Source organism: Euprymna scolopes, chromosome 46 (genome assembly GCF_053919585.1).
Source record: "Euprymna scolopes isolate OS-2025 chromosome 46, ASM5391958v1, whole genome shotgun sequence".
NCBI lineage: Eukaryota > Metazoa > Mollusca > Cephalopoda > Sepiida > Sepiolidae > Euprymna > Euprymna scolopes.
The window spans coordinates 70,172,342-70,244,430 of NC_136527.1; the positions used below are offsets into that span (position 1 = coordinate 70,172,342).

The following is a 72,089-nucleotide window of genomic DNA, read 5'->3' on the forward strand; positions in this document are numbered from 1 at the left end:
TTTCTTAATAAATTCTGCTACAAATTGTTTCAACTGAGTTACTTACCCTTTTGCTTAACCACGTGACCCAATATGTCAGACTCAGGATGTAACTTTATCAAACTGTTTTATCCTTATAGAGACTTTTTTCACGAAAAATAATTTCTTTTACATTAACGATTTTCGTAATTTTTGGATATGTTACTATTTAAAACGTAACAATTACATTCCAGCTTTTACTTGAAATTCAGTATTTCTTTTGTTATAATACAGAAACACCAAAAAGCAAATAGTTTTGTTTAAAAGCCCATTTCCTTACAAACTCATTTTTTTTTATTGAAAAACCTTGTTTGTAAATAAAACAGTTAATCTTAGTGGTGTTTTGTCAACTAATAATAAACATAACAAACGCATAATCAAAAAACAAAACCTGTTGCTGTGAGAAGCAACATTTCTCCATCAGCTTTTTTAGCGTTTTTTTTTACGTAGGCATCACCACATTATCAAGGCCAAGAGGCCACTCGAGGATAAGAGTTAAAGAGTTTACAGTAAAAATTGGACAATATAGTAATAGTTAGTAATGGAAATTCGGTAAATTTGTTAACAAGTGGAACGGCTAATCAAGAACTTGTTTACGTTAGACTTGAAGACAACCATATTGTAGTCAGCTGGAAAGCAGGAAAATGGAAGACAATTCCACAGGCGTGCAGTTCTAAGAAAGAAGCTTTGTTCATGGAATCTATGTTTAGGTTTAGGCACAGATAAAGAGTGGGGGGAATTATTGATAGTGTTTTCAGCTAGACGAGTGTTTCTTGTGAAAGTTTGGTGAGGGGGGACCATAGACTGAAGCTCAGGCAAACACTTTCCATGAAAATAACGATAAATCAGAGACACACTCGCAACATCTCTTCTGTGAGATAGACGTTGCAGAGAAGAGAAAAGGAATCTCCTACGAGGATACGAAGTCTATTTTGAACTCTATCAAGGCAGAACAAGTCCTTTCTAGCAGCTTCTATTTTGTGCATGTGTACAACAGCAAGCACTAAGAGGACGTAAACCTTGATCTCACAGCTTTCATCTCTATAGAAAAGCGGTGGATGTTTTTTTTTTATTTAAAATAAAGATTTGTTGAGATTATTTGTGTGCACTGGTTCCATGGGCTGGTGGCTGTTGGCTATTAATGTGATGATTGTAGGTTCAGTCCTTGGCTATGGAAGGGGTGTTAGTCTAACTGCACTGATGAGTTGTGATACAACAAAACAGTATTGTATGTATGTATCCCATAAAAAGAGAATAAAATAATAAAAAGACGGACGTATAATTTTTTTTCCATTAACAAAAATATTGAACATAAATAAGTGGAGAATGCTGTAGTTCCACAGTTAGTTGCATGAGCTGCCTCTGTATTCCATTTCTTTTTCCCGTCGTAAAGAAGAAATATTTCATCATCCTTTTTCTCCCAGTACTGTTTATCCCAACATTGTGATGATTGTAGGTTCAATCCTTGGCTAGGGAAGGGGTGTTAGTCTAACTGCACTGATGAGTTGTGATACAACGAAACAGTATTGTATGTATGTACACATAAAAAGAGAATAAAATAATAAAAAGACAGACGTATAATGCTTCTTTTACATTAACAAAAAGATTGAACATAATAATAATAAATAATAAACATTCCTTTTTCCTGTCGTATAGAAGAAATATTTCGTCATCCTTATTCTCCCAGTACTGTTTATCCCAACATTATTGTAAATTAAGGGTACTTTTTCTTCTTTTTATATCATTATCTCAAGTTTAATATCCCAATTTTATGGATACATAGAAAAAGACGACTATTAAACATGGTTTACATTTTTGTTTCACTTTAATGTAATCTGTTTTTTTTTTCATTCTATCTCATCTGTACGACACTCTTGTCCAATATATTTGGCCAGTTTCATCATAGAAGTTGTTCCGTTGGCTCTTCTTCTGTGATGCTAGTGTACCATTTTGAGTTTGTATTTTGGGAGCTCATCAGATAGAGTCCAGTGCTTAGATTAGTGGCACAATTCTAATTGTCAATTTTGGAGAATTCCACATATTCTGTTCTTCTGTGCTGTTGTATACATTAGTTAAATAATTGAGATGTCTACTGGATAGTCTGTGTAAAATTTCTACATCTTTCCAACTAATTTACATGATCGCCTCTTCTTTTGATGTTCTTGTCTTTCTATGCATCCATTAATAATCGAGGTACTTGTGCATTGGCACATCTTAGTGCAGAAACGGGGAGTTACATGCATCGTTGGATGTTATCATAATGTGAATAGTATGGGAAGATCAGAAACCCAGGATAGTTTATCTGCATAGGTTTGCGTTGTGTCTATTGCTATGGGTATTTGAAGTTAACAAGAGTTTAAAAGAAATCCTTAAAATTTCAGTTCTCTTCTGTATGAGTTTTGATATGTTTATTTAATTTGTTATTTTCCCAAAATGATTTACCACAAACTTTACAAGAATACGGCTTCTCCCCAGTGTGCATTTTCATGTGTCTATTCAACGATGATTTCTTTGTAAAGGAACTCGGACACACCTCACATTCGTATGGTTTATCTCCAGTATGGCTTTGCATATGTTTAGTTAATTTCCCACTTTCGGAAAATGATTTATTGCATATTTCACAAGAATATGGTTTCTCCTCAGTGTGCTTTTTCATGTGTCTATTCAAAAATGCTTTCTGTATAAAGGAAATCCCACACACCTCACAATTATATGGTTTATCTACATCATGACTTTGCATATGTATAGTTAATTTCCCACGTTCGGAAAATGATTTGCTGCATATTTCACAAGAATATGGTTTCTCTCCAGTATGACTTCGAATATGTATAGTTAGATACTCTTGAGTATTATAGAATTTACCACATATAGCGCAAGGATATGGCTTTTCTCCAGTGTGTGTTCTTATATGTTTTTTCATGGTTTTCTTTTGTGCAAATGATGTCCCACACACGTCACAAGTATATGGTTTCTCTCCAGTGTGTGTTCTCATATGTCTTTTCATGATTCCCAATTGTGCAAATGACATTCCACACACGTCACAAGAATATGGCCTCTCTCCAGTATGTATTCTCATATGTATTCTCATGAGTGCCTGCTCTGCAAATGACATCCCACACACATAACAAGAATATGGCTTTTCTCCAGTATGACTTCGAATATGGATAGTAAGATTCTGTTTAGTTGTATATGATTTGTCACATATATCACAAGAATATTGCTTCTCTCCAGTATGACGTTGAATATGAATAGTTAGATTCTGTTTCGTTGTATATGATTTATCACATATATCACAAGAATATGGCTTCTCTTCAGTATGACTTTGCATATGAAAAGTTAGATACTGTTTACTTGTATATGACTTATCACATATATCACAAGAATATTGCTTCTCTCCAGTATGACTCCGCAGATGTATCTTTAAGTTTCCTTTCTCCAAAAATGATTTACTGCATATTTCACACGTATATTGCTTCTCCTCAGTGTGTATTCGGATATGTTGTTTTAATGTATATTTATGTGAAAATCCTTTTCCACATATATTGCAACAAAATACTTTCTCCTCAAACTTCGGCATTTTAACAGAATCTATGTTTCTCTGGAAATAAAAAATAATACAACTACTATCAGACTAAGAGATTACATATATAAGTGCAAGTAATAGTTTTTCTTGTTCAATTATATATTTACAGCAATAAGCGTTGCATCATGTTCAAAATAATACCTTGCTCAACATGTAAGGATATAATGTTGAAACGGTACACCATAATTTAAGAAGATTGACAGATGAGTAAATGAAGATTACATTTTTATGTCTAATTATTTTTAAAAGTTAATTATTAACCTTTCATATAACATCATTTTGAACATTTCAGTTTTGTATGGTTTTTATTGTAATGTTTGTGAAATCGTAATCCATTTTAATCTTTAAGAATGCATTTTCTAATTGAAGTATCTGTAAAATGAACAGAAAATAAAAATAGATTATGATATACAATTTCCCAGTGTTAACAAGATATTGCAATTCACACAACATGAAGATATTATAGCTTTAGAAAATAGATTTGATTAACAAGTCATATTATTAAATTACAAGAATATTAGGATACTTTAATTTATTTCGATCAAAGATTGTATAACTTTCTTTCAAGACTTTATTATAAGTAAAATAAAATTTGGAAACAGCTTTACAAAATCTGGTAAGTATAGTTGTATGAGATTTATTCAAGAGTGTTATATTAATAAGAATGCATATGTAAATTGATTGTCCAATACATTACAAAAAGCCACTTTTCTGGCCTCATTTCTTTACTTATTCATAATAACACGGTTCGAATCTTGTGTAGCAAATGCCAATATCTGACCTCAAAAACACTCCTCACCTCATTAGAATGGTTGACATAGGATTAAACCATCGACCTCCAAAGACAAGGGATTTTACTAAAAAAAGCATTAACAATGCGTTTTATGCACTGTAAGTCAGCTGAAAATGAAAATAATATAAAGCATTAAGAAATTATTGTAAGAATGTAATGGACGGAACTATAGTTAGTATGCTATTTATACCTAGGCATCACATTACATCAAAGAAGTTAGGAACTTTTAATTTCTGGAAAATCTCCAAGTGTGTGGTAAATAATGAGCAATTAATAATCGCCCATCATTCAATCTGAACCAGGTCATTTCCACAGCTGAATTGCCTGCCCTGCCTAAACTAGTAAATAAATGAGCTGCTGAGATGATCACTGTACTCCTTAGTGAATCTGGATTTCCTGAGAAAAGTACTGTGATACAAGGGTTCCAGATTTTTTGAATGAACTGACTAGAAAATTATCGACCCAGACATCTCTCCATTAATACGTTAAAATTATTAATAGTTCACCATTCTGAAAATGCTTAACTTCCTAGAACAAGACTAATATTTGATGCATTCAGATTTTTAAATCAAAAACACAGACATTATTTGATACATTCAGAATAATTCAAAACAAAGATACAGATACTATATGGTACATTCAAGTTTTTAACTGCAAATTGTCATCCAGATACTATTTAAAGGATTCAGATTCTTAAATCAAAATAAAGATCCAGATATTATTTGATACATTCAAGTTTTTAAATCAAAATAAAGATCCAGATATTATTTGATACATTCAAGTTTTTTAAATCAAAATTGAGATCAGATACAATTTATGCATTCAGATTCTAAAATCAAAATAAAGATCCAGATACTATTTGATACATTCAAATTTTAAAATCGAAATAAAGAACAAGATACTATTTGATACACTCAGATTTTTAAATCAAAATAAAGATCCAGTTACTATTTGATACATTCAGATTTTTAAATAAAAAAATAGATCCAGATACTATTTGATACATTCAGATTTTTAAATCAACATAAAGATCCAGATACTATTTGATACATTCAGATTTTTAAATCAAAATAAAGATCAAGATACTATTTGATACATTCAGATTTTTAAATCAAAAAATAGATCCAGATATTTGATACATTCAGGTTTTTTAAATCAAAATATAGATCCAGATACTATTTGATACATTCAGATTTTTAAATAAAAATAAAGATCCAGATACTTTTTGATACATTCAGATTTTTAAATAAAAATAAAGATCCAGATACTATTTGATACATTCAAGTTTTTTTTAACCACAATAAAGATCCAGATACTATTTGATACATTCAAGTTTTTTTGAATAAAAAAAAAGATCCAGATACTATTTGATACAATCAGATTTTAAAATCAAAATAAAGACCCAGATACTATTTAGATACATTCAGAATTTTAAATTAAAGTAAAGATCAATATACTATGTGACACATTCAAGTTTTTAAATCAAAATAAAGATCCAGATACTATTTGATACATTCATATTTTTAAATCAAAATAAAGATCCAGATAATATTAGATACATTCAGATCTTTAAATCAAAATTGAGATCCAGATACTATTTGATACAATCAGATTTTTAAATCAAAATAAAGATCCAGATAATATTTGATACATTCAGAATTTTAAATTAAAGTAAAGATCCAGATACTATTTGATACATTAGAGTTTTTTAAATCAAAATAAAGATCCAGATAATATTTAATACATTCAGATTTTTAAATCAAAATAAAGATCCAGATACTATTAGATACATTCAGATTTTTAAATCAAAATAAAGATCCAGATACTATTTGATACAATCAGATTTTTAAATCAAAATAAAGATCCAGATACTATTTATACATTCAAGTTTTTTTTAACCACAATAAAGATCCAGATACTATTTTATACATTCAAGTTTTTTTAAATAAAAAAAAAAGATCCAGATACTATTTGATACATTAAAATTTTTAAATAAAAATAAAGATCCAGATACTATTTGATACATTCAGATTTTTAAATAAAAATAAAGATCCAGATACTATTTTATACATTCAGATTTTTAAATCAAAATTGAGATCCAGATACTATGTGATACATTCAGATTTTTAAATGAAAATAAAGATCCAGATAACATTTGATACATTAAGAATTTTAAATTAAAGTAAAGATCCAGATACTATTTGATACATTCAAGTTTTTTAAATAAAAATAAAGATCCAGATACTATTAGATACATTCAGATTTTTAAATCAAAATAAAGATCCAGTTACTATTTGATGCATTCAGATTATTTAATCAAAAAAAAGATCCAGATACTATTTGATACATTCAGTTTTTTAAATCAAAATAAAGATCCAGATACTATTTGATACATTCAGTTTTTTAAATCAAAATATAGATCCAGATACTATTTGATACATTCAAATTTTTAAATCAAAATAAAGATCCAGATACTATTTGATACATTCAGATTTTTAAATCAAAATAAAGATCCAGATACTATTTGATACATTTAGATTTTTAAATCAAAATAAAGATCCAGATACTATTTGATACATTCAGTTTTTTAAATCAAAATAAAGATCCAGATACTATTTGCTACAATCAGATTTTTAAATCAAAATAAAGATAAAGATACTTTTTGATACATTCAGATTTTTAAATCAAAATAAAGATCCAGATACTATTTGATACGTTCAAGTTTTTTAAATCAAAATAAACATCCAGATACTATTTTATACATTCATATTTTTTAATTAAAATAAAGATCCAGATAATATTTGATACATTCAGATTTTTAAATCAAAATAAAGATCAAGATACTATTAGATACATTCAGATTTTTAAATCAAAATAAAGATCCAGATACAATCAAATTTTTAAATCAAAATAGAGATCCAGATACTATTTGATACATTCAGATTTTTAAATCAAAAAAAGATCCAGATACTATTTGATACATTCAAGTTTTTTAAATCAAAATAAAAATCCAGATAATATTAGATACATTCAGATTTTTAAATCAAAATAAAGATCCAGATACTATTTGATACATTCAGATTTTTAAATCGAAATAAAGATCAAGATACTATTTGATACATTCAGATTTTTAAATCAAAATAAAGATCCAGATACTATTTGATACATTAAGATTTTTAAATCAAAATAAAGATCCAGATACTATTTGATACATTAAGATTTTTAAATCGAAATAAAGATCCAGATACTATTTGATACATTCAGATTTTTAAATCGAAATAAAGATCCAGATACTATTTGATACATTCAGATTTTTAAATCAAAAAATAGATCCAGATATTTGATACATTCAGGTGTTTTAAATCAAAATATAGATCCAGATACTATTTGATACATTCAGATTTTTAAATCAAAATAAAGATCCAGATACTATTTGATACATTCAGATTTTTAAATCAAAATAAAGATCCAGATACTATTTGATACATGCAAATTTTTAAATCAAAATAAAGATCCAGATACTATTTGATACATTCAGATTTTTAAATCAAAATAAAGATCCAGATACTATTTGCTACATTCAGATTTTTATATCAAAATAAAGATCCAGATACTATTTGATACAGTCAGATTTTTAAATTAAATATAAAGATCCAGATACTATTTGATACATTCAAGTTTTTTATATAAAAAAAAAAGATCCAGATACTATTTGAGACATTCAAATTTTTTAATCAAAATAAAGATCCCAGATAATATTTGATACATTCAGATTTTTCAATAAAATAAAGATCCAGATACAATCACATTTTTAAATCAAAATACAGATCCAGATACTATTTGAGACATTCAGATTTTTAAATCATAATGAAGATCCAGATACTATTTGATACAATAAGATTTTTAAATCAAAATAAAGATCCAGATATTATTTGATACATTCAGATTTTTAAATCAAAATAAAGATCAAGATACTATTTGATACATTCAAGTTTTTTTGAATCAAAAAAAGATCCAGATACTCTTTGATACATTCAAATTTTTAAATCAAAATAAAGATCCAGATACTATTTGATATATTCAAATATTTAAATCAAAATAAACATCCAGATATTATTTAATACATTGAAATTTTTATATATCTAAATAAAGATCCAGATAATATTTGATACATTCAGTTTTTTAAATCAAAATAAAGATCAAGATACTATTTGATACAGTCAGATTTTTAAATCAAAATAAAGATCCATATACTATTTGATACATTCAGTTTTTTAAATCAAAATAAAGATCCAGATACTATTTGATACATTCAGATTTTAAAATCAAAATAAAGATCCAGATACTATTTTATACAATCAGATTTTTAAGTCAAAATAAAGATCCAGATACTATCTGATACATTCATATTTTTAAATAAAAATACAAATCCAGATACTATTTGATACAGTCAAGTTGTTTAAATCAAAATAAAGATCCAGATACTCTTTGATACATTCAAGTTTTTTAAATCAAATAAAGATCAAGATACTATTTGATACATTCAGATTTTTAAATCAAAATAAAGATCAAGATACTATTTGATACATTCAGATTTTTAAATTAAATATACAGATCGAGATACTAATTGATACATTCAGGTTTTTTATATCAAAATAAAGATCCAGATACTATTTGATACATTCAGATTTTTAAATAAAAATAAAGATCCAGATACTATTTGATACATTCAGATTTTTAAATCAAAATAAAGATACGGATACTATTTGATACATTCAGATTTTTAAATAAAAATAAAGATCCAGATACTATTTGATACAATCAGATTTTTAAATCAAAATAAAGATCCAGATACTATTTGATAGCTTCAAGTTTTTTTAATCAAAATAAAGATCCAGATACTATTTGATACATTCAGATTTTTAAAATCAAAATAAAGATCCAGATACTATTTGATACATTCAGATTTTTAAATCAAAATAAACATCCAGATACTATTTGATACATTCAGATTTTTTAAATCAAAATAAAGATCCAGATATTATTTAATGCATTCAGATTTTTTAAATCAAAATAAAGATCCAGATATTATTTAATGCATTCAGATTTTTTAAATCAAAATAAACATCCAGATACTATTTAATACATTTAGATTTTTAAATCAAAATAAAGATCCAGATACTATTTTATACATTCAGGTTTTTTAAATCAAAATAAAGATCCAGATACTATTTGATACATTCAGGTTTTTTAAATCAAAATAAAGGTCCAGATACTATTTGATACATTCAAGTTGTGTGAATCAAAATAAAGATCCAGATACTATTTGATACATTAAAGTTTTTTAAATCAAAATAAAGATCAAGATACTATTTGATACATTCAGATTTTTAAATCAAAATTAAGATCGAGATATTATTTGATACATTCAAATTCTTTACTAAAAATAAAGATCCATATATTATTTGATACATTCAGATTTTTAAATCAAAATAAAGATTCAGATATTATTTGATACATTCAAGTTTTTTAAATCAAAATAAAGATCCAGATACTATTTGATACATTCAAGTTTTTTAAATCAAAATAAAAATCCAGATATGTTTTGATACATTCAAATGCTTAAATCCAAATAAAGATCCAGATACTATTTGATACATTCAAATTTTTAAATCAAAATAAAGTCTTGTATCAGAAGCCACTCGAGGATAAGGGTTAAAGAGTGTACATTAGTCGATTGGACAATATAGTAATCGTTAGTAATAGAAATTAAGTAAATTTGTTAACTTAAGTGGAACAGCTCATCAAGAACTTGTTTATGTCTAAGATGAGTGTTTCTTGTGAAAGTTTGGCAAGGGGGGACCATAGATTGAAGCTCAGTCGAGCACTTGCCATGAAAATAACAATAAAGCAGAGACAAACTCACAACATCTTTTCTGTGAGAAAGAGGTTGCAGGGAAGAGAAAAGGACATCTCCTACGAGGCTACAAAGACTATTTTGAACTCTTTCAAGGCAGGACAAGTCCTTTCTAGCAGCTCCTGCCCAGATGTGACAACAGTATTCCATCCTTGAACGTACCTGGCTCTTATATAGGTAGAGAATTGCATCAGCAATGAGATATCTACTGGATCAATAGAAGGAATCGACCATTTTTCCAAACAGATTGGCAACAGATTTGATGTACGTGTTCTGTTTTAGATCTGGAGTAAAGGTAAACCCCAGAAGCTTGTCAAAACATGAGGCCTCCTCAACATAAGAGCCATTCATTTCAATTGATGCCAGATGGAGATCAGAGCGTTAATGATGTAAAGATAGAAGATTGGTTTTAGATGCATTAAAACTAACCAGTCACCTCTTTCCCCATTGTATCACATGCTCAAGATAAGAGGAAAGGGAATCGGAGAGAACGTAGTTGTTTACAGTCTTAGATGTGCTACCATAGATGGTAGTGTCATCAGCATGTCTACAGATGATGTAAGGATGTGATTTGGAAGATCAATTATGTAGATCAGGAAGAGAGTTGGGCCCAGGATAAAGCCGCGGGACTCCGACATTAATACTGAGAGCTTCTGATTTCTGCTCATCAACTACTACTCTTATGAACCTAGCAGAGAGAAATGATTTAATAATTGAGAAGACATTTCAAGCTATACCATAGCTGGAGATCTTGTGAAGTAAACCTTTATGCATACCATATCGAAGGCATTTGATATGTCAAGAACAATTGCCCTAGAAAGGTTGCCTCTGTCGAGAGATTCGCTAATCCTATGAGATATCACTGTAAGCCCATCTGCTGTAGATCTAGCAGAACAGAAACCATATTGTGTGTCACTATGAAGGTTATTTTTGCTGAGATGGTTGATTACTTCTCTACTACAGGTTCCAACAACTTACTCATGATGCACAGGAGACTTATTGGCCTGTACTCAGAGGGAGATGACCGATCATCTAAATTTTTAATACAGGGCATACTGATAAGATTTTCCAAGGTGATGGGAAGCCATTCTCCTTAAGATAATGTTTAAACAGTTTTGTAAGTATGGGGTGCAAGTTCCGGTTGAAGTTTTTTGAGTACTATAATTGGAATACCATCGAGGCAGGTTGCTTTACTGGAATCAAGGTTATTGATTAGCCTGGCAACATCATGTACAGATATTTGTATATCACATAGTATGTTTTCTGATACAGAAAGAAATATTGGGGGTTGGTGGTCTTGGTCGCAAAAGGTAGAATTAGCTGCAAAGTTCTTGGCAAAGAGTTTGGCTTTGTCTGATGCTGACAAGATTAACTTGGGTCCATGGATGATAGTTGGGATAGATCCTTGTGAAAGTTTGGCGAGGAGGGACCATAGACTGAAGCTCAGGCAAACACTTTCCATGAAAATAACGATACATCAGAGACACACTCGCAACATCTCTTCTGTGAGATAGATGTTGCAGAGAAGAGAAAAGGAATCTCGTACGAGGTTACAAAGACTATTTTGAACTCTATCAAGGCAGGACAAGTCTATTTTGTGCATGTGTACAACAGCAAGCACTAAGAAGACGTAAACCTTGATCTCACAGCTTTCAGCTCTTTAGAAAAGCGGTGGATGTTTTTTTTTATTTAAAATAAAGATATGTTGAGATTATTTGTGTGCACTGGTTCCATGGGCTGGTGGCTGTTGGCTATTAATGTGATGATTGTAGGTTCAGTCCTTGGTTAGGGAAGGGGTGTTAGTCTAACTGCACTGATGAGTTGTGATACAACGAAACAGTATTGTATGTATGTATGTATCTCATAAAAAGAGAATAAAATAATAAAAAGACGGACGTATAATTTTTTTTCCATTAACAAAAATATTGAACATAAATAAGTGGGGAATGCTGTAGTTCCACAGTTAGTTGCATGAGCTGCCTCTGTATTCCATTTCTTTTTCCCGTCGTAAAGAAGAAATATTTCATCATCCTTTTTCTCCCAGTACTGTTTATCCCAACATTGTGATGATTGTAGGTTCAATCCTTGGCTAGGGAAGGGGTGTTAGTCTAACTGCACTGATGAGTTGTGATACAACAAAACAGTATTGTATGTATGTACACATAAAAAGAGAATAAAATAATAAAAAGACAGACGTATAATGCTTCTTTTACATTAACAAAAAGATTGAACATAATAATAATAAATAATAAACATTCCTTTTTCCTGTCGTATAGAAGAAATATTTCGTCATCCTTATTCTCCCAGTACTGTTTATCCCAACATTATTGTAAATTAAGGGTACTTTTTCTTCTTTTTATATCATTATCTCAAGTTTAATATCCCAATTTTATGGATACATAGAAAAAGACGGCTATTAAACATTGTTTACATTTTTGTTTCACTTTAATGTAATCTGTTTATTTTTTCATTCTATCTCATCTGTACGACACTCTTGTCCAATATATTTGGCCAGTTTCATGATAGAAGTTGTTCCGTTGGCTCTTCTTCTGTGATGCTAGTGTACCATTTTGGGTTTGTATTTTGGGAGCTCATCAGATAGAGTCCAGTGCTTACAATAGTGGCACAATTCTAATTGTCAATTTTGGAGAATTCCACATATTCTGTTCTTCTGTGCTGTTGTATACATTAGTTAAATAATTGAGAAGTCTACTGGATAGTCTGTGTAAAATTTCTACATCTTTCCAACTAATTTACATGATCGCCTCTTCTTTTGATGTTCTTGTCTTTCTATGCATTCATTAATAATCGAGGTACTTGTGCATTGGCACATCTTAGTGCAGAAACGGGGAGTTACATGCATCGTTGGATGTTATCATAATGTGAATAGTATGGGAGGATCAGAAACCCAGGATTGTTTATCTGCATAGGTTTGCGTTGTGTCTATTGCTATGGGTATTTGAAGTTAACAAGAGTTTAAAAGAAATCCTTAAAATTTCAGTTCTCTTCTGTATGAGTTTTGATATGTTTATTTAATTTGTTATTTTCCCAAAATGATTTACCACAAACTTGACAAGAATATGGCTTCTCCCCAGTGTGCATTTTCATGTGTCTATTCAACGATGATTTCTTTGTAAAGGAACTCGGACACACCTCACAATCGTATGGTTTATCTCCAGTATGACTTTGCATATGTTTAGTTAATTTCCCACTTTCGGAAAATGATTTATTGCATATTTCACAAGAATATGGTTTCTCCTCAGTGTGCTTTTTCATGTGTCTATTCAAAAATGCTTTCTGTATAAAGGAAATCCCACACACCTCACAATTATATGGTTTATCTACATCATGACTTTGCATATGTATAGTTAATTTCCCACGTTCGGAAAATGATTTGCTGCATATTTCACAAGAATATGGTTTCTCTCCAGTATGACTTCGAATATGTATAGTTAGATACTCTTGAGTATTATAGAATTTACCACATATAGCGCAAGGATATGGCTTTTCTCCAGTGTGTGTTCTTATATGTCTTTTCATGGTTTTCTTTTGTGCAAATGATGTCCCACACACGTCACAAGTATATGGCTTCTCTCCAGTGTGTGTTCTCATATGTCTTTTCATGATTCCCAATTGTGCAAATGACATTCCACACACGTCACAAGAATATGGCCTCTCTCCAGTATGTATTCTCATATGTATTCTCATGAGTGCCTGCTCTGCAAATGACATCCCACACACATAACAAGAATATGGCTTTTCTCCAGTATGACTTCGAATATGGATAGTAAGATTCTGTTTAGTTGTATATGATTTGTCACATATATCACAAGAATATTGCTTCTCTCCAGTATGACGTTGAATATGAATAGTTAGATTCTGTTTCGTTGTATATGATTTATCACATATATCACAAGAATATGGCTTCTCTTCAGTATGAATTTGCATATGAAAAGTTAGATACTGTTTACTTGTATATGACTTATCACATATATCACAAGAATATTGTTTCTCTCCAGTATGACTCCGCATATGCATCTTTAAGTTTCCTTTCTCCAAAAATGATTTACTGCATATTTCACACGTATATGGCTTCTCCTCAGTGTGTATTCGGATATGTTGTTTTAATGTATATTTATGTGAAAATCCTTTTCCACATATATTGCAACAAAATACTTTCTCCTCAAACTTCGGCATTTTAACAGAATCTATGTTTCTCTGGAAATAAAAAATAATAAAACTACTATCAGACTAAGAGATTACATATATAAGTGCAAGTAATATTGTTTTTCTTGTTCAATTATATATTTACAGCAATAAGCGTTGCATCATGTTCAAAATAATACCTTGCTCAACATGTAAGGATATAATGTTGAAACGGTACACCATAATTTAAGAAGATTGACAGATGAGTAAATGAAGATTACATTTTTATGTCTAATTATTTTTAAAAGTTAATTATTAACCTTTCATATAACATCATTTCGAACATTTCAGTTTTGTATGGTTTTTATTGTAATGTTTGTGAAATCGTAATCCATTTTAATCTTTAAGAATGCATTTTCTAATTGAAGTATCTGTAAAATGAACAGAAAATAAAAATAGATTATGATATACAATTTCCCAGTGTTAACAAGATATTGCAATTCACACAACATGAAGATATTATAGCTTTAGAAAATAGATTTGATTAACAAGTCATATTATTAAATTACAAGAATATTAGGATACTTTAATTTATTTCGATCAAAGATTGTATAACTTTCTTTCAAGACTTTATTATAAGTAAAATAAAATTTTGAAACAGCTTTACAAAATCTGGTAAGTATAGTTGTATGAGATTTATTCAAGAGTGTTATATTAATAAGAATGCATATGTAAATTGATTGTCCAATACTTTACAAAAAGCCACTTTTCTGGCCTCATTTCTTTACTTATTCATAATAACACGGTTCGAATCTTGTGTAGCAAATGCCAATATCTGACCTCAAAAACACTCCTCACCTCATTAGAATGGTTGACATAGGATTAAACCATCGACCTCCAAAGACAAGGGATTTTACTAAAAAAAAGCATTAACAATGCGTTTTATGCACTGTAAGTCAGCTGAAAATGAAAAAAATATAAAGCATTAAGAAATTATTGTAAGAATGTAATGGACGGAACTATAGTTAGTATGCTATTTATACCTAGGCATCACATTACAGTTTCAAACTAAACTAGTAAATAAATGAGCTGCTGAGATGATCACTGTATTCCTTAGTGAATCTGGATTTCCTAAGAAAAGTACTGTGATACAAGGGTTCAAGATTTTTTGAATGAAATGACTAGCAAAATTATCGACCCAGACATCTCTTCATTAATACGTTAGAATTATTAATAGTTCACCATTCTGAAAATGCTCAACTTCCTAGAACAAGACTAATATTTGATGCATTAAGATTTTTAAGTAAAACACGCAGACATTATTTGACATTAAGATTTTTAAATTAAAATAAAGATCCATATACTATATAGTACATTCAAGTTTTTAAATCAAAATTGAGATCCAGATACTATTTAAAGGATCCAGATTCTTAAATCAAAATAAAGATCCAGATATTATTTGATACATTCAAGTTTTTTTAAATCAAAATTGAGATCCAGATACTATTTAATGCATTCAGATTCTTAAACAAAAATAAAGATCCAGATATTATTTGATACATTTAGATTTTAAAATCGTAATAAAGATCCAGATACTATTTGATACATTCAGATTTTTAAATCAAAATAAACTGATACTATTTGATACATTCAGATTTTTAAATAAAAATAAAGATCCAGATACTATTTGATACATTCAAGTTTTTAAATCAAAATAAAGATTCAGATATTATTTGATACATTCAAGTTTTTTAAATCCAAATTGAGATCAGATACAATTTATGCATTCAGATTCTTAAATCAAAACAAAGATGCAGATACTATTTGATACATTCAAATTTTAAAATCGAAATAAAGATCCAGATACTATTTCATACATTCAAATTTTAAAATCGAAATAAAGATCCAGATACTATTTGATACATTCAAGTTGTTTAAATCAAAATACAGATCCAGATTTTATTTGATAAATTCAGATTTTTAAATCAAAATAGAGATCCAGATACTATTTGATACATTCAGATTTTTAAATAAAAAAAAAAATTCAGTTACTATTTGATACATTCAAATTTTTAAATCAAAAAAAAGATCCAGATACTATTTGATACATTAAGGTTTTTTACATCAAAATAAAGATCCAGATACTATTTGATACATTCAAGTTGTTTAAATCAAAATAAAGATCCAGATACTATTTGATACATTCAGATTTTTAAATCAAAACAAAGATCCAGATATTATTTGATACAATCAGATTTTTAAATCAAAACAAAGATCCAGATATTATTTGATACAATCAGATTTTTAAATCAAAATAAAGATCCAGATACTATTTGATACATTCAAGTTTTTTAAATAAAAAAAAAAGATCCAGATAATATTTGATACATTCTGATTTTTAAATCAAAATAAAGATCCAGATAATATTTGATACATTCAGATTTTTAAATCAAAATAAAGATCCAGATACTATTTGATACATTCAAGTTTTTTAAATCAAAATAAAGATCCAGATACTATTTGATACATTCAGATTTTTAAATCGAAAAATAGATCCAGATACTATTTGATACATTCAGGTTTTTTAAATCAAAATAAAGATCCAGATACTATTTTATACATTCAAGTTTTTTAAATCAAAATAAAGATCCAGATACTATTTAATACATTCAGATTTATAAATAAAAATAAAGACCGAGATACTATTTCATACATTCAGATTTTTAAATCAAAATAAAGATCCAGATACTATTTGCTACAATCAGATTTTTGAATCCAAACTAAGATCCAGATACTATTTGATACATTCAGATTTTTAGATCAAAATAAAGATACAGATACTATTTGATACATTCAGATTTTTTAATCAAAATAAAGATCCAGATATTAATGTATACAATCAGATTTTTAAATCAAAATAATGATCCAGATACTATTTGATACATTCAAGTTTTTTCAAATAAAATAAAGATCAAGATACTATTTGATACATTCAAATTTTTAAATCAAAATAAAGATCCAGATACTATTTGATACATTCAAGTTTTATAAATCAAAATAAAGATCCAGATACTATTTTATACATTCAAGTTTTTTCAAATAAAATAAAGATCAAGATACTATTTGATACATTCAAGTTTTTTAAATCAAAACAAAGATCCAGATACTATTTGATACATTCAAGTGTTTTAAATCAAAATAAAGATCCAGATACTATTGTATACATTCAAGTTTTTTACATCAAAATAAAGATCCAGATAATATTTGATACTTTCAGATTTTTAAATCAAAATAAAGATCCAGATACTATTTGATACATTCAGATTTTTAAATCAAAATAAAGATCCAGATACTATTTGATAGATACAGTTTTTTAAATCAAAATAAAGATCCAGATTCTATTTGATACATTCAGATTTTTAAATCAAAATAAAGATCCAGATACTAAATTGATACAATCAGATTTTTAAATAAAAATAAAGATCCAGATACTAAATTGATACAATCAGATTTTTAAATAAAAATAAAGATCCAGATATTAATTGATACATTCAGATTTTTAAATCAAAATAAAGATCCAGATACTATTTGATACATTCAAATTTTTAAATCAAAATACAGATTCAGATACTATTTGATACATTCAAGTGTTTTAAATCAAAATAAACATCCAGATACTATTTAATACATTCAAATTTTTAAATCAAAATAAAGATCCAGATAATATTTGATACATTCAGATTTTTAAATTAAAGTAAAGATCCAGATACTATTTGATACATTCAAGTTTTTTAAATCAAAATATCAAAATAAAGATCCAGATACTATTTGATACATTCAGATTTTTAAATCAAAATAAAGATCCAGATACTATTTGATACATTCAAATTTTTAAATCAAAATAAACATCCAGATACAATTTGATACATTCAGATTTTTAAATAAAAATTGAGATCCAGATACTATTTGATACATTCAGATTTTTAAATCAAAATAAAGATCAAGATACTATTTGATACATTAAAATTTTTAAATCAAAATAAAGATCAAGATACTATTTGATACAGTCAGATTTTAAAATCAAAATAAACATCCAGATACTATTTTATACATTCAGATTTTTAAATAAAAAAAAAGATCCAGATACTATTTGATACATTCAGTTTTTAAATCAAAATTAAGATCCAGATACTATTTGATACATTCAGATTTTTAAATCAAATATAAAGATCCAGATACTAAATTGATATAATTAGATTTTTAAATAAAAATAAAGATCGAGATATTATTTGATACATTCAGTTTTTTAAGTCAAAATAAAGATCCAGATACTATTTGATACATTCAGATTTTTAAATCGAAATAAAGATCCAGATACTAAATTGATACAATCAGATTTTTAAATAAAAATAAAGATCCAGATATTATTTGATACATTCAGATTTTTAAATCAAAATAAAGATCCAGATACTATTTGATAGATTCAAATTTTTAAATCAAAATAAAGATCCAGATACTATTTGATACACAAATTTCTAAATCAAAATACACATCCAGATATTATTTAATACATTCAAATTTTTAAATCAAAATAAAGATCCAGATAATATTTGATAAATTCAGAATTTTAAATTAAAGTAAAGATCCAGATACTATTTGATACATTCAAGTTTTTGAAATCAAAATATCCAAATAAAGATCCCGATACTATTTTATACATTCAGATTTTTAAATAAAAATAAAGATCCAGATACTATTTGATACATTTAGATTTTTAAATCAAAATAAAGATCAAGATACTATTTGATACATTCAGGTTTTTTAAATCAAAATAAAGATCCAGATACTATTTGATACATTCAGATTTTGAAATCAAAATAAAGATCCAGATACTATTTGATACATTTAGATTTTTAAATCAAAATAAACATCCAGATACTATTTGCTACAATCAGATTTTTAAATCAAAATAAAGATCCAGATACTATTTTATACATTCAGATTTTTAAATCAAAATAAAGATCCTGATACTATTTGATACATTCAGATTTTTAAATTAAATATTAAGATCCCGATACTATTTGATACATTCAGGTTTTTTAAATAAAAATAAAGATCCAGATACTATTTGATACATTCAAATTTTTTAATCAAAATAAAGATCCAGATAATATTTGATACATTCAGACTTTTAAATCAAAATAAAGATCCAGATACTATTTGATACATTCAGATTTTTAAAATCAAAATAAAGATCCAGATACTATTTGATACATTCAGATTTTTAAATCAAAATAAAGATCCAGATACTATTTGATACATTCAAGTTTTTTAAATCAAAATAAAGATCCAGATAATATTTGATACATTCAGATTTTTAAATCAAAATAAAGATCCAGATACAATTAGATACATTCAGATTTTTAAATCAAAATAAAGATCCAGATACTATTTGATACATTCAGATTTTTAAATCAAAATAAAGATCCAGATACTATTTGATACATTCAATTTTTTTTAATCAAAATAAAGATCCAGATACTATCGTATACATTCAAGTTTTTTAAATCAAAATAAAGATCCAGATACTATTTGATACATTCAAGTTTTTTAAATCAAAATAAAGATCCAGATACTATTTAATACATTCAGATTTTTAAATCAAAATAAAGATCCAGATACTATTTTATACATTCAGGTTTTTTAAATCAAAATAAAGATACAGATACTATTTAATGCATTCAGATTTTTAAATCAAAATAAAGGTCCAGATACTATTTCATACATGCAGGTTTTTTAAATCAAAATAAAGATCCAGATACTATTTGATACATTCAGATTTTTAAATCGAAATAAAGATCCAGATACTAAATTGATACAATCAGATTTTTAAATAAAAATAAAGATCCAGATATTATTAGATACATTCAGATTTTTAAATCAAAATAAAGATCCAGATACTATTTGATAGATTCAAATTTTTAAATCAAAATAAAGATCCAGATACTATTTGATACACAAATTTCTAAATCAAAATACACATCCAGATATTATTTAATACATTCAAATTTTTAAATCAAAATAAAGATCCAGATAATATTTGATAAATTCAGAATTTTAAATTAAAGTAAAGATCCAGATACTATTTGATACATTCAAGTTTTTGAAATCAAAATATCCAAATAAAGATCCCGATACTATTTTATACATTCAGATTTTTAAATAAAAATAAAGATCCAGATACTATTTGATACATTTAGATTTTTAAATCAAAATAAAGATCAAGATACTATTTGATACATTCAGGTTTTTTAAATCAAAATAAAGATCCAGATACTATTTGATACATTCAGATTTTGAAATCAAAATAAAGATCCAGATACTATTTGATACATTTAGATTTTTAAATCAAAATAAACATCCAGATACTATTTGATACATTCAGATTTTTAAATCAAAATAAAGATCCAGATACTATTTGATACATTCAAGTTTTTTAAATCAAAATAAAGATCCAGATACTATTTAATACATTCAGATTTTTAAATCAAAATAAAGATCCAGATACTATTTTATACATTCAGGTTTTTTAAATCAAAATAAAGATACAGATACTTATTAATGCATTCAGATTTTTAAATCAAAATAAAGGTCCAGATACTATTTCATACATGCAGGTTTTTTAAATCAAAATAAAGATCCAGATACTATTTGATACATTCAGGTTTTTTAAATCAAAATAAAGGTCCAGATACTATTTGATACATTCAAGTTGTTTGAATCAAAATAAAGATCCAGATACTATTTGATACATTCAAGTTTTTTTAAATCAAAATAAAGATCCAGATACTATTTGATACATTCAGATTTTTAAATTAAAATTATGATCCAGATATTGTTTGATACATTCAAATTCTTTACTAAAAATAAGGATCCAGATATTATTTGATACATTCAGATTTTTAAATCAAAATAAAGATCCAGATACTATTTGATACATTCAGTTTTTTAAATCAAAATAAAGATCCAGATACTATTTGATACATTCAGATTTTTAAATCAAAATAAAGATTCAGATACTATTTGATACATTCAAGTTTTTTAAATCCAAATAAAGATTCAGATACTATTTGATACATTCAAGTTTTTTAAATCAAAATAAAGATCCAGATACTATTTGATACATTCAAGTTTTTTAAATCAAAATAAAGATCCAGATACTATTTGATACATTCAAATTTTTTAAATCAAAATAAAGATCCAGATACTATTTGATACATTCAGTTTTTTAAATCAAAATAAAGATCCAGATACTATTTGATACATTCAGATCTTTAAATCAAAATAAAGATTCAGATACTATTTGATACATTCAAGTTTTTTAAATCAAAATAAAGATTCAGATACTATTTGATACATTCAAGTTTTTTAAATCAAAATAAAGATCCAGATACTATTTGATACATTCAAGTTTTTTAAATCAAAATAAAGATCCAGATAATATTTGATACATTCAAATTTTTTAATCAAAATAAAATCTTGTACTTCTTTTTAACATACACACTTTTTTTACATAGGCATCACCATATATCAAGGATCAGAAGCCACTCGAGGATAAGGGTTTAAGAGTGTACAGTAGTCGATTGGACAATATAGTAATCGTTAGTAATAGAAATTAAGTAAATTTGTTAACTTAAGTGGAACAGCTCATCAAGAACTTGTTTACGTCTAAGATGAGTGTTTCTTGTGAAAGTTTGGCAAGGGGGGACCATAGATTGAAGCTCAGTCGAGCACTTGCCATGAAAATAACAATAAAGCAGAGACAAACTCACAACATCTTTTCTGTGAGAAAGAGGTTGCAGGGAAGAGAAAAGGACATCTCCTACGAGGCTACAAAGACTATTTTGAACTCTTTCAAGGCAGGACAAGTCCTTTCTAGCAGCTCCTGCCCAGATGTGACAACAGTATTCCATCCTTGGACGTACCTGGCTCTTATATAGGTAGAGAATTGCATCAGCAATGAGATATCTACTGGATCAATAGAAGGAATCGACCATTTTTCCAAACAGATTGGCAACAGATTTGATGTACGTGTTCTGTTTTAGATCTGGAGTAAAGGTAAGGCCCAGAAGCTAGTCAAAACATGAGGCCTCCCCAACATGAGAGCCATTCATTTCAATTGATGCCAGATGGAGATCAGAGTGTTAATGATGTAAAGATAGAAGATTGGTTTTAGATGCACTATAACTAACCAGTCACCTCTTTCCCCATTGTATCACATTCTCAAGATCAGAGGAAAGGGAATCGGAGAGAACTTGGTCGTTTACAGTCTTAGATGTGCTACCATAGATGGTAGTGTCATCAGCATGTCTACAGATGATGTAAGGATGTGATTTGGAAGATCATTAATGTAGATCAGGAAGAGAGTTGGGCCCAGGATGGACCCGCAGGACTCCAACATTAATACTGAGAGCTTCTGATTTCTGCTCATCAACTACTACTCTTATGAACCTAGCAGAGAGAAATGATTTAATAATTGAGAAGACATTTCAAGCTATACCATAGCTGGAGATCTTGTGAAGTAAACCTTTATGCATACCATATCGAAGGCATTTGATATGTCAAGAACAATTGCCCTAGAAAGGTTGCCTCTGTCGAGAGATTCGCTAATCCTATGAGATATCACTGTAAGCCCATCTGCTGTAGATCTAGCAGAACAGAAACCATATTGTGTGTCACTAAGAAGGTTATTTTTGCTGAGATGGTTGATTACTTCTCTACTACAGGTTCCAACAACTTACTCATGATGCACAGGAGACTTATTGGCCTGTACTCAGAGGGAGATGACCGATCATCTAAATTTTTAATACAGGGCATACTGATAAGATTTTCCAAGGTGATGGGAAGCTATTCTCCTTAAGATAATGTTTAAACAGTTTTGTAAGTATGGGGTGCAAGTTCCGGTTGAAGTTTTTTGAGTACTATAATTGGAATACCATCGAGGCAGGTTGCTTTACTGGAATCAAGGTTATTGATTAGCCTGGCAACATCATGTACAGATATTTGTATATCACATAGTATGTTTTCTGATACAGAAAGAAATATTGGGGGTTGGTGGTCTTGGTCGCAAAAGGTAGAATTAGCTGCAAAGTTCTTGGCAAAGAGTTTGGCTTTGTCTGATGCTGACAAGATTAACTTGGGTCCATGGATGATAGTTGGCATAGATTCTTGTGAAAGTTTGGCGAGGGGGGACCATAGACTGAAGCTCAGGCAAACACTTTCCATGAAAATAACGATACATCAGAGACACACTCGCAACATCTCTTCTGTGAGATAGATGTTGCAGAGAAGAGAAAAGGAATCTCGTACGAGGTTACGAAGTCTATTTTGAACTCTATCAAGGCAGGACAAGTCTATTTTGTGCATGTGTACAACAGCAAGCACTAAGAAGACGTAAACCTTGATCTCACAGCTTTCAGCTCTTTAGAAAAGCGGTGGATGTTTTTTTTTATTTAAAATAAAGATATGTTGAGATTATTTGTGTGCACTGGTTCCATGGGCTGGTGGCTGTTGGCTATTAATGTGATGATTGTAGGTTCAGTCCTTGGTTAGGGAAGGGGTGTTAGTCTAACTGCACTGATGAGTTGTGATACAACGAAACAGTATTGTATGTATGTATGTATCTCATAAAAAGAGAATAAAATAATAAAAAGACGGACGTATAATTTTTTTTTTACATTAACAAAAATATTGAACATAAATAAGTGGAGAATGCTGTAGTTCCACAGTTAGTTGCATGAGCTGCCTCTGTATTCCATTTCTTTTTCCCGTCGTATAGAAGAAATATTTCATCATCCTTTTTCTCCCAGTACTGTTTATCCCAACATTATTGTAAATTAAGGGTACTTTTTCTTCTTTTTATATCATTATCTCAAGTTTAATATCCCAATTTTATGGATACATAGAAAAAGATGGCTATTAAACATGGTTTACATTTTTGTTTCACTTTAATGTAATCTGTTTATTATATGATAGAAGTTGTTCCGTTGGCTCTTCTTCTGTGATGCTAGTGTACCATTTTGGGTTTGTATTTTGGGAGCTCATCAGAACGAGTCCAGTGCTTACAACAGTATGACTTTGCATATGTTTAGTTAATTTCCCACTTTCGGAAAATGATTTATTGCATATTTCACAAGAATATGGCTTCTCCTCAGTGTGCTTTTTCATGTGTCTATTCAAAAATGCTTTCTGTATAAAGGAAATCCCACACACCTCACAATTATATGGTTTATCTACATCATGACTTTGCATATGTATAGTTAATTTCCCACGTTCGGAAAATGATTTGCTGCATATTTCACAAGAATATGGTTTCTCTCCAGTATGACTTCGAATATGTATAGTTAGACACTCTTGAGTACTATAGAATTTACCACATATAGCGCAAGGATATGGCTTTTCTCCAGTGTGTGTTCTTATATGTCTTTTCATGGTTTTCTTTTGTGCAAATGATGTCCCACACACATCACAAGAATATGGCTTCTCCCCAGTGTGCATTTTCATGTGTCTAGTCAATGATGATTTCTCTTTAAAGGAACTAAGACAGACCTCACATTCGTATGGTTTCTCTCCAGTATGACTTCGAATATGTATAGTTAGATACTCTTGAGCAATATATAATTTACCACATATAGCACAAGAATATGGCTTTTCTCCAGTGTGTGTTCTTATATGTTTTTTCATGGTTTTCTTTTGTGCAAATGATGTCCCACACACGTCACAAGTATATGGTTTCTCTCCAGTGTGTGTGCTCATATGTCTTTTCATGATTCCCAATTGTGCAAATGACATTCCACACACGTCACAAGAATATGGCCTCTCTCCAGTATGTATTCTCATATGTATTCTCATGAGTGCCTGCTCTGCAAATGACACCCCACACACATAACAAGAATATGGCTTTTCTCCAGTATGACTTCGAATATGGATAGTAAGATTCTGTTTACTTGTATATGATTTGTCACATATATCACAAGAATATTGCTTCTCTCCAGTATGACGTTGAATATGAATAGTTAGATTCTGTTTCGTTGTATATGATTTATCACATATATCACAAGAATATGGCTTCTCTTCAGTATGACTTTTCATATGAAAAGTTAGATACTGTTTACTTGTATATGACTTATCACATATATCACAAGAATATTGCTTCTCTCCAGTATGATTCCGCATATGCATCTTTAAGTTTCCTTTCTCCAAAAATGATTTACTGCATATTTCACACGTATATGGCTTCTCCTCAGTGTGTATTTGGATATGTTGTTTTAATGTATATTTATTTGAAAATCCTTTTCCACATATATTGCAACAAAATACTTTCTTCTCAAACTTCGGCATTTTAACAGAATCTATGTTTCTCTGGAAATAAAAAATAATACAACTACTATCAGACTAAGAGATTACATATATAAGTGCAAGTAATATTGTTTTTCTTTAGTGTTCAATTATATATTTACAGCAGTGTTGTGTCATGTTCAAAATAATTCCTTGGTCAATATGTAAGGATATAATGTTGAAACGGTAGACCATAATTTAAGAAGATTGACAGATGAGTAAATGAAGATTACATTTTTATGTCTAATTATTTTTAAAAGTTAATTATTAACCTTTCATATAACATCATTTCAAACATTTCAGTTTTGTATGGTTTTTATTGCAATGTTTGTGAAATCGTAATCCATTAAAATCTTTAAGAATGCATTTTCCAATTGAAGTATCTGTAAAATGAACAGAAAATAAAATAGATTATGATATACAATTTCCCAGTGTTAACAAGATATTGCAATTCACACAACATGAAGATATTATAGCTTTAGAAAATAGATTTGATTAACAAGTCATATTATTAAATTACAACAATATTAGGATACTTTATTTTATTTCGATCAAAGATTGTATAACTTTCTTTCAAGACTTCATTATAAGTAAAATAAAATTTGGAAACAGCTTTACAACATCTGGTAAGGATAGTTGTATGAGATTTATTAAAGAGTGTTATAATAATAAGAATGCATGTGTAAATCGACTGTCCACTACTTTACAAAAAGCCACTTTTCTGGCCTCATTTCTTTTCATAATAACACGGTTCGAATCTTGTGTAGCAAATGCCAATATCTGACCTCAAAAACACTCCTCACCTCATTAGAATGGTTGACATAGGATTAAACCATCGACCTCCAAAGACAAGGGATTTTACTAAAAAAAAGCATTAACAATGCGTTTTATGCACTGTAAGTCAGCTGAAAATGAAAAAAATATAAAGCATTAAGAAATTATTGTAAGAATGTAATGAACGGAACTATAGTTAGTATGCTATTTATACCTAGGCATCACATTACAGTTTCAGTAGCGGCTCGTGCCTGAGATTAGTGGGGGTGCTGCTTCAAAAATTTACCTATTTTTTTAATATCGTGTAAAGGAATTCGAATATATAAATAAATATTTAATCAAATAATAAACAAACATTCAAATAAATATTCAAATATATAACAAAGACAAATAATCAATCAGAAATGGATAATACGCAAAAACTTTTTTATTAAAAAGATTTTTTAAAATTATGTACACTTTACAGAATAAAAATAATATATATATTTATTCCTTTTCAGATTAAATAAAAGTTTGCGGGGTTTTTTTTGGTTTTTTTTTTGCAAACAAACGAAAAATATTTTTAAAAATAACTTATTTTTTATAAAAACAAAAAAGAAAAACTTTGAAATTTATCTGCCTTCACATTCGTATGGTTTCTCTCCAGTATTAACGAGTGTTAATTTAGGAGTTTACTATTTGAAAATAGCGTTTTATTTAATAACAGTTTTATTTACAAAATTTATTTTTAAAGATGTATTTATAACAAAACATATTTGTAAATAAAATTCAAAATAAAAATGTTTACATTTTTATAGTGAGCAAACAAACAAAAATATTTTAAGATACAAAATTTTATTTACAAATCTTTTAACAACTTGGTTTTTATATAAAATTTGGCTATTTACTGACCTTCCCATGCCGGTTAAGATCGACATAAAGTGGATAGTTATTATAAGAAATTAGGATGTCATATATAAGCATTATAAAACATCGAATTTTAATGTAGCTTTCTTCCCCCCACAAAAAAAAATTAAAATTGTCTCAGTCCAGAAGGATTTCTAATTACTTTTTTTAATGCGTATTATCTGACCCATCTACTAACAAATTCAATGTAAAGTTTAAAAATGCATAATTATTAAAAAAACTGTGTTTTTTTTACTTACAAACACATTTTAATTAAAAAATCTTGTGTAAAAAATCCATTTTTCAAAGTGTAAAACTTCTAACATTGTCCTTGTCGGAGGCAAATAAATGCTATTTTTTTTATATCTAAAACAAACACACTAAAAAGATTTCTAACTAAAATATATTTTCAACATAAACTGTTTCTTCGCTTTTTTGCTTCTAGGAAAAAATGTAAACAGTTGTTTTTGTAAAGTTTAGTTGTTGCAAAATAAATAGCATTTAAAATTACTTTAAAGAAACAAACAAAAAGGCAGGTAGATGGAAAAGTAACTTTATTTTTATGGTAAAATTTATTTATTGTATATTTGGTTTTTACTCTTGGCCGCGTGTTAGCTTCACTGCTAAATTCCCGAATACTTTTAATAAATAAAAATAAACAGTTTCTGCATATTATAAATTTACGTCTGATACCGACTTAAATCCCAACGCTAAAAGTGTGTGTATTTAAAAAAAAATAGCACAATATTTTATGTACAAGAACACGTTATGTGCAGATTTTAATAATAATTTTGAAAAATATAAGTAAACCTCCTTTTTTTTTTCAATAACAATGTTATCATATTTATACAGGCGCACACTCTAAGCAAACAACGAATTTCACGACACGGAACTGCGCCCAGCGACAGTTCTTCAAGCAGCTTTCATCAGCTACCTAAAGCGTCTAATCCGCACATGCGTACAAGAGAATTTCATTAAGAAAGTGTAACTGCGAATTTAACAGCTCCAAGCAAGTTCTATTTTTGCTATTATATGCATTTGGAGATACCAACATTAAAGTTAATGATTTTATAATGTACACATAGAAAAAATAAAATAATAATAATAATAATAATAAACAAATGTATTATTTTTAATATTATCATTAATATTGTGTAGAAATAACTTGGGGGTGCTGCAGTCCCACAGTTCCATGCACGAGCCGCCACTGAACAGTTTTGTAAGTATGGGGTGCAAGTTCTGGTTGAAGTTTTTGAGTACTATAATTGGAATACCATCAGGGCAGGTTGCTTTACTGGAATCAAGGTTATTGATTAGCTTGGCAACATCATGTACAGATATTTGTATATCACATAGTATGTTTTCTGATACAGAAGGAAATATTGGGGGTTGGTTGTCTTGGTTGCAAAAGGTAGAATTGACTGCAAAGTTCTTGGCACAGAGTTTGGCTTTGTCTGATGCTGATGAGATTACCTCAGGTCCATGGATGATAGTTGGGATACAGCACATGCTTCTGTTCATGATTCTGTTTGCTATTTGCCAAAACTGGTGGGAACCAAGCCGCTGCTCAGCTACTTCGGACTTGACGGACTGAGCATACAACTCTCTTGTGTTCTTTATTACTTTTTTACAGTTGTTGCTGGCAGTCCTGAAAGCGGCCTTAGTCTTAGTACATCTATTATGTTGGAAGCAGTGGAAAAAGTGATTTCTGTGTGCAATGGCATTAGCACATTCTGGAGAGAACCACGACTGGCTGTTAGGTTTTTGCTGGAACTTTTTTGAGGGTATGAAACAGTCAATACCTATAATTAACGATTCTGTCAGGTCTGTTACTATAAGGGACACATCCTTTATAAACATGGAATACAGAGGTAGATCTGATATAAATGTATGGAAGCTATCCAAGTCAGCCACAGAATATCGATATACTGTACAATGGAGAGGTACGTCTGGGGACTTATTATATTTCATTTTTATTTTAATTGATAGAACAGAATGGTCAGAAGATCCAAGTGGAGACAGTTGTGAAAAAAAGGTCTAGGAGACTCGCATACTGGCCGTCAGTGCCAGGCACACCGGTGGGTTCGTGAACAATTAGAGTGAGCAATGGAGAACTTGTGACAGAACCTCCTCTCATCATCGGTCTTGTTTGAGTGGGTTCCACATTGTGAACATTGAAGTCTCCACATACGCGAATAAGCTGAAGGATAAGCAGATAGGACTTGGTCAATTTTCTCAGATATGCTTTTAAAGATAGTAACTCCGCTGTTGTGGGGGCGATAGAGAGTAAATAAAAATGCCGTAGTGTGAGCTAAAGCAACCCGGAAGCACATATAGGGTAAGTTAGGATCTTCCCTGGAGATGTCCCTACCACATGGAAAGCTATCTTTAATATAGGCACATATTCCATACCCATGGCGATCTTGGGGGTCAGATTTAGAAGTTAAGTTAGAGTATCCTTTAATTGCGAACTCTTCTAGGGAAATAGCCTGTCCAATGCCAGTTTCACTTAAAAATAAAAGTTCTGGTTTAGTCTCCTGTAATTGGGTTTCAACCTCTGGAAGGTTAGAACGTAGACCCCTGATGTTGGAGAAGGAGACATGGTAGTAGGGGTCTACGTTGGAAGTTGGAGAACCGGGTTTAATCGTGTATTTTTTCTTGAAACTTGTCATGATGAAATTTTGAACTTGTGACAGAACCTCCTCTCATCATCGGTCTTGTTTGAGTGGGTTCCACATTGTGAACATTGAAGTCTCCACATACGCGAATAAGCTGAAGGATAAGCAGATAGGACGTGGTCAATTTTCTCAGATATGTTTTTAAAGATAGAAACTTTCCTGTTGTGGGGGTGCTAAAGAGTAAATACAAACACAGTAGGAAGCACATAAGTTAAGGGTAAGTTAGGATCTTCTCTGGAGATGTCCCTACCACATGGAAAGCCATCATCATGCCCATGGTTATCTTGGGGGGAGGGGGGGTCAGATTTTTATCTTTAATTTAGGCGCATAATCCATGTCCATGGCGATCTTGAGGGTCAGGTTTGGAAGTTAAGTTAGAGTATCCTTTAATTATGACTCATCAAGGAAAATATTCTGTTCAATGCCAGTTCCACTTAGGGATAATAGGTCTGGTTTAGTTTCCTGTTATTGCTTTTTAACCTCTGGAAGGTTAGAACGTAGACCCCTGAGGTTGGAGAAGGAGACATAGTAGAGGGAGTATATGTTGGAAGTTGGAGATCCAGGTATAATTGTGTATTTTTTCTTGAAACTTTTCATGATGGAGTTTTGGAATTTGTGGACTAGGTCGACAGACTTGCAGGACAGAAAGGGAAAGTAAGAGAGAAAAAGAAACAAAGAAATTTATTATTTTTTTGTAGCACATGATAAGCTAAAGCCGTAACAATTACTCGCTAATATGGCATCAAGAACCCCACCAGAAGCTACTGCATGGTCCAGAATCCATTCACCAAATGGCAATACAGCAGCCCCAGTACTATTCACCTGCTGATAGGACAGCCTCCTTAGTGGTTAATCCAAGGTTCAGGTCCCTGAATATAAGATAACGTCAGCCCAGATAAAATGTTTACCTCCAGCACCCCTATTAGTGACATGGCTACAACTATAGACATAGAAACAGAAAATTTCCGACATATCTGGCAACCGTTCATGAAAAATATTTCCGATCTAGAATAGTTTTTTCTTCTCCCTTTGTCAGAAAATCGCCCATAAAAAAAAATGAGGACTGAGGGACAAATAAAGAGAAACAAGAGTAACAGGAGCTGCCAATAACACATTCACAATGCATTCTCTACTCTCCGACATTGTGATTAAATTCGGTAGCAGACAAAAATATGTAATATGCAAAACCTTTTATTTATTAAAAGTATTAGGTATTTAGCAGAAAAGTCAACATGTGACTAAGTGTAAATATCAAACATACAATAAATAAAAGTTACTGGAGTTTTTCTTTGTTTGATTTTATGTAGTTTTAAATGCTATTTTTTTTGTAGCAACTAAACTTTAGAGAATTAAAAAAATGTTTACATTTTGTTTTCTAAGAGCAAACAAACGAAGATACATTTTATTTTTGAAAATACATCTTAGAAATCTTTTCAACTTGTATTTTATATATATATATATATATATACTATGTATACATATATATATACTATGTATACATATATATATATATACTATGTATACATATATATATATACTATATTTATGCATAGATCATCGTATAACGATAGGATCACTCTCTGACTGACGTAATGAACATTTAAAATGTTTAAAATTCAACCCTATTTCACGTGGTTAATGGTAGCCGAATGGATACGGACTCCGCTTTAGAGAATTAAAAAAATGTTTACATTTTGTTTTCTAAGAGCAAACAAACGAAGATACATTTTATTTTTGAAAATACATCTTAGAAATGTTAATTTTATTTTATTTCGGACTACTAGTCTCATCTTATCTTTTTTATTTGGTGCACAACGTTTCGGCCTACTTCCTCTGGCCTTCGTCAGGTGGTAACCGCGACGGATAGGAACTTCGAATCTCCTAACTGCATTCTCAGCCATCACTGTCATCTGTAGTTGTTGTCGTCTCACCACATTTTTGACCAATTACCTCTGGCACGCTTTGGGTGGGATTGAAACCGCTATCTTCAGACAATGTTTATCTGGAACCGTAGAGATTCAACGTCTCTATCAACTGCGCCACGGGCCCCGACGAAGGCCAGAGGAAGTTGGCCGAAACGTTGTGCACCAAATAAAAAAGATAAGATGAGACTAGTAGTCCGAAATAAAATAAAATTAACATACAATGCTCATCTAAAAAAAAAAAAAAAAAAAGGAATAATATATATATACATCTTAGAAATCTTTTCAACTTGTATTTTATATATATATATATACTATGTATACATATATATATACTATGTATACATATATATATACTATGTATACATATATATATACTATATTTATGCATAGATCATCGTATAACGATAGGATCACTCTCTGACTGACGTAATGAACATTTAAAATGTTTAAAACTCAACCCTATTTCACGTGGTTAATGGTAGCCGAATGGATACGGACTCCGCTAATCGAGCCAGAGATGTCTCGTGGTGCGGGGCTTGAATCGTTCGGCTGGTGTTAATCGTGACACCCTGCACTGAAGAATCCCGAAAGGATGAAACACTAGTGTCTGTAGGTATTTAATTATTATAGTAAAAAAAAATAATTATATATATATATGTATATACATTTCTGTAGAAAAATATTTTATTTCCTTATAATCCGTACCAATCCTTATTTAAGAAGCTTAATGTAATTACAGAGCAATACAGTGAATAAATGACAAAAGACTATATTCCAAAGTTCATGATGTTGACCATCTTATAAGTTATTCCTTTAATTCAGTTGACATTTACAATTATTGACAGTATCTGCTGCGTAGTGCAAAATGGTGTAATGTAAACATATTATAAGGTATTTACAGCTTCTCTTCCAACTTTCGGATTTTAATCATGTCAAAACGCATTTTATTTCTTTTTGATGGATGGATTGATTGTTGCTATTTCTTCTGAGTAGTTAAGGGTAAAATAGATTCACTGATTGCTAAAATAAGTGATTTATTTTCTGCTATGAAACAGATACCATCAAGAATTGTAAATGTCAAGTGAATTAAAGGAATAAATTATAAGATCGTCAACATCATGACTTATAGTCTTTTCTCATTTATTCACTGTATATGTGTATATATATATATATATATATATCTATATAATTAGCATTTATTTGCCTCATACGAAGGCAATGTTAGAAGCGTTACACTTTGAAAAAGGTTTTTACTTATGAATTAATTTTTACTTAATTTTAATTAAGATGTGTTTGTAAGTAAAAAACTGCTTTTATAATTATGCATTTTTATACTTTACATCATATTTGTTTAGCAGATGGGCAGATAATACGAATTTAAAAATAGAAATCCTTCTAGACTGTGGCAATTTTATTTTTTTTGAGGGATACATTAAAATGTGATTTTTCATAATGCTTGTATATAGATATCTAATAGATGACGCCCTATTTTCTTATAATAAATCTTTAAATTTGACCTTATCTCAAACTTTGCCTGCATGTTAAGGTCAGTAAATAGCCAAGTCTGTTTGTACTTTTTATATAAAAAGTAAGTTTCATAAGGATCTGCAAATAAAATCATGTATCTTTAAATGTTTTTTGTTTGTTTGCCAAAAATGTAATCATATTTTATTTTTTATTTTATTTACAAATACGTTTTGTTATAAATACATTTTTAGTTAAAAAAAATTGATAATAAAACTATTGTTATCTCTCTATATATAAAATGAACTCATTTTTTCCTGTGTGATTTTGACCATAATAGGATTAAAAATCAAGACATTTCATGCAAATGTAATATGCACGAACTGCAGCACAATATCTGAGGTGTGTTATAGGCCTATTACCTCTCCACTTCCTCGATAATCTTAGATCCCTATATATTTCTGCTGGGAGTTCATGGCCAAAATCGGTTAAAATCAATGGAAGTGATAAATTCTTTTCTCTCTAATAGATTCCTCCTTCCGCCGCGACCACTTTACACCATTGTGCAATCGTTCGCAAGGAACAGTAAGGAAGGAACACCGGTTTTAGTTTTTTTACTTAGTAGTTATTCAAAAACACTGGAATTAACCGAATCGAAGCATTACTTTGTAGTTGCCTAAAAAACTGGAATTAACTGAATCAAAAGGTTTTTTTTTGCTTTTCGCTGTGTTTTTTGATTTTTGGTTTTCTGAACATGTTTTTTCATGATTTTTGCCTTTTTGATTTCTTTTTTAAAGAAGTTTTACGTTTGTTCGCTGTTTTTTTTTTTGTTTTGGTTTTGCTGATTTTTTTTTAAGAAGTTTAACATCGTTTTGATTTTTTTATATTATTACAGGATTATTACTTTGCTTACACACACCTCCAAACAACCGGGTAACGACGGGTACCTTCGCTAGTTATTAAATAAAACGCTCTTTTCAAATAGTAAACCTTTTAATTTACTCTCATGAGAAAGCAAGTTAATTTCAAAGTTTCTTTTGCTTTTTTTAATAATTTATTAAGAACTTGTAACTAAATGTATTTTAAAAATGCTTTTCGTTTGTTTGCTTGAAGAAAAAAAGAAAACTTTTATTTAATCTGAAAATTTTAAAAAGAAAAAAAATTTTTTTATTCTTCTGTAAAGTGTACAAAATTTTAAATAAGATTTTTAATTAAAAAGTTTTTGCGTATTATCCTTTTCTGATTGATTATTTGTATTTGTTATATATTTGAATATTTGTTTGTTTAAATATTTATTTATATAAACAAATATTTGTTTTATTTATTAAAATATTTATTTATATAATCAATTATTTGTTTTTATTTATTTAAATATTTGTTTATATAATCAAATATTTAATTGTCTGTATTTTTGAGATGAGGTGTTTTCATTGATTGAGATTGTCGGATTGACTTCCTCATCTTGGTTGTTAAAGTCACAACGTTTCGGCCGTTTTGCCCTCCAGCCTTCATCAGGTGTTTTGTAGGGTTGTTTTGTAAGGGTTGGGTTCGAGACTCCTCACAAACGGTTCCCCAGTTCGATACAAAACACCTGATGAAGGCCGGAGGGCAAAACGGCCGAAACGTTCTGACTATAACAACCAAGATGAGGAAGTCAGTCCGACAATCTCAATCAATCAAATATTTGTTTTAATTTATTTAAATATTTATTTATATAATCAAATATTTGTTTTTATTTATTTAAATATTTATTTATATAATCAAATATTTGTTTTTATTTATTTAAATATTTATTTATATAATCAAATATTTGTTTTCATTTATTTAAATATTTATTTATATAATCAAATATTTTTTATTTATTTAAATATTTATTTATATAATCAAATATTTGTTTTTATTTATTTAAATATTTATTTATATAATCAAATATTTGTTTTAATTTATTTAAATATTTATTTATATAATCAAATATTTGTTTTAATTTATTTCAATATTTATTTATATAATCAAATATTTGTTTTAATTTATTTCAATATTTATTTATATAATCAAATATTTGTTTTTATTTATTTAAATATTTATTTATATAATAAAATATTTTTTATTAATTTAAATATTTATTTATATAATCGAATGCTTGTTTTTATTTATGTAAATATCTATTTATATAATTAAATATTTTTATTGATTTAAATATTTATTTATATAATCGAATATTTGTTTTTATTTATTTAAATATTTTTTATATAATCGAATATTTGTTTTTATTTATGTAAATATCTATTTCAACTACATTTTATTTCAGTATTTAATTTATGTATTTCTGTTGTATTAAATGCTAGCTTTAATTTTTTTTTTTTTTTTTTTTTCTCGTCCATAAATGTTTATCTACCAAGTTGATCTTAAATATTGTATAATGAATCCATTATATTATCATTTTCAGTCCCCCACCCCTAATTTCTGGCTCCCATCTTATCTCGCAATTACTTATAACGTCACCAACTAACCTTCGGAAGAAACCCCCCCCCCCCATCCGATTTTGTTTTATATCATAAGTTGCTTAAAACGTGATTAGTTAAAGTTCAGAATAAAATCACGCTTTCTCTTAACGGTTAATTTAAAAAAAAAAAATCTTCTGAACGCTATTAAAAGTTAAATTCTTCACTAGTTTGGAGACGGAATGCGTTGTTGTGATCAGTGATTTTCTCTATTAATTCGCACTTTTTATTTTAAGATTCAAATATTAATAACTACATTTTATTTCAGTATTTAATTTATGTATTTCTGTTGTATTAAATGCTAGCTTTAATTTTTTTTTTTTTTTCTCGTCCATAAATGTTTATCTACCAAGTTGATCTTAAATATTGTATAATGAATCCATTATATTATCATTTTCAGTCCCCCACCCCTAATTTCTGGCTCCCATCTTATCTCGCAATTACTTATAACGTCACCAACTAACCTTCGGAAGAACCCCCCCCCCCATCCGATTTTGTTTTATATCATAAGTTGCTTAAAACGTGATTAGTTAAAGTTCAGAATAAAATCACGCTTTCTCTTAACGGTTAATTTAAAAAAAAAAATCTTCTGAACGCTATTAAAAGTTAAATTCTTCACTAGTTTGGAGACGGAATGCGTTGTTGTGATAAGTGATTTTCTCTATTAATTCGCACTTTTTATTTTAAGATTCAAATATTAATAACTACATTTTATTTCAGTATTTAATTTATGTATTTCTGTTGTATTAAATGCTAGCTTTAATTTTTTTTTTTTTTTTTTTTTTTTCTCGTCCATAAATGTTTATCTACCAAGTTGATCTTAAATATTGTATAATGAATCCATTATATTATCATTTTCAGTCCCCCACCCCTAATTTCTGGCTCCCATCTTATCTCGCAATTACTTATAACGTCACCAACTAACCTTCGGAAGAAACCCCCCCCCCATCCGATTTTGTTTTATATCATAAGTTGCTTAAAACGTGATTAGTTAAAGTTCAGAATAAAATCACGCTTTCTCTTAACGGTTAATTTAAAAAAAAAAAATCTTCTGAACGCTATTAAAAGTTAAATTCTTCACTAGTTTGGAGACGGAATGCGTTGTTGTGATAAGTGATTTTCTCTATTAATTCGCACTTTTTATTTTAAGATTCAAATATTAATAACTACATTTTATTTCAGTATTTAATTTATGTATTTCTGTTGTATTAAATGCTAGCTTTAATTTTTTTTTTTTTTTTTTTTTTTTCTCGTCCATAAATGTTTATCTACCAAGTTGATCTTAAATATTGTATAATGAATCCATTATATTATCATTTTCAGTCCCCCACCCCTAATTTCTGGCTCCCATCTTATCTCGCAATTACTTATAACGTCACCAACTAACCTTCGGAAGAAACCCCCCCCCCCATCCGATTTTGTTTTATATCATAAGTTGCTTAAAACGTGATTAGTTAAAGTTCAGAATAAAATCACGCTTTCTCTTAACGGTTAATTTAAAAAAAAAAATCTTCTGAACGCTATTAAAAGTTAAATTCTTCACTAGTTTGGAGACGGAATGCGTTGTTGTGATAAGTGATTTTCTCTATTAATTCGCACTTTTTATTTTAAGATTCAAATATTAATAACTACATTTTATTTCAGTATTTAATTTATGTATTTCTGTTGTATTAAATGCTAGCATATGAAAATTTGGTAAATTTAATAACTTATATGGAACGGCTCATCAAGAACTTATTTACTTTAGACTTGAACACAACCATATTGTAGTCAGCCGGAAAGCAGGAAAACGGAAGACAATTCCACAGGCGTGCAGTTCTAAGAAAGAAGCTTTGTTCATGGAATCTACGTTTAGGTTTAGGCACAGATAAAGAGTGGGGGAAATTATTGATAGTGTTTACAGCTAGACGAGTGTTTCTTGTGAAAGTTTGGCGATATTGTTTTTATTTATTTAAATATTTATTTATATAATCAAATATTTGTTTTTATTTATTTAAATATTAATTTATATAATCAAATATTTGTTTTTATTTATTTAAATATTAATTTATATAATCAAATATTTGTTTTTATTTATTTAAATATTTATTTATATAATCAAATATTTGTCTTTTGTTAAATATTTATTTATATAATAAAATATTTGTATTTTATTTAAATATTTATTTATATAATCAAATATTTGTTTTTTATTTAAATATTTATTTATATAATCAAATAATTGTTTTTATTTATTTAAATATTTATTTATATAATAAAATATTTTTTATTAATTTAAATATTTATTTATATAATCAAGTATTTGTTCTTTTTTATTTAAATATTTATTTTTATAATCAAATACTTGTTTTTATTCATTTAAATATTTATTTATATAATCAAATATTTGTTTTTATTCATTTCAATATTTATTTATATAATCAAATATTTGTCTTTATTTATTTAAATATTTATTTATATAATCAACTATTTGTTTTTATTTATTTAAATATTTATTTATATAATCAAATATTTGTCTTTTGTTAAATATTTATTTATATAATCAAATATTTGTGTTTATTTAAATATTTATTTATATAATCAAATATGTTTTTTTTATTTAAATATTTTATTATAATAAACTATTTGTTTTTATTTATTTAAATATTTATTTATATAATCAAATATTTGTCTTTTGTTAAATATTTATTTATATAATCAAATATTTGTTTTTTATTTAAATATTTATTTATATAATCAAATATTTGTTTTTTATTTAAATATTTATTTATATAATCGAATATTTATTTTTATTCATTTAAATATTTATTTATATAATCGAATATTTGTTTTTTTTTACTTAGAAATGTTTTATATAATCGAATATTTGTTTTTATTTATTTAAATATTTATTTTTACTATATAATATTTGTTTTGTATTTATTTAAATATTTATTTTTATAATCAAATATTTGTTTTTATTTATTTTAATATTTATTTATATAATCAAATATTTGTTTTTATTTATTTAAATATTTACTTATATAATCAAATATCTGTTTTTATTGATTAAAATATTTATTTATATAATCAAAATTTTTTTTTTATTTATTTAAATATTTATTTATATAATCAAATATGTTTTTATTTATTAAAATATTTATTTATATTATCAAATATGTTTTTTTTATTTAAATATTTATTTATATCATCGAATATTTGTTTTTATTCATTAAAATATTTATTTATATAATCAGATGCTTGTTTTTATTTATTTAAATATTTATCTTTATAATCAAATATTTGTTTTTATTTAAATATTTATTTTTATAATCAAATATTTGTTTTATTTATTTAAATATTTATTTATATAATCAAATATGCTTTTTTATTTAAATATTTTATTATAATAAAATACTTGTTTTTATTAATTTAAATATTTATTTATATAATCGAATATTTTTATTTATTTATTTAAATATTTATTTTTATAATCAAATATTTGTTTTTTATTTATTTAAATATTTATTTTTATAATCAAATATTTGTTTTTATTTATTTTAATATATATTTATATAATCAAATATTTGTTTTTATTTATTTAAATATTTATTTATATAATCAAATATTTGTTTTTATTCATTTCAATATTTATTTATACAATCAAATATTTGTCTTTATTTATTTAAATATTTATTTATATAATCAACTATTTGTTTTTATTTATTTAAATATTTATTTATATAATCAAATATTTGTCTTTTGTTAAATATTTACTTATATAATCAAATATTTTTTTTTATTTAAATATTTATTTATATAATAAATATGTTTTTTTTATTTAAATATTTTATTATAATAAACTATTTGTTTCTATTTATTTAAATATATATTTATATAATCAAATATTTGTCTTTTGTTAAATATTTATTTATATAATACAAATATTTGTTTTTATTTAAATATTTATTTATATAATCAAATATGTTTTTATTTAAATATTTTATTATAATCAAATATTTGTTATTATTTATTTAAATATTAATTTATATAATCGAATATCTGTTTTTATTCATTTAAATATTTATTTATATAATCGAATATTTGTTTTTATTTACTTAAATATGTTTTATATAATCGAATATTTGTTTTTATTTATTTAAATATTTATTTTTATAATCAAATATTTGTTTTTTACTTATTTAAATATTTATTTTTATAATCAAATATTTGTTTTTATTTATTATAATATTTATTTATATAATCAAATATTTGTTTTTATTTATTTAAATATTTATTTATATCATCGAATATTTGTTTTTATTCATTTAAATACTTATTTATATAATCGAATGCTTGTTTTTATTTATTTAAACATTTATTTTTATAATAAAATATTTGTTTTTATTTATTTAAACATTTATTTTTATAATCAAATATTTATTTTTATAATCAAATATTTGTTTTATTTATTTAAATATTTATTTATATAATCAAATATGTTTTTTATTTTAATATTTTATTATAATCAAATATTTGTTTTTATTTATTTAAATATTTATTTATATAATCGAATATTTGTTTTTATTTACTTAAATATGTTTTTATATAATCGAATATTGGTTTTAATTTATTTAAATATTTATTTTTATAATCAAATATTTGTTTTTTATTTATTTAAATATTTATTTTTATAATCAAATATTTGTTTTTTTATTTAAATATTTTTTTATATAATTAAGTATTTGTTTTTATTTATTTTAATATCTATTTATATAATCGAATAATTGTTTTTATTTATTTAAATATTTATTTATATAATCAAATATTTGTTTTTATTTATTTGAATATTTATTTATATAATCAAATATTTGTTTTTATTTATTTGAATATTTATTTATATAATCAAATATTTGTTTTTATTTATTTAAATATTTATTTATATAATCACATGTTTTTATTTATTTAAATATTTATTTATATAATCAAATATGTTTTTATTTATTTAAATATTTATTTATATCATCGAATATTTGTTTTTATTTATTTAAATAACTATTTGTTTTTATTTATTTAAATATTTATTTATATAATCAAATATTTGTCTTTTGTTTAATATTTATTTATATAATCAAATATTTGTTTTTTATTTAAATATTTATTTATATAATCAAATGTTTTTTATTTAAATATTTTATTATAATCAAATATTTGTTTTTATTTATTTAAATATTTATTTATATAATCGAATATTTGTTTTTATTCATTTAAATATTTATTTATATAATCGAATATTTGTTTTTATTTACTTAAATATGTTTTATATAATCGAATATTTTTTTTTATTTATTTAAATATTTATTTTTATAATCAAATATTTGTTTTTTATTTATTTAAATATTTATTTTTATAATCAAATATTTGTTTTTATTTATTTAAATATTTATTTATATAATCGAATATTTGTTTTTATTTATTTAAATATTTATTTATATAATCAAATATTTGTTTTTATTTATTTAAATATTTATTTATATAGTCAAATATTTGTTTTTATTTATTAAAATATTTATTTATATAATCGAATGCTTGTTTTTATTTATTTAAATATTTATTTTTATAATCAAATATTTGTTTTTATTTATTTAAATATTTATTTTTATAATCAACTATTTGTTTTTATTTATTTAAATATTTATTTTTATAATCAAATATTTGTTTTCATTTATTTAAATATTTATTTTAATAATCAAATTTTTGTTTTCATTTATGTAAATATTTATTTATATAATCAAATATGTGTCTTTATTTAAATATTTATTTATATAATCAAATATTTGTTTTTATTTATTTAAATATTTATTTATATAGTCAAATATTTGTTTTTATTTATTTAAATATTTATTTATATAATCGAATTTTTGTTTTTATTTATTTAAATATTTATTTATATAATCAAATATTTGTTTTTATTTATTTAAATATTTATTCATATAGTCAAATATTTGTTTTTATTTATTTAAATATTTATTTATATAATCGAATGCTTGTTTTTATTTATTTAAATATTTATTTTTATAATCAAATATTTGTTTTTATTTATTTAAATATTTATTTTTATAATCAACTATTTGTTTTTATTTATTTAAATATTTATTTTTATAATCAAATATTTGTTTTCATTTATTTAAATATTTATTTTAATAATCAAATTTTTGTTTTCATTTATGTAAATATTTATTTATATAATCAAATATTTGTCTTTATTTAAATATTTATTTATATAATCAAATATTTGTTTTTATTTATTTAAATATTTATTTATATAGTCAAATATTTGTTTTTATTTATTTAAATATTTATTTATATAATCGAATAATTGTTTTTATTTATTTAAATATTATTTATATAATCGAATAATTGTTTTTATTTATTTAAATATTTATTTATATAATCAAATATTTATTTTTAGTTAAATATTTATTTATATAATCAAATATTGGTTTTTATTTATTTAAATATTAATCTATATATTCTAATTTTTGTTTAGTATTTGTTTAAATATTTATTTATATATTCGAATATTTGTTTTCCGTTTCCACAATATTAAAACAATAGGTAAAACTTTTGGAAGCAGCACCTTCACTAATCGTAGGCACGAGCCGCCACTGGTCAATACTGAAAGGACATAAGTCGGTACTTATGCAGAGAGTGATCTGTGCTGAAATAATAACGTTATTATTTAAAAAGCCATTCTTAACATGGGGAGGGGAAGTTGTTTTGTATGTATTATGTACTTTAACCTTACAATTAAAAAAAAAAACATATCATAAAACTTTAATTAAACGTGGAAATATAATTTAAAAAAATAGCGCGGATCACTCTCTGCATTAGCACCCATAAGTCGAACTGTTACGAACGCGTATGAGAATCAGTCTATCACGGTCTAGGTCGACTTCCAGTTTATGTTACTGCAGATAAGAATAAGTTAAACTATATGGTTGCAAAAAGGGGGGAAACAGAAAAAAAAGGTCGACTTCCAGTTTATGTTACATATTTTTATCTACGGATGGCCAAAAACCGTATAGAATGAACCTTTTTCTTTATATAAGTTTTATTCAAACAGTCTATATTTGAACTTAATGGATTGTTTTTTTTTTTGTTTTGTTTTGTTTTGTATTTATTAACTGTTTTATTCTTTTCATCCAAAAAAATAGAACTTTTATAATGACATATATATTATGGAGTGTGTTTCAAACATTTAAATTTTAAAATTAAAGTTTTTATTCATTTCAATATTTATTTATATAATCAAATATTTGTCTTTATTTATTTAAATATTTATTTATATAATCAACTATTTGTCTTTATTTATTTAAATATTTATTTATATAATCAACTATTTGTCTTTATTTATTTAAATATTTATTTATATAATCAAATATTTGTCTTTTGTTAAATATTTATTTATATAATCAAATATTTGTTTTTTATTTAAATATTTATTTATATAATCAAATATGTTTTTTTTATTTAAATATTTATTTATATAATCAAATATGTTTTTTTATTTAAATATTTTATTATAATAAACTATTTGTTTTTATTTATTTAAATATTTATTTATATAATCAAATATTTGTCTTTTGTTAAATATTTATTTATATAATCAAATATTTGTTTTTATGTAAATATTTATTTATATAATCAAATATGTTTTTTTATTTAAATATTTTATTATAATCAAATATTTGCTTTTATTTATTTAAATATTTATTTATATAATTGAATATTTGTTTTTATTCATTTAAATATTTATTTATATAATCGAATATTTGTTTTTATGTATTAAAATATTTATTTATATAATCAAAAAAATTTTTTATTTATTTAAATATTTATTTATATAATCAAATATGTTTTTATTTATTTAAATATTTATTTATATCATCGAATATTTGTTTTTATTCATTTAAATATTTACTTATATAATCGAATGCTTGTTTTTATTTATTTAAACATTTATTTTTATAATCAAATATTTGTTTTTATTTATTTAAACATTTATTTTTATAATAACATATTTGTTTTATTTATTTAAATATTTATTTATATAATCAGATATGTTTTTTATTGAAATATTTTATTATAATCAAATATTTGTTTTTTTTTATTTAAATATTTATTTATATAATCGAATATTTGTTTTTATTCACTTAAATATTTTTTATATAATCGAATATTTGTTTTTATTCATTTACATATTTATTTTTATAATCAAATATTTGTTTTTTATTTATTTGAATCTTTATTTTTATAATCGAATATTTGTTTTTATTCATTTAAATATTTATTTATATAATCGAATATTTGTTTTATTTACTTAAATATGTTTTATATAATCGAATATTTGTTTTTATTTATTTAAATATTTATTTTTATAATCAAATATTTGTTTTTTATTTATTTAAATATTTATTTATATAATCAAATATTTATTTTTATTTATTTAAATATTTATTAATATAATCAAATGTTTTTATTTATTTAAATATTTACTTATATCATCGAATATTTGTTTTTATTCATTTAAATATTTATTTATGCAATCGAATGCTTGTCTTTATTTATTTAAATATTTATTTATATAATCGAATGCTTGTTTTTATTTATTTAAATATTTATTTTTATAATCAAATATTTGTTTTTTTTATTTAAATATTTATTTTTATAATCAAATATTTGTTTTTATTTATTTAAATATTTATTTTTATAATCAAATATTTGTTTTCATTTATTTAAATATTTATTTTTATAATCAAATATTTGTTTTTATTTATGTAAATATTTATTTATATAATCAAATATTTGTCTTTATTTAAATGTATATTTATATAATCAAATATTGGTTTTTATTTATTTAAATATTAATCTATATATTCTAATTTTTGTTTAGTATTTGTTTAAATATTTATTTATATATTCGAATATTTGTTTTCCGTTTCCACAATATTAAAACAATAGGTAAAACTTTTGGAAGCAGCACCTTCACTAATCGTAGGCACGAGCCGCCACTGGTCAATACTGAAAGGACATAAGTCGGTACTTATGCAGAGAGTGATCTGTGCTGAAATAATAACGTTATTATTTAAAAAGCCATTCTTAACATGGGGAGGGGAAGTTGTTTTGTATGTATTATGTACTTTAACCTTACAATTGAAAAAAAAAACATATCATAAAACTTTAATTAAACGTGGAAATATAATTTAAAAAAATAGCGCGGATCACTCTCTGCATTAGCACCCATAAGTCGAACTGTTACGAACGCGTATGAGAATCAGTCTATCACGGTCTAGGTCGACTTCCAGTTTATGTTACTGCAGATAAGAATAAGTTAAACTATATGGTTGCAAAAAGGGGGGGAAAAAGAAAAAAAAGGTAACGGTGTAGATTGACCTTCCTTTGGTTACATATTTTTATCTACGGATGCCAAAAACCGTATAGAATGAACCTTTTTCTTTATATAAGTTTTATTCAAACAGTCTATATTTGAACTTAATGGATTGTTTTTTTTTTGTTTTGTTTTGTTTTGTATTTATTAACTGTTTTATTCTTTTCATCAAACAAAAATAGAACTTTTATAATGACATATATATTATGGACTGTTTTTCAAACATCGAAATTTTAAAATTAAAGTTTTTATTCATTTCAATATTTATTTATATAATCAAATATTTGTCTTTACTTATTTAAATATTTATTTATATAATCAACTATTTGTCTTTATTTATTTAAATATTTATTTATATAATCAACTATTTGTTTTTATTTATTTAAATATTTATTTATATAATCAAATATTTGTTTTTTATTTAAATATTTATTTATATAATCGAATATTTGTTTTTATGTAAATATTTATTTATATAATCAAATATGTTTTTTTATTTAAATATTTTATTATAATCAAATATTTGTTTTTATTTATTTAAATATTTATTTATATAATCAAATATTTGTTTTTATTCATTTAAATATTTATTTATATAATCGAATATTTGTTTTTATTTATTTAAATATTTATTTATATAATCGAATATTTGTTTTTATTTATTTAAATATTTATTTATATAATCCAAAATTTTTTTTATTTATTAGATATTTATTTATATAATCAAATATGTTTTTATTTATTTAAATATATATTTATATCATCCAATATTTGTTTTTATTCATTTAAATATTTACTTATATAATCGAATGCTTGTTTTTATTTATTTAAACATTTATTTTTATAATCAAATATTTGTTTTTATTTATTTAAATATTTATTTTTATAATCAAATATTTGTTTTATTTATTTAAATATTTATTTATATAATCAGATATGATTTTTAATGAAATATTTTATTATAATCAAATATTTGTTTTTTTATTTACATATTTATTTATATAATCGAATATTTATTTGTATTTACTTAAATATGTTTTTATATAATCGAATATTTGTTTTTATTCATTTACATATTTATTTTTATAATCAAATATTTGTTTTTATTTATTTTAATATCTATTTATATAATCAAATATTTGTTTTTATTTATTTACATATTTACTTATATAATCAAATATTTGTTTTTATTTATTTTAATATTTGTTTATATAATCAAATATTTGTTTTTATTTAAATATTTGTTTATATAATCACATATGTTTTTATTTATTTAAATATTTATTTATATCATCGAATATTTGTTTTTATTTATTTAAATAACTATTTGTTTTTATTTATTTAAATATTTATTTATATAATCAAATATTTGTCTTATGTTAAATATTTATTTATATAATCAAATATTTGTTTTTTTATTTAAATATTTATTTATATAATCAAATATGTTTTTTATTTAAATATTTTATTATAATCAAATATTTGTTTTTATTTATTTAAATATTTATTTATATAATCGAATATTTGTTTTTATTCATTTAAATATTTATTTATGTAATCGAATATCTGTTTTATTTACTTAAATATGTTTTATATAATCGAATATTTGTTTTTATTTATTTAAATATTTATTTTTATAATCAAATATTTGTTTTTTATTTATTTAAATATTTATTTTTATAATCAAATATTTGTTTTTATTTATTTAAATATTTATTTATATCATCGAATATTTGTTTTTATTTATTTAAATATTTATTTATATAATCGAATGCTTGTTTTTATTTATTTAAATATTTATTTATATAATCGAATGCTTGTTTTTATTTATTTAAATATTTATTTATATAATCGAATGCTTGTTTTTATTTATTTAAATATTTATTTATATAATCGAATGCTTGTTTTTATTTATTTAAATATTTATTTTTATAATCAAATATTTGTTTTTATTTATTTAAATATTTATTTTTATAATCAAATATTTGTTTTTATTTATTTAAATATTTATTTTTATAATAAAATATTTGTTTTCCTTTATTTAAATATTTATTTTTATAATCAAATATTTGTTTTTATTTATGTAAATATTTATTTATATAATCTAATATTTGTCTTTATTTAAATATTTATTTATATAGTCAAATATTTGTTTTTATTTATTTAAATATTTATTTATATAATCGAATTTTTGTTTTTATTTATTTAAATATTATTTATATAATCGAATAATTGTTTTTATTTATTTAAATATTTATTTATATAATCAAATATTTATTTTTAGTTAAATATTTATTTATATAATCAAATATTGGTTTTTATTTATTTAAATATTAATCTATATATTCTAATTTTTGTTTAGTATTTGTTTAAATATTTATTTATATATTCGAATATTTGTTTTCCGTTTCCACAATATTAAAACAATAGTTAAAACTTTTGGAAGCAGCACCTTCACTAATCGTAGGCACGAGCCGCCACTGGTCAATACTGAAAGGACATAAGTCGGTACTTATGCAGAGAGTGATCTGTGCTGAAATAATAATGTTATTATTTAAAAAGCCATTCTTAACATGGGGAGGGGAAGTTGTTTTGTATGTATTATGTACTTTAACCTTACAATTAAAAAAAAAACATATCATAAAACTTTAATTAAACGTGGAAATATAATTTTAAAAAATAGCGCGGATCATTCTCTGCATTAGTACCCATAAGTCGAACTGTTACGAACGCGTATGAGAATCAGTCTATCACGGTCTAGGTTGACTTCCAGTTTATGTTACTGCAGATAAGAATAAGTTAAACTATATGGTTGTAAAAAGGGTGGGGGAAAAGAAAAAAAAGATAACGGTGTAGATTGACCTTCCCTTGGTTACATATTTTTATCTACGGATGGCCAAAAACCGTATAGAATGAACCTTTTTCTTTATATAAGTTTTATTCAAACAGTCTATATTTGAACTTAATGGATTGTTTTTTTTTTTGTTTTGTTTTGTATTTATTAACTGTTTTATTCTTTTCATCAAACAAAAATAGAACTTTTATAATGACATATATATTATGGACTGTTTTTCAAACATCGAAATTTTAAAATTAAAGTTAGTTTTATTAAAAAAAAAAAAGACTGTTTTTTTTTTTCAATTAAATTATAAACTTTATTCGAACTTTTCAACAAACTTTTACAGACATAAAAAAATAGACTTTATACATAGTTTATAATGTTTTTTTTTAAATATATTTAACGAAAAGTTTTTTATCATTTCATTGTTGAATAAAATCTTAGTGTTAAATGGTGAAAAAAAAAAAATATCTCGAAAAAAAAAAAACATGTCGGTTTTTTTAAATTTTTTTTTTTTTAATAAAACTTTAATTTTTAAATTTCGATGTTTTGAAAACAGTCCATAATATATATTTCATATATAAAACTTCTATTTTTGTTTGATAAAAAGAATAAAACAGTTAATAAATTTAAAAAAAAAAAAAAAGAAATTTCATTAAGTTCAAATAAAGACTGTTTGAATAAAACTTATATATGAAAAAAAAAAGGTTCATTCTATACGGTTTTGGCCACCCGTAGATAAAAATATGTCTGACGTCACTTCCGTCAAATGGCTTTGTAAAAAAAGGAAGGCCAATCTACACCATTACCTAAAAAAAAAAAGAAAAAAAAAACTGGTAAAAATATCGGCTTGCAGTGAATTTTGTTTGACGACTTTTCTTTTATAAGCAAACACATAGTGCTGACTCATTTCTATATTATATCAAAGCAAAAAGGAAACACGATGGTTTGGACGCGCTTCTGTCATAAAAAAAAGGACATTTCAAAGTATTTACATTCAAATGATACTCACCTTTTGTTTGGCAATCTGCTTTCAACAAAGAAACGATAATAAGATGTGTTAATGAAACGAGACGAGTTTGACGCGTGTACGTTGACATTGAAAATGGCGACCGGAAAAGCAATTTTGCAGAAAATTAAAATAATTATTTTCATTTATTACGATTTCTAGTTTATTATTATTATTATTTGTCGTGACGTATTGTTTAATTAAATATTAAAAATTTATTGTAAAAATGTAGTAATAGGTTTTTAATAATAAAAAGAAAATACCTGATTTTTTTGTTTTTAATGAAGTAATGAAAACACTTTTAATATGAGTTGGGATAAAAACAAAGATTTACTGCGTTACTGTTGCTGAGTTGTTTTGATGTTACTATGTATCTAATGTCAGAACAAAAAAATAAGGGTAAATTTTTACATTAGGTCCAACTCCAGATTTTTCTTCAAAATAGCGACTTTTAGCGTTTTTTGACTATGCTGAATAAAAGAATTTCATTTAAATTTTGCAGAGACAAGTAGTTTTCGAGATATAAAAACCTGTATTATGCACTGTAATTCACTGGTTGCCATGTTTGTACGCACGCGCGATAAACAGACTTCTCTGCGACCAACATTGTCACCTAGCGGAAACAAATCCACATTTTTTTTTTTTCACAATCAAGAAATTATTAATGAGTATGCATGTAAAACAAAACAATTACGACATTTTTTTTCACTTCCTTGTTAAGAACGGCTTTCGGAATAGACACATCCCACGTCCCCATGTTAAGAACGGCTTTCGGATAGACACCCCAAACCTCCCTTACATGAACCAAATATTTTTAATACATTGTTTTATTTTGTTTAATAAATTATTTCTATAATTCAATAAAAGATTTTCTTTTCATTACATAACTTTGTTATTTTTTTTACCAATCATGACGATTGCCAATAACAAGTGTGACACTTCTGCATTATAGTGAAACAAATATTTTTAATTGTTTTATTTTGTTTAATAAATTATTTCTATAATTAAATAAAAGATTTTCTTTTCATTACATAACTTTGTTATTCTTTTTTACCAATCATGACGAGTGCCAATAACAAGTGTGACACTTCTGCATTATAGTGCAACAAATATTTTTAATTGTTTTATTTTGTTTAATAAATTATTTCTATAATTAAATAAAAGATTTTCTTTTCATTACATAACTTTGTTATTCTTTTTTACCAATCATGACGATTGCCAATAACAAGTGTGACACTTCTGCATTATAGTGAAACAAATATTTTTAATTAATTGTTTTATTTTGTTTAATAAATTATTTCTATAATTCAATAAAAGATTTTCTTTTCATTACATAACTTTGTTATTCTTTTTTACCAATCATGACGATTGCCAATAACAAGTGTGGCACTTCTGCATTATAGTGAAACAAATATTTTTAATTAATTGTTTTATTTTGTTTAATAAATTATTTCTATAATTCAATAAAAGATTTTCTTTTCATTACATAACTTTGTTATTCTTTTTTACCAATCATGACGATTGCCAATAACAAGTGTGACACTTCTGCATTATAGTGAAACAAATATTTTTAAGGGTTTGTATTACTGTACACATAGATTCGAAAAACTTGTCAAAATGTTATCAAAGGCAAGATAAGTTACTTTTCTGCCAAACTGGATATATTTTTTATGTTTTTATTCAATGTAACATATTTATTCAGCTCGAAAAACATACAGTGTTTACCGATGTATTCGAAAATTCAAGATGGCGTCTCACACCCTCTTTAACACCGTAAGTATGGAAAAAGGTGTTATAAATAATAAACTAGACAAAATACTATTAAAAACCCGCCGAATATATGTCAACCTATGTCACGGTAACAACATATATTGAGCGAGTTTTTAACAGTATTTTATCCGGTTTTTTATTTATAACATTTTTCCCACACTTACTGTGTTAAAGAGAGAATAAGACGCCATCTTGAATGTTCCAATACATCGGTAAACACTGTATGGTTTTCGAGCTGAATAAACATGTTACAGTGAATAAAAACACGAAAATTATATCCAGTTTGGTAGAAAAGTAACTTATCTTGCCTTTGATAACATTTATTTGTTATATATTTGTTTTTTGACAACTTTTTCGAATCTATGTGTACAGTAATACAACCCCAAATTTTCCAATACATCGAGCTGAATAAACATGTTACATTAAATATAAACATTAAAAACATATCCAGTTAGGTAGAAAAGTAACTTATCTTGCCTTTGATAACATTTATTTATTCTATATTTGTTTTGTGACAACTTTTTCGAATCTATGTTTACAGTAAAACAAATCCGAAAGTTCTATTTTTTTTTTCTAAAGTCGGTTTGAAAATTTCACCACGCAGCTATTAATGAAATTAGCCGTGCCCGAGCGTTATATATTAAAACTGTTTCTTTTTAGAATTATAAACAAACAATTTTTGCATGAGAAGTTTTGTCAGAAATATATTTTTTTAATTTATTTACTTGCCTCCCCACGAGGGCACAGTTAGACACAAGGTCGGGTTTTAATGTGGGAAAATTTAGCTCCCCAAAAAGGGGCACTCTGGATAGGAACAAAAATAAAATAAAAATTATCTCGGTCATAAAGGATTTCTCCTCCACTGACCGAGGACAGAACAAATGAAGTGTCGCATCAGAACAGATACTACACTGTGATTATTATTATTTAAATGTTTGTTGTCTATCTTTTCTTAGATTTTATCAGTAGTTTACATTATGATATGAATGTTTTCTTTAATTATGTTTTTAGGAATGTGAACATCATTTTCGGCCTGAGGATGTAATGAAGGAGAAGTCAATATTCGATGATAAAACGTTGTGAAATAAACACGGAAGATGACAACATTAGTTCGAATAATCTCTAAAGTTCCGAAAAATAACATTCAACCCATGTGATTTTTCTCTAAATTAAATTTTAAAAAAAAAAAATTCTGCACTAGTAACTTTTATTGTTTGTTTGTATTTAAATTATTTGTTTGATTTCAATTTTGTGTATTTTATCGTTTGTTTTCATTCTTAAAATTATTTATCGATGGTTTTCACTTTTAAAATTATTAATCCTTGGTGTTTAATATGTTTTTAAATTCTTTGTTTCCTAACTTCATAATTCAGTTTTATTAGTATTAAATTGTATATTGCTTTAAAATTACTTAATTTTACATAGATAATATTTATATTTTATATTGAATAAAGTTCAGTTTAAGTATTAATCGAACTGTGTTCCTTTTTCTTTTTAAAAATGTTTTATTGCTCTTTTTCAAATGGCCCTCATATAGTACTGACAGTCTGCCAAATCTTACCTAAATTGCCTGCATACATTTTTCAGTTAACAGGCCTTCTTCTTACTCTCGGTGGCCGAGGTTCGTGTCCACTTTCAAATCTTCGTTCCAGTTCCTTTTCTCTTTTCACCGAAATGCAACTCGCAACACCCAGGATACTATAATGCAGAAGTGTCACACTTGTTAATGGTAATCGTCATGATTGGTAAAAAAGAATAACAAAGTTATGTAATGAAAAGAAAATCTTTTATTGAATTATAGAAATAATTTATTAAACAAAATAAAACAATTAATTAAAAATATTTGTTTCACTATAATTTTTTAAAATTTTTTTTTTATTACATTTTCACCCCAAACAAGGCACACTGCCACTTTAATGTAGGGGGCTACTATCAGGGGAAACATCTACTGGGGTACTATGTAGGGATTAGGGCAGCGAGATGTTGGTTCACGTTGCACTTGAACTTATGCATGTCAGTACAGCCGGGGAAGCAGTGACCTGGAATGGAATTCCAAAGTCTAGCAGTTCTGTGGAAGAAACTACTGGAGTAGAAAGATCTTTTACATCTAGGGATCTCTACAGTGTGGGGGTGGGATTTTGCAGCTTGTCGGGTCTGTCGAGGGTGTTCACGTCGTGGGGGCACAAGTGCTTGCAGTTCTTCAGAGCATTCACCATTATAATACTTGTAGAACAGGCAGAGGGATGCAACGTTTCGACGATGGGACAGAGGCTGAAGTTTAGATGCCAGTTTAGGGCCTATCAGATTTGCGACTCTCTTTTGAACCCTGTCAAGGAGCGAGAGACTAGTAGCCGATGCACCGGCCCAAATATGACAGCAATACTCCATACATGGGCGAATAGTGGCCTTATAGAGGTACAGGATACTTTTGGGTGTTAGAAGTTTTCTAGCATGGTAGAGAGAGCCCACCTTCCTCGCAGCGGCCCTGGCAATGCCCTCGATGTAATTGTTCCAACTCATGTTTCCTGTGAACGTTAGGCCAAGGAGCTTGAAAGACGTACTCTCAGATAAAGAGTTGTTGGCCATTGTAATAGGTGGTAGAGAAGGTTTCTTGTAATTATTGAATGAAACCAGTTTTTTCTTGGTGGCATTGAACGTTACCATCCATTTTTGTCCCCATTCCACTACTGATTGGAGGTCATCCTCTAGTGTTTCTGCCATTACTTTAGATATATGTTCATTTGTTTTCCTGTCGTGCCTGCTATAGAGTGTGGTGTCATCAGCATATATACCCATCTCAGACGCAATTTTGTCGGGGAGGTCATTTATGAATATCAGGAACAGCAGAGGACCAAGGATAGATCCCTGGAGCACTCCCGCATTTATATCATATTGTTTAGATGTATGACCGTCGAGGACAACCTGGATTTTTCTCTTATCTAAGAAGGATTTCATTATGTTAAGTATTCTACCAGTGATACCGTAAGATCTAATCTTCCTGAGGAGACCCTCATGCCATACCCTGTCAAAAGCCTTAGATATATCTAGAGCTACCGCTCTGCCCTCTCCTGCTTTGTCCAGTGAATGGTATATGCGTTCAGAGATTACAGTGAGGATGTCTGCCGTGGAACGGGCTTATCTAAATCCATATTGATGGTCGGTCAGAAGTTTAGCATCTGTAAGGTGCTGGACTAGAGCATGGTTAATTAAGGTCTCAAATATTTTGGCAAAAAGTGGGAGGAGGCTAATAGGGCGATAATTTAATGGGTCAGTTATTTCGCCAGAATTCTTGAATGCTGGTACCACAGAAGCAGTTTTCCAACAGCTCGGAAAGCAAGATTCATTAAGGCATTTGTTGTAGAGTTTGGAGCGAAATGGAGCACATTTTTAATAGCACAGCTGGGATGAGGTCGGGTCCACATGCTTTGGAAGTGTCAAGGTTTTTTATGATAGCATGCACCTGAGCAGGGGTGATTTCCAGATCATCTAGTGTGGCGTCTGTCCGCATAGGAAATTGAGGTAGGGGGTGATTTAGAGGGTCCAGTGTGGAGTTTGAGGCAAACCGACTGGCAAGCATGTTAGCCTTCTCGGTTGCTGAGCAAAGAACCTCGTGATTGTTGGTTAGTGGGGGAATTGTTGATTGCCCATTATTTACTACACTGTTGTAGATTTTCCAGAAGTCACAAGTTCCTAGTTTTTGTGCTTCGATGCGTTTTTTAGTGGTTTCCGTAAATTCCCTCTTAGCTGTCGCTATTTCTTTCTTAACGTTACTTCTAGCTTCTATGTACTTTTGTCTGTTTGAACTGGACTTATGTCGGTTAAACCTGCGGAATGCATTCTGCCTTTGAGCAATGGCAGTTGCGCAAGTCGAAGTAAACCATTGGGGAGAGTGGGGCTTGCTATAGAATTTTCGCATGGGAACATGCGCTTCGATTACAGTTTTGAACCATTCAGTGGTCTCGGTTGTACATGATTGGTAAAAAAGAATAACAAAGTTATGTAATGAAAAGAAAATCTTTTATTGAATTATAGAAATAATTTATTAAACAAAATAAAACAATTAATTAAAAATATTTGTTTCACTATAATGCAGAAGTGTCACACTTGTTATTGGTAATCGTCATGATTGGTAAAAAAGAATAACAAAGTTATGTAATGAAAAGAAAATCTTTTATTGAATTATAGAAATAATTTATTAAACAAAATAAAACAATTAAAAATATTTGTTTCACTATAATGCAGAAGTGTCACACTTGTTATTGGTAATTGTCATGATTGGAAAAAAAAAGAATAACAAAGTTATGTAATGAAAAGAAAATCTTTTATTGAATTATAGAAATAATTTATTAAACAAAATAAAACAATTAAAAATATTTGTTTCACTATAATGCAGAAGTGTCACACTTGTTATTGGCAATCGTCATGATTGGTAAAAAGAATTACAAAGTTATGTAATGAAAAGAAAATCTTTTATTGAGTTATAGAAATAATTTATTAAACAAAAGAAAACAATTAATTAAAAATATTTGTTTCACTATAATGCAGAAGTGTCACACTTGTTATTGGCACTCGTCATGATTGGTAAAAAAGAATAACAAAGTTATGTAATGAAAAGACAATCTTTTATTGAATTATAGAAATAATTTATTAAACAAAATACAACAATTAATTAAAAATATTTGTTTCACTATAATGCAGAAGTGTCACACTTGTTATTGGCAATCGTCATGATTGGTAAAAAAGAATAAAAAAGTTATGTAATGAAAAGACAATCTTTTATTGAATTATAGAAATAATTTATTAAACAAAATACAACAATTAATTAAAAATATTTGTTTCACTATAATGCAGAAGTGTCAGACTTGTTATTGGCAATCGTCATGATTGGTAAAAAAGAATAAAAAAGTTATGTAATGAAAAGAAAATCTTTTATTGAATTATAGAAATAATTTATTAAACAAAAGAAAACAATTAATTAAAAATATTTGTTTCACTATAATGCAGAAGTGTCACACTTGTTATTGGCAATCGTCATGATTGGTAAAAAAGAATAAAAAAGTTATGTAATGAAAAGAAAATCTTTTATTTAATTATAGAAATAATTTATTAAACAAAAGACAACAATTAATTAAAAATATTTGTTTCACTATAATGCAGAAGTGTCACACTTGTTATTGGAAATCGTCATGATTGGTAAAAAAGAATGACAAAGTTATGTAATGAAAAGAAAATCTTTTATTGAATTATAGAAATAATTTATTAAACAAAATAAAACAATTAATTAAAAATATTTGTTGCACTATAATGCAGAAGTGTCACACTTGTTATTGGCAATCGTCTTGATTGGTAAAAAAGAATAACAAAGTTATGTAATGAAAAGAAAATCTTTTATTGAATTATAGAAATAATTTATTAAACAAAATAAAACAATTAATTAAAAATATTTGTTTCACTATAATGCAGAAGTGTCACACTTGTTATTGGCAATCGTCATGATTGGTAAAAAAGAATAACAAAGTTATGTAATGAAAAGAAAATCTTTTATTGAATTATAGAAATAATTTATTAAACAAAAGAAAACAATTAATTAAAAATATTTGTTTCACTATAATGCAGAAGTGTCACACTTGTTATTGGTAATCGTCATGATTGGTAAAAAAGAATAACAAAGTTATGTAATGAAAAGAAAATCTTTTATTGAATTATAGAAATAATTTATTAAACAAAATAAAACAATTAATTAAAAATATTTGTTTCACTATAATGCAGAAGTGTCACACTTGTTATTGGAAATCGTCATGATTGGAAAAAAAAGAATAACAAAGTTATGTAATGAAAAGAAAATCTTTTATTGAATTATAGAAATAATTTATTAAACAAAATAAAACAATTAATTAAAAATATTTGTTGCACTATAATGCAGAAGTGTCACACTTGTTATTGGCACTCGTCATGATTGGTAAAAAAGAATAACAAAGTTATGTAATGAAAAGAAAATCTTTTATTGAGTTATAGAAATAATTTATTAAACAAAAGACAACAATTAATTAAAAATATTTGTTTCACTATAATGCAGAAGTGTCACACTTGTTATTGGCAATCGTCATGATTGGTAAAAAAGAATAAAAAAGTTATGTAATGAAAAGAAAATCTTTTACTGAATTATAGAAATAATTTATTAAACAAAATAAAACAATTAATTAAAAATATTTGTTTCACTATAATGCAGAAGTGTCACACTTGTTATTGGCAATCGTCATGATTGGTAAAAAAGAATAAAAAAGTTATGTAATGAAAAGAAAATCTTTTATTGAATTATAGAAATAATTTATTAAACAAAATGAAACAATTAATTAAAAATATTTGTTTCACTATAATGCAGAAGTGTCACACTTGTTATTGGTAATCGTCATGATTGGTAAAAAAGAATAACAAAGTTATGTAATGAAAAGAAAATCTTTTATTGAATTATAGAAATAATTTATTAAACAAAAGACAACAATTAATTAAAAATATTTGTTTCACTATAATGCAGAAGTGTCACACTTGTTATTGGAAATCGTCATGATTGGAAAAAAAAAGAATAAAAAAGTTATGTAATGAAAAGAAAATCTTTTATTGAATTATAGAAATAATTTATTAAACAAAATAAAACAATTAATTAAAAATATTTGTTTCACTATAATGCAGAAGTGTCACACTTGTTATTGGCAATCGTCATGATTGGTAAAAAAGAATAAAAAAAGTTATGTAATGAAAAGAAAATCTTTTATTGAATTATAGAAATAATTTATTAAACAAAATAAAACAATTAATTAAAAATATTTGTTTCACTATAATGCAGAAGTGTCACACTTGTTATTGGCAATCGTCATGATTGGTAAAAAAGAATAAAAAAAGTTATGTAATGAAAAGAAAATCTTTTATTGAATTATAGAAATACTTTATTAAACAAAATAAAACAATTAATTAAAAATATTTGTTTCACTATAATGCAGAAGTGTCACACTTGTTATTGGCAATCGTCATGATTGGTAAAAAAGAATAAAAAAAGTTATGTAATGAAAAGAAAATCTTTTATGTAATTATAGAAATAATTTATTAAACAAAAGACAACAATTAATAAAAATTTTTGTTTCACTATAATGCAGAAGTGTCACACTTGTTATTGGCACTCGTCATGATTGGTAAAAAAGAATAACAAAGTTATGTAATGAAAAGAAAATCTTTTATTGAATTATAGAAATACTTTATTAAACAAAATAAAACAATTAATTAAAAATATTTGTTTCACTATAATGCAGAAGTGTCACACTTGTTATTGGTAATCGTCATGATTGGTAAAAAAGAATAAAAAAAGTTATGTAATGAAAAGAAAATCTTTTATTGAATTATAGAAATAATTTATTAAACAAAAGACAACAATTAATTAAAAATATTTGTTTCACTATAATGCAGAAGTGTCACACTTGTTATTGGAAATCGTCATGATTGGTAAAAAAGAATAACAAAGTTATGTAATGAAAAGAAAATCTTGTATTGAATAATAGAAATAATTTATTAAACAAAAGACAACAATTAATTAAAAATATTTGTTTCACTATAATGCAGAAGTGTCACACTTGTTATTGGCAATCGTCATGATTGGTAAAAAAGAACAACAAAGTTATGTAATGAAAAGAAAATCTTTTATTGAATTATAGAAATAATTTATTAAACAAAATAAAACAATTAATTAAAAATATTTGTTTCACTATAATGCAGAAGTGTCACACTTGTTATTGGAAATCGTCATGATTGGTAAAAAAGAATGACAAAGTTATGTAATGAAAAGAAAATCTTTTATTGAATTATAGAAATAATTTATTAAACAAAATAAAACAATTAATTAAAAATATTTGTTGCACTATAATGCAGAAGTGTCACACTTGTTATTGGCAATCGTCTTGATTGGTAAAAAAGAATAACAAAGTTATGTAATGAAAAGAAAATCTTTTATTGAATTATAGAAATAATTTATTAAACAAAAGAAAACAATTAATTAAAAATATTTGTTTCACTATAATGCAGAAGTGTCACACTTGTTATTGGTAATCGTCATGATTGGTAAAAAAGAATAACAAAGTTATGTAATGAAAAGAAAATCTTTTATTGAATTATAGAAATAATTTATTAAACAAAATAAAACAATTAATTAAAAATATTTGTTTCACTATAATGCAGAAGTGTCACACTTGTTATTGGAAATCGTCATGATTGGAAAAAAAAGAATAACAAAGTTATGTAATGAAAAGAAAATCTTTTATTGAATTATAGAAATAATTTATTAAACAAAATAAAACAATTAATTAAAAATATTTGTTGCACTATAATGCAGAAGTGTCACACTTGTTATTGGCACTCGTCATGATTGGTAAAAAAGAATAACAAAGTTATGTAATGAAAAGAAAATCTTTTATTGAGTTATAGAAATAATTTATTAAACAAAAGACAACAATTAATTAAAAATATTTGTTTCACTATAATGCAGAAGTGTCACACTTGTTATTGGCAATCGTCATGATTGGTAAAAAAGAATAAAAAAGTTATGTAATGAAAAGAAAATCTTTTACTGAATTATAGAAATAATTTATTAAACAAAATAAAACAATTAATTAAAAATATTTGTTTCACTATAATGCAGAAGTGTCACACTTGTTATTGGCAATCGTCATGATTGGTAAAAAAGAATAAAAAAGTTATGTAATGAAAAGAAAATCTTTTATTGAATTATAGAAATAATTTATTAAACAAAATGAAACAATTAATTAAAAATATTTGTTTCACTATAATGCAGAAGTGTCACACTTGTTATTGGTAATCGTCATGATTGGTAAAAAAGAATAACAAAGTTATGTAATGAAAAGAAAATCTTTTATTGAATTATAGAAATAATTTATTAAACAAAAGACAACAATTAATTAAAAATATTTGTTTCACTATAATGCAGAAGTGTCACACTTGTTATTGGAAATCGTCATGATTGGAAAAAAAAAGAATAAAAAAGTTATGTAATGAAAAGAAAATCTTTTATTGAATTATAGAAATAATTTATTAAACAAAATAAAACAATTAATTAAAAATATTTGTTTCACTATAATGCAGAAGTGTCACACTTGTTATTGGCAATCGTCATGATTGGTAAAAAAGAATAAAAAAAGTTATGTAATGAAAAGAAAATCTTTTATTGAATTATAGAAATAATTTATTAAACAAAATAAAACAATTAATTAAAAATATTTGTTTCACTATAATGCAGAAGTGTCACACTTGTTATTGGCAATCGTCATGATTGGTAAAAAAGAATAAAAAAAGTTATGTAATGAAAAGAAAATCTTTTATTGAATTATAGAAATACTTTATTAAACAAAATAAAACAATTAATTAAAAATATTTGTTTCACTATAATGCAGAAGTGTCACACTTGTTATTGGCAATCGTCATGATTGGTAAAAAAGAATAAAAAAAGTTATGTAATGAAAAGAAAATCTTTTATGTAATTATAGAAATAATTTATTAAACAAAAGACAACAATTAATAAAAATTTTTGTTTCACTATAATGCAGAAGTGTCACACTTGTTATTGGCACTCGTCATGATTGGTAAAAAAGAATAACAAAGTTATGTAATGAAAAGAAAATCTTTTATTGAATTATAGAAATACTTTATTAAACAAAATAAAACAATTAATTAAAAATATTTGTTTCACTATAATGCAGAAGTGTCACACTTGTTATTGGTAATCGTCATGATTGGTAAAAAAGAATAACAAAGTTATGTAATGAAAAGAAAATCTTTTATTGAATTATAGAAATAATTTATTAAACAAAAGACAACAATTAATTAAAAATATTTGTTTCACTATAATGCAGAAGTGTCACACTTGTTATTGGAAATCGTCATGATTGGTAAAAAAGAATAACAAAGTTATGTAATGAAAAGAAAATCTTGTATTGAATAATAGAAATAATTTATTAAACAAAAGACAACAATTAATTAAAAATATTTGTTTCACTATAATGCAGAAGTGTCACACTTGTTATTGGCAATCGTCATGATTGGTAAAAAAGAACAACAAAGTTATGTAATGAAAAGAAAATCTTTTATTGAATTATAGAAATAATTTATTAAACAAAAGACAACAATTAATTAAAAATATTTGTTTCACTATAATGCAGAAGTGTCACACTTGTTATTGGCAATCGTCATGATTGGTAAAAAAAGAATAACAAAGTTATGTAATGAAAAGAAAATCTTTTATTGAGTTAAAGAAATAATTTATTAAACAAAAGACAACAATTAATTAAAAATATTTGTTTCACTATAATGCAGAAGTGTCACACTTGTTATTGGCACTCGTCATGATTGGTAAAAAAGAATAACAAAGTTATGTAATGAAAAGAAAATCTTTTATTGAATTATAGAAATAATTTATTAAACAAAATACAACAATTAATTAAAAATATTTGTTTCACTATAATGCAGAAGTGTCACACTTGTTATTGGAAATCGTCATGATTGGTAAAAAAGAATAACAAAGTTATGTAATGAAAAGAAAATCTTGTATTGAATAATAGAAATAATTTATTTAACAAAAGACAACAATTAATTAAAAATATTTGTTTCACTATAATGCAGAAGTGTCACACTTGTTATTGGCAATCGTCATGATTGGTAAAAAAAGAATAACAAAGTTATGTAATGAAAGGAAAATCTTTTATTGAATTATAGAAATAATGTATTAAACAAAATAAAACAATTAAAAATATTTGTTGCACTATAATGCAGAAGTGTCACACTTGTTATTGGCAATCGTCATGATTGGTAAAAAAGAATAACAAAGTTATGTAATGAAAAGAAAATCTTTTATTGAATTATAGAAATAATTTATTAAACAAAAGACAACAATTAATTAAAAATATTTGTTGCACTATAATGCAGAAGTGTCACACTTGTTATTGGCAATCGTCATGATTGGTAAAAAAGAATAACAAAGTTATGTAATGAAAAGAAAATCTTTTATTGAATTATAGAAATAATTTATTAAACAAAATAAAACAATTAATTAAAAATATTTGTTTCACTATAATGCAGAAGTGTCACACTTGTTATTGGCAATCGTCATGATTGGTAAAAAAGAATAACAAAGTTATGTAATGAAAAGAAAATCTTTTATTGAATTATAAAAATAATTTATTAAACAAAATAAAACAATTAATTAAAAATATTTGCTGCACTATAATGCAGAAGTGTCACACTTGTTATTGGCAATCGTCATGATTGGTAAAAAAGAATAACAAAGTTATGTAATGAAAAGAAAATCTTTTATTGAATTATAGAAATAATTTATTAAACAAAAGACAACAATTAATTAAAAATATTTGTTGCACTATAATGCAGAAGTGTCACACTTGTTATTGGTAATCGTCATGATTGGTAAAAAAGAATAACAAAATTATGTAATTAAAAGAAAATCTTTTATTGAATTATAGAAATAATTTATTAAACAAAATAAAACAATTAATTAAAAATATTTGTTGCACTATAATGCAGAAGTGTCACACTTGTTATTGGCAATCGTCATGATTGGTAAAAAAGAATAACAAAGTTATGTAATGAAAAGAAAATCTTTTATTGAATTATAGAAATAATTTATTAAACAAAATAAAACAATTAAAAATATTTGTTTCACTATAATGCAGAAGTGTCACACTTGTTATTGGCAATCGTCATGATTGGTAAAAAGAATAACAAAGTTATGTAATGAAAAGAAAATCTTTTATTGAATTATAGAAATCATTTATTAAACAAAATAAAACAATTAATTAAAAATATTTGTTGCACTATAATGCAGAAGTGTCACACTTGTTATTGGCAATCGTCATGATTGGTAAAAAAGAATAAAAAAGTTATGTAATGAAAAGAAAATCTTTTATTGAATTATAGAAATAATTTATTAAACAAAATAAAACAATTAATTAAAAATATTTGTTTCACTATAATGCAGAAGTGTCACACTTGTTATTGGCAATCGTCATGATTGGTAAAAAAAGAATAACAAAGTTATGTAATGAAAAGAAAATCTTTTATTGAATTATAGAAATAATTTATTAAACAAAATAAAACAATTAATTAAAAATATTTGTTTCACTATAATTTTTTTAAATTTTTTTTTTATTACATTTTCACCCCAAACAAGGCACATTGCCACTTTAATGTAGGGGGCTACTATCAGGGGAAACATCTACTGGGGTACTATGTAGGGATTAGGGCAGCGAGATGTTGGTTCACGTTGCACTTGAACTTATGCATGTCAGTACAGCCGGGGAAGCAGTGACCTGGAATGGAATTCCAAAGTCTAGCAGTTCTGTGGAAGAAACTACTGGAGTAGAAAGATCTTTTACATCTAGGGATCTCTACAGTGTGGGGGTGGGATTTTGCAGCTTGTCGGGTCTGTCGAGGGTGTTCACGTCGTGGGGGCACAAGTGCTTGCAGTTCTTCAGAGCATTCACTATTATAATACTTGTAGAACAGGCAGAGGGATGCAACGTTTCGACGATGGGACAGAGGCTGAAGTTTAGATGCCAGTTTAGGGCCTATCAGATTTGCGACTCTCTTTTGAACCCTGTCAAGGAGCGAGAGACTAGTAGCCGATGCACCGGCCCAAATATGACAGCAATACTCCATACATGGGCGAATAGTGGCCTTATAGAGGTACAGGATACTTTTGGGTGTTAGAAGTTTTCTAGCATGGTAGAGAGAGCCCACCTTCCTTGCAGCGGCCCTGGCAATGCCCTCGATGTAATTGTTCCAACTCATGTTTCCTGTGAACGTTAGGCCAAGGAGCTTGAAAGACGTACTCTCAGATAAAGAGTTGTTGGCCATTGTAATAGGTGGTAGAGAAGGTTTCTTGTAATTATTGAATGAAACCAGTTTTTTCTTGGTGGCATTGAACGTTACCATCCATTTTTGTCCCCATTCCACTACTGATTTGAGGTCATCCTCTAGTGTTTCTGCCATTACTTTAGATATATGTTCATTTGTTTTCCTGTCGTGCCTGCTATAGAGTGTGGTGTCATCAGCATATATACCCATCTCAGAGGCAATTTTGTCGGGGAGGTCATTTATGAATATCAGGAACAGCAGAGGACCAAGGATAGATCCCTGGAGCACTCCCGCATTTATATCATATTGTTTAGATGTATGACCGTCGAGGACAACCTGGATTTTTCTCTTATCTAAGAAGGATTTCATTATGTTAAGTATTCTACCAGTGATACCGTAAGATCTAATCTTCCTGAGGAGACCCTCATGCCATACCCTGTCAAAAGCCTTAGATATATCTAGAGCTACCGCTCTGCCCTCTCCTGCTTTGTCCAGTGAATGGTATATGCGTTCAGAGATTACAGTGAGGATGTCTGCCGTGGAACGGGCTTATCTAAATCCATATTGATGGTCGGTCAGAAGTTTAGCATCTGTAAGGTGCTGGACTAGAGCATGGTTAATTAAGGTCTCAAATATTTTGGCAAAAAGTGGGAGGAGGCTAATAGGGCGATAATTTAATGGGTCAGTTATTTCGCCAGAATTCTTGAATGCTGGTACCACAGAAGCAGTTTTCCAACAGCTCGGAAAGCAAGATTCATTAAGGCATTTGTTGTAGAGTTTGGAGCGAAATGGAGCACATTTTTAATAGCACAGCTGGGATGAGGTCGGGTCCACATGCTTTGGAAGTGTCAAGGTTTTTTATGATAGCATGCACCTGAGCAGGGGTGATTTCCAGATCGTCTAGTGTGGCGTCTGTCCGCATAGGAAATTGAGGTAGGGGGTGATTTAGAGGGTCCAGTGTGGAGTTTGAGGCAAACCGACTGGCAAGCATGTTAGCCTTCTCGGTTGCTGAGCAAAGAACCTCGTGATTGTTGGTTAGTGGGGGAATTGTTGATTGCCCATTATTTACTACACTGTTGTAGATTTTCCAGAAGTCACAAGTTCCTAGTTTTTGTGCTTCGATGCGTTTTTTAGTGGTTTCCGTAAATTCCCTCTTAGCTGTCGCTATTTCTTTCTTAACGTTACTTCTAGCTTCTATGTACTTTTGTCTGTTTGAACTGGACTTATGTTGGTTAAACCTGCGGAATGCATTCTGCCTTTGAGCAATGGCAGTTGCGCAAGTCGAAGTAAACCATTGGGGAGAGTGGGGCTTGCTATAGAATTTTCGCATGGGAACATGCGCTTCGATTACAGTTTTGAACCATTCAGTGGTCTCGGTTTCACACTGTTCAGCAGGAAGAGAAAAAATATTTCCCCATGGGGCGTCTCTGATAAGATCTCTGATAGCTTCCCAGTCAGCCTTTTTATAATATCTCGTTGTTTTGAGCACTGGCTCTTCAGTTTTGGGTCTAGAGTTTAGGGCGATTTCAACCATTATCACCGCATGATCAGCGTTCCCAAGTGGGCTGTCGGCTTTCGTTACACAATCATCAGGAACTGTGGTTAAAAACAGATCTAATAGTGATGCGTGTTGTTCTTCCTGATCAGGGAAGCGGGTTGGAAAAGTAACAATTTGCGATAGGGAGTGAGATACAGAGAAGCTATGAGTTGCGCTGCCTGCTGCATCTGTGTAAGTAGAGAATCCAAGCCAGTTTTTGTGATGGACATTAAAGTCGCCAAATACATGTTTTTGGGCGCTAGTGTCGAAGGAGAGTGCTGTGTCTATGCTGTCAGATACTTTGTTTATTATGGTGCAGTCTTGGGTCGAGGGAGAGCGGTAGAGAAAGTAAAAGTAGCTAATGTTGTGTTGAATGATTAGTCTAAAGCACATAAAGGCTTGATCATCCGTTTCTAGGTTTGTTTCTCTAGTCAAGGGAAGGGTATTACGAATGTAAACTCCAAGTCCGTGCATATGTCAGAGTCCTTACGGCAGAGTGGGAGATATCCAGGCATGTTAAAGTAGTTAGAGGGGATGGAGGAGTGTAGGTTAGTCTCACTTAGTGCTAAGATATCCGGGGTATTTGTTAGGAGAAATGCTTCAACATCAGCTAAATTAGTTCTAAGCCCACGGATATTTGTGAATGCAAGCCTCAAGGGAGGAGGCAAGTTGGATTTGTTTGACCCTAAGCCTGGTTTAAGCTTATTTTTAGATTGTACTGTCATGTTTTTTAACGAGTTTCAGTTGGGTTAGAGGAAGCCGAACAGGAGGTTATGCAGAATATCACACATGCATCACAAGTAGACCATCAGCTGACCCTCCATCAACTAGGACTGTGGCCTCAGGAAAGCCCACCGGGGATGAGTGCAGGGTCCCTTTCCATGCGTGCCATGGCACTGCAAACATCCTGATATTATTCAACTGTTAATGGAGCAGCCGCTCTAAGCGCTACCAAAGAGTTAGGGCTCCTGTACTACCAGTCGGAAACAGCAGCCAGTAACTGCCAATCCGGTACCCTCAACCCATCAGAGGAAGGTCAACCCAATCTAATTGCTCAGGCATATGTGGTACTCAAGCATTCTCAAGTGCCCAGCTTTAGGGGTGGGGTGTGTCGGGAGTGGGGAAACGGCGTTCATTGCCCTAGACAAGAAACAAGATCTACCAATGGGTTTTTATGTTGAATCACTGTGATAGTATCTCTGCGCCTGACTAATAGGCAAAGAAGGAGTATGGAAGCCGGGCGATAAGCAGGACCTATCTACTCCTTAAGCAATTTAGGCATTGCAAACCGGTAATTTGTTTGAGTCACCAGCTCTAGGAAGGTTGTCATCCAAGACTGAAGAGGCCTCCCTCCTCTTTGGTTTAGTTTCAGAGTTTTCCTTCTCCTAGACGGATGATCTGGAAAGATCTACTGGGTCCGTCACCACTGAGACGGTTTGCTCCGCGCCTGGGTTATAATCCAGGTATTTCTGCGACCCCGCGTGGTTAGTTAATGTTATTGGGTTAGTTTGTAGAGGTTATATCTGCTAAATAGTTACACTCCTCAAAGTGGATTAGGGACATTGTTATTTCATTGTTACTGGATAAAGGGGTTGAGTAGAGCTCATGCAGTGTAAGCAACTATGATTGTAAGGAGGCTTGTTAGGAGAAGATAATGTGGTTTGAGGCTTTCACTTTTGTATATATATATTTTTTATTATTTTTTTTCCTTTTTTATTTTTATTTATTTATTTTTTTTTTTATTTATGTGAGCTTGGGTCTAGTATATATTAAAGTGTGAGTAGGTGTTAAGAATTGAACTACGAGTTGTGCCAAAACTATATTTTAGATGATAGCAGGGCATGAGATGCGAGTGCATTATAGTACGGGTAAAACAGTAAGTTTTGAGTCATGTGTAATTTGGTAAATAGATATATGGGCTGGTTTAGTAAGTAAAGAAACAATGAGCCTAGTTGGAACCAGAAGAGTTACAATTTGGGAATACTAGACTCTATAAAAGGAGGACAACACCTCACTGCATAAAACAAATGGTACTCTTGCATAATTTGACCCGAATTCTTGGAAATTCCTGTCAAGCATGGAAGGAGGGTTTCGGTGTTGCGATTTGGTAGTTACCAACAAAACCCTTCTTGTCGGTGGTGTAAATAAAAAATAAAAAGTCGATTTAGCGTTCCAACATTTGAACAATGCTTAGCTTGAACCGATGATCGCCGGTCTCGACTAATCCATGCTTGACCGGAATTCCTGAGAATTATGCAAGAGTATCAAACAAACAAGAAACTAATTTCGTTATCTCCTCTGCTCGGGATATACATGTGACTGAGAATTGTTTATATATTACTAGCAAAGGGTACCCGGCGTTGCCTGGATGTTTGGAGGTGTGTGTGGTCTTGAGGCAAAGTTGTGAAAAAAATAAACGTGCGACGTTAACCATTGTCCTACCACGACATGCTTACGGAAACATGTTTGAATTTATTTCATTACTTGGATTTAGCAGGTGCTCGTTTTAATGAGTTAATGAGGTCAAGTTTGACTGCGGGATTTCATTTACTGCTGAACGCTTTTTTTTCCCCCAAGATGTTATAGGAAAAAGACTAACCCACATGCGTCGAGCGACAAATCTTGAATATTTATCTTCCTGAAATCGACCAAATTTAATAGACAGGCGAGCTTCGTTGTTAACTGTGAGATATTACGATTTATATGTGATATAAAAAGTTTTAAAAAGTTGTTAAGCGACCAACCGCTTCTCTAAAAAAAGCCTTACAGAAAAAGCGAAAACACATACACACATACATTTTTGCTTTTATATTTATAGATTAGAGGAAACAGGTTAGGGTTAGTCTAACCGATTCGAGAGGAGTGTTGCCGCAGGTCCTCATAGTTTTCTTAGCTGGTTCTATCATTCTTATCATTCTGACACATACAAGCTGCCACAAGAATTTTATAACTCTGCTGGTTGATAGGACACATGTTTCTATTATAAAATTAGATTTTAATTTACCAAACCCCTTGTTTTTATTTTGGAAATTATTCAGCAGAGAGATCGACTAATTTAACTAGGGAACACTTACTGCAAAAGTGTCACACTTGTTATTGGCAATCGTCATGATTGGTAAAAAAGAATAACAAAGTTATGTAATGAAAAGAAAATCTTTTATTGATTTAGAGAAATAATTTATTAAACAAAATAAAACAATTAATTAAAAATATTTGTTTCACTATAATGCAGAAGTGTCACACTTGTTATTGGCAATCGTCATGATTGGTAAAAAAGAATAACAAAGTTATGTAATGAAAAGAATATCTTTTATTGAATTATAGAAATAATTTATTAAACAATATAAAACAATTAATTAAAAATATTTGTTTCACTATAATGCAGAAGTGTCACACTTGTTATTGGTAATCGTCATGATTGGTAAAAAAGAATAACAAAGTTATGTAATGAAAAGAAAATCTTTTATTGAATTATAGAAATAATTTATTAAACAAAATAAAACAATTAATTAAAAATATTTGTTTCACTATAATGCAGAAGTGTCACACTTGTTATTGGCAATCGTCATGATTGGTAAAAAAGAATAACAAAGTTATGTAATGAAAAGAAAATCTTTTATTGAATTATAGAAATAATTTATTAAACAAAATAAAACAATTAATTAAAAATATTTGTTTCACTATAATGCAGAAGTGTCACACTTGTTATTGGTAATCGTCATGATTGGTAAAAAAGAATAACAAAGTTATGTAATTAAAAGAAAATCTTTTATTGAATTATAGAAATAATTTATTAAACAAAATAAAACAATTTATTAAAAATGGGTTTGTATTACTGTACAGTACACATAGATTCGAAAAAGTTGTCAAAAAACAAATATATAACAAATAAATGTTATCAAAGGCAAGATAAGTTACTTTTCTGCCAAACTGGATATATTTTTTTATGTTTTTTTTCAATGTAACATATTTATTCAGCTCGAAAAACATAGTGTTTACCGATGTATTCGAAAATTCAAGATGGCGTCTCACACCCTCTTTAACACCGTAAGTATGGAAAAAGGTGTTATAAATAATAAACTAGACAAAATACTATTAAAAACCCGCCGAATATATATCAACCTATGTCACGGTAACATATATTGAGCGAGTTTTTAACAGTATTTTATCCGGTTTTTATGTTTTTATTCAATGTAACATATTTATTCAGCTCGAAAAACATACAGTGTTTACCGATGTATTCGAAAACATGTAGTAACACATTTAAATTTATTTAAAAATTTTATTGGGTTTGTAGTTCAAAACTCGCTCAATATATGTTACCGTGACATAGGTTGATATATATTCGGCGGGTTTTTAATAGTATTTTGTCTAGTTTATTATTTATAACACCTTTTTCCATACTTACGGTGTTAAAGAGGGTGTGAGACGCCATCTTGAATTTTCGAATACATCGGTAAACACTGTATGTTTTTCGAGCTGAATAAACATGTTACATTGAATAAAAACACGAAAAATATATCCAGTTTGGCAGAAAAGTAACTTATCTTGCCTTTGATAACATTTATTTGTTATATATTTGTTTTTTGACAACTTTTTCGAATCTATGTGTACAGTAATACAAACCCATTTTATTTTATTTTAAAAACTGTTCTTTTAAAAAATATCAGACATTTTCCAAATAATTACTGTGTTAATTTATTTCAAAACAGTTTTATTGAAAGTTAATTGATTTTAAAAACTGTTCTTTTAAAAAATATCAGTTACTGTTATTTTATTTCAAAACGGTTTTGTTAAAAAAATAATGGCAAGATTAATTTTGTAATCACACATTTTTATTTCACACGTTGTGTTTGTATTATTAAATGTCACATGATTATTCAGCTCGAAAAACATAGTGTTTACGAATTTAGGAAAACTCGTCCCGGGAAAACTCGTCTCGGGAAAACTCGTCTCGGGAAAACTCGTCTCCGGAAAACTCGTCTCGGGAAAACTCGTCCCCTTTCGTTAGGTAGGAAAACTGGTCCCTTATTGAATAAATATCGATTTTATGATCGTTCTTGAAGGAGATATTGCTTTTTAAAATAGACTATAGCCCCCCAGCTAATATTTTTTAAAAAATATTTTTATTTGTTTAATGTATTTTTTTTTTTTTTTTTTAAATAAAATCGATTGCCCGTTTTCTACCTAACTGGCTAAGTTCTTGGTGGTTTCACTTATTTTAAAGCGTTTATTATGTTCATACAAAGTTAATTACAATTTTTTTGTTTCTTATTTTAACGATGTTTTTTGGAGTCATAAAAACAATAATAAAAAACAAAACAAAAAAATTAAAAACTGGGAGCGTTACTTTTTTGTTTTGGTTTTTTAATTATGATAGTTTTTTGGGGTTTGTATTACTGTACACATAGATTCGAAAAAGTTGTCAAAAAACAAATATATAACAAATAAATGTTATCAAAAGCAAGATAAATTACTTTTCTACCAAACTGGATATAATTTTCGTGTTTTTATTTAATTTAACATGTTTATTCAGCTCAAAAAGCATACAGTGTTTACCGATGTATTGGAAAATTCAAAATGGCGGCCGACTCTCTCTTTAACACGGTAAGTTCGGGAAAAGGTGTTATAAATAATAAACTAGACAAAATACTATTAAAAAACCACCGAATATATGTCAAGTTATGTCACGGTAACATATATTGAAAAGGTATTATAAATAATAAACTAGACAAAATACTGTTAGAAACTCGCTCAATATATGTTACTGTGACATAAGTTGACATAAATTCGGTTGTTTTTTAACAGTATTTTGTCTAGTTTATTATTTATAACACCTTTTCCCGAACTTACCGTGTTTAAGAGAGAGTCGGCCGCCATTTTGAATTTTCCAATACATCGGTAAACACTGCATGTTTTTCGAGCTGAATAAACATGTTAAATTGAATAAAAACACGAGAATTATATCCAGTTTGGTAGAAAAGTAACTTATCGGGTAACCCAACTTATCTTGCCTTTGATAACATTTATTTGTTATATATTTGTTTTTTTTTAACTACTTTTTCGAATCTATGTGTACAAACCCAATTTTCGAATACATCGGTAAACACTGTATGCTTTTCGAGCTAAATAAACATGTTAAATTGAATAAAAACACGAAAATTATATCCAGTCTGGTAGAAAAGTAATTTATCTTGCCTTTGATAACATTTATTTGTTATATATTTGTTTTTTGACAACTTTTTCGAATCTATGTGTACAGTAATACAACCCCCCAAAAAATAACGAAAAATCGAATCGCTCCCTGTTTTTTAATTTTTTGGTTTTGTTTTTAATTATTGTTTTTATGACTCTAAAAAATATCGTTAAAATAAGAACAAAAAAAAATTGTAATTAACTTTGTATGAACATAATAAACGCTTTAAAAGAAGTGAAACCACTAAGAACTTAGCCAGTTTGGTAGAAAACGGACACTTAGAAAATCGATTTTATTTAAAAA

At 26.8% G+C, this 72,089-nt stretch overlaps 2 protein-coding genes across 3 annotated transcripts; both read right to left on the reverse strand.

Moving 5' to 3' along the window:
• Position 1: 1 nt before the first annotated feature.
• Positions 2-5,352, reverse strand: LOC145270064 (uncharacterized). The gene has a single exon (XM_080125665.1). The coding sequence runs from the start codon at positions 3,593-3,595 to the stop codon at positions 2,396-2,398; it is 1,200 nt and encodes a 399-aa protein (XP_079981791.1). The 5' UTR covers positions 3,596-5,352; the 3' UTR covers positions 2-2,395.
• A 16,318-nt stretch (positions 5,353-21,670) lies between these two features.
• LOC145271123 (uncharacterized) lies at positions 21,671-49,472 on the reverse strand. Of its 2 annotated transcripts, none has more exons than XM_080126664.1 (2): positions 49,363-49,472; positions 21,671-26,237 (listed from the first exon to the last, which is right to left on the reverse strand). In XM_080126664.1, the coding sequence occupies exon 2, from the start codon at positions 25,855-25,857 to the stop codon at positions 24,460-24,462; it is 1,398 nt and encodes a 465-aa protein (XP_079982790.1). In that variant the 5' UTR covers positions 25,858-26,237; positions 49,363-49,472; the 3' UTR covers positions 21,671-24,459. The 2 variants fall into 2 exon arrangements, with proteins under 2 accessions (XP_079982790.1, XP_079982791.1); XM_080126665.1 differs by having other exon boundaries at positions 21,671-25,878; positions 49,363-49,460.
• Between the last annotated feature and the right edge of the window lie 22,617 nt (positions 49,473-72,089).

What these genes read in the sequence shown, in the direction of transcription:
- LOC145271123 (XM_080126664.1), bottom strand. Translation starts at nt 25,857, where the DNA reads ATGCCGAAGTTTGAGAAGAAAGTATTTTGTTGCAATATATGTGGAAAA.
- LOC145270064 (XM_080125665.1), bottom strand. Translation starts at nt 3,595, where the DNA reads ATGCCGAAGTTTGAGGAGAAAGTATTTTGTTGCAATATATGTGGAAAA.